Source organism: Diachasma alloeum, unplaced genomic scaffold (genome assembly GCF_001412515.2).
Source record: "Diachasma alloeum isolate Michigan unplaced genomic scaffold, Dall2.0 Dall_scaffold_00528, whole genome shotgun sequence".
Classification (NCBI taxonomy): domain Eukaryota; kingdom Metazoa; phylum Arthropoda; class Insecta; order Hymenoptera; family Braconidae; genus Diachasma; species Diachasma alloeum.
The window spans coordinates 583,163-655,251 of NW_021680660.1; positions in this window are offsets into that span (position 1 = coordinate 583,163).

The window sequence follows — 72,089 nt, forward strand, 5'->3', positions numbered from 1 at the left end:
ATGAAAAACTATAAAACAATCAGACAGGATACAAGTAGTACTGCAGGAGGAATGGGAATGCCTATACATGATCGAGTACCATATAAAAGAATCAAATCAAAAAACAACATCGAATTCGAATACATTGCGATAAAATTGGTTTCCAATGTCCACATAGTAGGGGCCTACTGCAGCCCGAACAAAGAATTAAATATTAACAACATTAACGATATACTAGCTCTAGGTGACAAGGTCATTATCATAGGTGACTTGAATGCCAGACATCAGACGTGGACTCCTTCTCCAAATAATCGTAAAGGAATACAAATATACAACTATTCTGTCAATAAAAACTGTAATGTAATGTTTACCGATGAAAGAACACACTTTCCTGAGAATGGGTCAGCCCCTAGTACAATAGATATTGCATTCAACAAAAATGTTACCAACAGCTCAGATTTAGAAGTCATAAACGACCTCTCATCTGATCACAATCCAATTTCAATTGTTTTGAATTCTCAACATAAAAATGATAATCAGAAACCCGGCTTTGACTACGATAATGCCAACTGGAATAAATCCAAAGACTTGATGAAAATTAAAATTGAAGTAAACTTTGACATAACAACTAGTGAAGAACTAGATCAGGCAGTACAAAAATTCACGAAGACGATACAGAACTGTATTGAAAATGCAATTCCAATTAAAAAACTCCAAGAAATAAAAGAACAGCTACCGACCGACATACTAGACATGATTAAATATAGAAACCAACTGAGATGTAAATGGCAGACAACTAGAGACCTCAAGTACAAAACTGATATGAATCACCAAAATAAAAATATTAACGCAGCAATTCACGAATTTCGAAATAACACATGGACAGATAAATTGGAAAAATTGAAGATCCACGACAACTCGTTATGGAGGATGACGAAGATATTTAAAAGTGAATATAATCCAGTCGATACACTAATCAAGGTTAACCTAGAAGCAATTACAGACTCAGACAAAGCTAAACTAGCAAACCAATTCGAAGCAGTACACAGTATTGACATTACTAACAACACAGACGAACAAAATAAAATCATATCCGAGATGAATTCGTTTCGAGAATTAGCAGAAATAATCAAGTCTCTTCCACCTAAAAAAGCTTCGGGGAAAGACAAGATTCAAAACATAATTTTCAAAACTGCCCCACAATAGCCCTAGAACAATTCACACACATCATAGATGTATCAATAAAACTGTCGCACTTTCCTTCTCATTAGAAAACTGGCAACGTAATACCCATCCTGAAGCCAGGAAAGGATAAAAACCAACCCAGTAGCTACAGACCCATAAGTCTGTTACCTACAATGAGCAAAATTACTGAAAAAATAATCCATAGGATATTCAATAAACATGAAACCAAGAATAGCATAGTGGTGAATGAACAATTTGGTTTCAAAGAAAGACACAATACAGTACAACAGATAGTTCGAATAGTTAATGACATTAGCATGAATTTTAATTATAACAAAGTGACTGTGATGCTACTCTTGGACATCGAGAAAGCATTTGATAGAGTGTGGATAGATGGTCTTATCTATAAAATGATCTGTAACAAATATCCCCCCACTTTGATCAAATACATTAACGCATATTTAAAGAATAGATATTTACAAGTTACAGTCAATAACACTTCCTCTACCAAACGTAAAATCAGAGCAGGAGTACCCCAGGGCTCGATCCTAGGTCCCAAACTCTTCAACATTTACCTTAATGACATCCCACTTTTTGCGAAAACATCAACTGCACTCTTCGCAGACGACACGGCCATCTATGCACACTCTTACACGGAGAGAAAAGTCGGGGAAAAATTCTAGTGCTCGGCACCAGAAACGAGGCGCAAACTGCCGAACTCCCACATTTTAATCGAAATAAGAATAAAAATTCTAGATCAACACGGAAATTTTGCTGTAAGTTGATCAATTTTTGCAACGAAGCACCAGAAAAATTCTAGAGCTGGCACTAGAAAATTTCCCGGTGTGTCAATTTTGTGGGGAATTCCGTAGAAAATTGTGGGAAAAACTTGATTAATTCTTGGTAACATTAGAAATTTTACTGTGCAGTTGGAGAATTTTTCTAGTGCTAGCACTGGAATTTTTGCCATTCTTCCTATCCTCGTACGTGTCCGCGCGACATCTGCAACGTGCAGCTCGCCGAAGTGAGTCGAACAGCTGCACTCGGGAGTCCCGAGTGGAGACTCACAAATGGCGTCTTCAACGTCGGATAACGTTAGTGCGTGTTCTGTAGAATTGTGTGCCAATCAGGGATTATTGGGCTTATTTTTCTCTGAAAGTGTGATTAACCATATCATTTTTGTGGGAAAACAAGTGTGAAGCAACCGGTCGTAGGAATTGTTGAAAATTGACATTATTCAGTGATGACGTTTTAAGATAATGTAATTCCCTGTAATCGTGGAACCAATGCAATAAAAAAAATCTATAAAAATAATTCGTTGGCTTAAGGCTCATTTTTGTTGATACTGTAGTACATTAATTTGAATAACGTTGATGTTATTAATGAATAATTGAGGGAAAAAAAAAATTATGGCCGGGGAAAATTTTTTTGTCTGTCGAGTAATTTTTCGTTTGCCGATAAAGAAGATTTCATGATGAAACGTCAAATTTTCTAGTGCCGAAGGGGAAATTTTCATATGCTGGCACATTGCGCCTCAATTCTAGTGCAGCACTAGAATTTTTCCCGGAATTTCCCCACAAAAATTCTCTGACTTTTCTCTCCGTGTACAATGCTTCTAAGCAGGTCTAAACCCATATGTATATACTAGAAAAGTTCTATAAAAAATGGAAAATATCACTGAATGCTAGTAAGACTGAGGTTATTGTTTTCACTAAATAATGTAATAATAACTCAAAAATATTTGAGCCAATTACAGTATATGACTACAAGACTGTACCAACAACTGTAACTAGATACTAAGGGGTGTACATGGACTGTAGACTAATATTTAGAAGCCACATACAAAAAGTTGTACAAAAAGCTCAAATGGTACTGAAAAAACTCTATCCACTTATGATACGTGACTCTGCGGCCTCAGTACACAACAAATTATTAATTTATAAGATGATGTTAAGACATGTGATCGTGTACGCCACCCCTGTGTGGTGCAGTGCAGCCACAACGGACCTAATGATCCTTCAGCGCTTCCAGAACAAATGTCTTCGACTAATTTTATCCGAACCATACTATACTAAAATCAAAGACATGCACGAGCAGGCGGATCTAGAATACATTAACGAGTATATTAAAAAATTAGCAGAAAATTTCTATCAAAACCATATGGAGTGCAACCCCTTAACGATGGACATCAACAAGACGAGAGTCTACAATTTACCTTTTCCATACAAACATAGACTACCGTACGACACCCTAGACTTTTTCTACAACTAAAAATCAAACCCAATACATAAGCACTATGCGCCTTACCAATAATAAGGCATATAATAATCCCCCATACGTAGGTTTTTATAAATCTTTTCCTACACACATTAATACCTATGAAACAAACTAAAATCCAGTCGCTAGACAACCGATCCAAACTCAATGAAAATTTTGTAAACACTCGAAGTTCGATGTACACTTTAAATATGATTAGTAGGTTAAACTTCAATAAGTAGGTACTACACTCTGTCGATATGCTGTTAAATATTTTATAACATTTAGTTTTACTACATGTTGAAAATGTATATACGTTGAATGAAGTTCTGTTTAAAAAAAAAAAAAAACAGGATTAGTAATCGTGGGGTTCCCGGTTCGATCCCCAGCGTCGATAAAATTAATAACGTTTTTTCAGCGATAATTGCGTTAGGAATTCATTAAGAGGGGCGATTAACAGTGAAAAAAGTAGATTATCTTTTATTTTGAATTCATCATTGTGTAATTATAATTGATACCGGTGGACAGGTCATCCGGTTCGTATGCGTTTGGCTTGACAAAGTTTAGATCAATTCGCCCTGATCAAATCCGGATTGGTCAGAGGCGTTATATGTTTGATCAAATCCTGATCCACCAACTTAACCAAAAGAGGATCGGCGTTCAGTTCTGGCCGGATCCTGACCTGACCTGACTAGATGGGTGCAGTAGGTCCCTCCTACATTCGCATCTGATGGCAGCAGTTCCACACGAGGAGGTAAGGCTAACCAGTCACCTGTCCAAGTGCTAACCAGACTAAACGCTGTTTAGGGGGAAACGGAACCCCTGTGGCTGTATGAACTTTTAGAATTGTGCTTTCTCCTGCAATTATTATTTTCTATTTATGAAAATACTACTGCTTCATTCACTCAACAATGCAATGATGGAGTCCATAAAGTAGTTCCATAGATAAAAATTGATAATTGTAGGAGAAAATACAATTCTAAAAGTTCATATAGACACAGGGGTTCCGTTTCCCCTTCGACGATCGTCGGCGCCGCACGCTACCTGTGTGGCCACTTCTGTCGCTGACTACTTTTAATCAGAGATAGCCAGATCCATAAATTATAATTACTGTTAAGTAGTCAATTAGTTGATATCACTCTTCAATTTTAATTATTGAAGTAATCATCAATTTAAATATTCAAATTTCTAATTATTCATTAATCAGTAATTGAGTTAGGAAGATTGACGATTATTTAGACAATCGGAAATCCCTTATAAGAAATTAAATATTATCTACTTAATAAAAAATTTATAGTTGCCTATTTTTAAATATTTAATTCTTCAGTAATTGGAAATTTAGATAATTAATTATTTTGCTATTTTGAAATTTCGATTAGTATATTTCAACCTTCATCACTATAAGTCCGAAATTCTTTTAATATTGAAGAATCGGAAGATTGATGGCCATTCCTGCTCTTGATGAATAAACCCAATAATAATTAGACCAAGTAATATTTTCGCCCGTAGTACTATTTATCATAATATTATGGAATGTTATAATATTTACCGTAATAGTTTCGCGTAATATTTTTTAGCATAATATTTAGACTGATTACCAATTTAAGAGTTTTGCACTCACTGATTTCGGGATCGCGAATTCCTGCTAATTAGAAGACAAATCCTGAAAATCAGTGATATTCCCGGAAAACCAGTGATTTCAGTGGAAATTAAAACTTTCATTTCTCTATGTTGGGCATGCCTTTTACAAGGAGTTTCTATTAAAATTTACCACTACGTCCTAATAATCATGTAGGGTAATGGCCTTGCGGAATTTTCACCAGAACTCTAGTAGTAATTTCAGGCAGTCATGTAAAAGCTACAACATCTTATAAAATAGTTGCACAAAAAATTGTAATTTTTACAGAAAATCTCTTGACTTGAGAGAAACTTTTTGAGGCAAATCGTTCTCCTTGTAATTTTGTTTCCCCCGAATGACGTACGATACAATTACGTAAGATTCCGCTCCCAGACAATCGGAACAAATACCACTTTACTCTTCTTCAAGTTCGTCCTTCGAATGAGCGTGCTTGTACTCACTACTGAGTCCATTCGATTACACTGACGATATTGATACTGGCTGAAGCTACTGATGTAATCTGAGGGGGAGAGAAAATAATGTCCTGATAGATGCAGATGTTTATAGATTTACTCCATTTAAATGTTACCATGCAGTCTTCTCTTTTACGGCTGGTGATAACCCGGAGGAAATAACCTCACTTCCCCATTGGTCACTCAATAAATTTATGGAAAATGAGTGAAAATAGTGCATTATGTCATTAGGCGATAAAAGTATTATCTGACGAACGTGACTTTATAATTCCAGCCGAAAGCGAGGATTATGATCACATTCGTCAGGTTATACTTTTATCGCCGTGTCACAAATGATGTTTTCAGGTTCAAAATTTATATAAAACTGAGACTGAGACCTTATATTTGCGTTCGTTGGATAGTAGAAAATTATGAAATTGATTTTTTCACACCTTCTGACTAATTTTGTTACATTAAGGTTTTTCATTTGGGAAATACATGATTATTAAACACTCACTTGACTGCAAGTAAAACAACTACCCCGAAATTCGCCCATAATTTGGAAAAAATGGCAGGAGTCGAACGGTACGTGATGGTTTTCGTGGTCACTCTCTCAATGGTACTCCTAACAGCATAAAAAGTGTCACGCGTTTTTCTCATTGGGAAAAGAGAAGAATGACAATTCATTTTCGATCTTTTCGATAAAACAGGACCAGAGCCGGCTTATCAGAACCGTAAGGGGCAGGAGAGAAATTGAGAACAAAATTCATTTTTTTTCCATTGAAAAACAGATAGTCAGGAATTTTTCTCTACTATGCTATTGACGCTAATTAAAGTAGCTGTACCCTTCCGGTAAATTCAAAGATTTTTGAAAACTGCAAAAAAAATTGCAGAAAACTCGACTAGAGTCGGTTTTTCAAAGAAAAAATGTTTAAAAATCAGGATTTAACCCAGTGTCTTATGTGAAAATCAACATTTCCATTGCAATCAAAGATTAAAATCTGATTTTTTATTCATTAGATGTGAAAAATCAAGAATTTTTTTGACACCTCATAAAAAATAATCCTCCGTTTTGCAAACAAGTTTTATTATTCATTTATAAGAGGCAAATGTTTGGAAAAATATCAGTATTTTGCGAAATTTAATTTAGATAATACTGACTGGGTATGAATTTTTTCAAATTTTTTCCATGCAATTTAATTGGAAAATTAAAAAACTGAAAATATCAAAAGTACAGCGTAGCCTGGCCGAAGGGTAGAGCTACACTGAGAGAAAAGCTCGCAATGATAACAACACAGAATTGTGAAATAAGACCTTAACAATGGATTCCAATTACTGTAACATTTCAGAGAATGTAAATCCATTGCGGTGCGAGTTACTACCGGATAAAAGTTGCCACAACAATTTCCTCATATAAAATCGACTACCCTCGTGTAGCACTGAATTTTACCGAATGATTTTTGTTAGTATTATCAAATGCGATTGTTTTCAGATCTTTTCACTCAATAAGACATAACTAAGGTGGATGTCCCATTACCTGATTCAGGCCCTAATTGAGTGAGTTCCGTAATTTTTACTGAACATTTCTCTCCGTGTAATCGTGCAATTACGTGAATTTTTTTCTTGACTAGGGGAATAGGAAATTCCTTTATTATGGAGATGATTTTTTTACTCTTCTTTGGTAAATTTGAAATTCTATCCATTGAAGAATTGCTAAAGGTGCCAGAAACCGGCACAGTGACAGTTACTGGAACGCAAAAACTAATGACTGAATGTCAGTTACTTTTGTAGACGTTTTTCGAACACTTTCGAGAAAATTTTGTAGACGTTTTTTCAGTTTGTAAAAAGTGTCTGAATCCTTCGAAGTATCCTAATTTCAGTTACTTCGAACGTCGAAGTGTTTCAATATCTTAGGTAGGGGGGCGAAGGGATTAGAGCCAAATAATAATATTGATTATTTTTGATATTTTTTTTTTATTTTTTGGAGCAGTGGGGCGGAGGGGGAGGGAGCGAAGGGGTTAGAGCCAAATAAGTGAAGAACAAGTCTCGGTAATAACTTGCATTATTATTTGGCCACCCAACTGCTCCAAAAAAGAAAAAAAAGTTATCAAAAACAATTATAATAACCGACTTTGGCGGTTTTTAGGCTCTCTCCTTTTGTTTACTATTAATTAGCAAATAAATAAGTTTTCAATAAAAAAAACTGTGCGTAGTATTTTGCATGCAGTGGACGGGCCACCAGGAATAATAAATTAAAACCTTTAAGTCGGTAATTACTCGGGGAATGGGAATATTTAGTGAGGAGGAGGTTAGAGTGACCAGGACGGTCGAAAACGGCGGGACACCTGTTCACTTGAGCCAAAATATCGAACAGGTCCCGGAAAGACCTTTAGGCAATCGGGAAGATTCCAAACCGAGCAATCAGGAGGATTGCAAACGCACCACGAGAAGCCAGACGAGAGACACGAAGGCAGTGTTGGCAAGGCCAGCTGACACTCCTTGCAAAAGGGGCAGACCTCCAGGTAAAACCAAAACCACCGGAGATAGAGAGGACAACACGACACTCAGAAGCACTTCACTAGATAGGTACCTCAACTTGGCGAAGAATGTTCCTCCCCAAGGGACCAACCTGCACACGTTCAATAGCGCAGTTGAGAAGGAACCAACGGGGAATGAACAGGCCGAGCTGGAACAAACTGAAACGGGAGAGACCACATTGTTGCAGCTACAGAAGAGTTCTGGTAACTCCAAAGGGGAGAACTGTGGGTACCACACAAACGATCTCACTAGCAAAAAACCTCAGACACGACATCATTACGCAAGAGGTGTCAGGAAAGGGCCGAGCGAAGTTGACAAGGTCGAATTGAAAGCGCTGGAGGCTGTGATTGAAACACTAGTGGAGCGACTGAGGTATAATTTCATGACTCAGCTGGAAGATCTTGAAGTACGAACTGAGGAGGCTAGCATGAGAAATGAGCTGATATCGGAAGTCAAGCAGCAACGTCTGCTAGACGAGATAGCGTCATTGAAACAACGAGTGGAAGGCCTTGCCAGCAGGAGTAACAGTTGCAGGTGCCACTTGGGACGTAGGAACCTCAAACAGGACGATAAAGACACGAAGAGGAGATGCAACAGAGGAAGTGACAGGACTGGAAGACAAAGCCCACAATACCCAGAGGCAAAAAACGCTACCAGACGAAAAAAGAGGCGCGAGCGTACAACTGAGAATTTGAGGAAGGACAAAATGAACTTCCTTCCTGAATGATACGCCAAATCAGGCATAAAAGATTCAAACCACAGGAGCAGGTCTCCAACCGGGCCTACCAAGCGTAACACAGAGCCCCCAAGGGAGGATGGTGGGCCATCGGCAAACACGCGCAACACACTGAACGAGCACAGGAACCCACGAAACTGGCCCGACTCCTAGACGCAATCGCAGCGAGAGCAGAGACACGGGTACACAGGAGGCAGTACCAGAACACAGCCTTTCAGGGAGAGGGGAGACAGCCAAATCGGGATGGGGATGCAGACGCAGTACGAGCAGGGGCATTGGTACACAGGAGGCACTACTGGCTCACTATGCTGGCTGCTATTTCGACTCGGGGGAGTTTTCAGAGCTAAATGCAAATCAGCCGGGACTCCTCAGAGCCTGGGACGCCGAGAGGCTGATCCGACCAAAGTGGAACATTGTTACCCACTTCACGACCACCCACACTCTCGGCCACCAGTTACCGCTTTGGTCAACGCTCGTCACCGTCTCCGGGTACTCGAATGTCGGCACATGGTCGGGTCGACAGGAGGACGATCTCTACTCCAGACCCACGGGCCCATGCGCTCGGCATTTGTTTCGCCGAGCCGGATAACGCCGGAAACAACAAAGTCGTCACTTCGTGTGCCGAAATAACTCCTTTTTACTAGTGGCGGATGCAGGAGCATCCCCCTACGCTCGCCGCCAACGGTTATTCACCGAGGCTACGTGGAGTCCGAAACTCCTTATCCTGGCTTCTTCAGCCATTCTACCATCCAGCACCCCGAGAGATTATTTCAACCTCTCGGTTCAAGCGCTCGCGTGAGACTAACTCGGAATCTTACTAGGGCCTTGCCTCCTAGTCTGGATATCTCGGCGACGATAGGTCATTCCGTTACCCTATCCCTACCAATCAACCCGACGGGATCACGGAGGTACCAGTCCTTTCACCTGACCGTTGGTCCTTAGCCTATTCCGACATAGCCTATAGAATCGCCCAGTTGGATGGCCTGTACGTCGACCCTATTTTCCCTAGCACATGCTGGGCGAATTCTAATGCGGCGATAGTCTAGTAACGCCCTCCAGGGGTCGCGGTTTCACCCATAACCGCTATGCCTTAGGTTTTTCATTGGTTTGTGGTTCACCTCATCTAGTCCCGGCTTTTCTCAGCCGCCTCTAGATATCACTACTTATCTCTCTTCTATAATTTTAAGAGTTCACATATCTGTTTACGGGGATTTCAATCCGTAACGAGAAAATCTCGTTACATGTTACATCATTATATCATGGAAATGGTTGCGGATAGGGAGAGGTTTCAAACAAAATCTATTTGTATGTTTGACTCACGTGAAATTTGACCATCTTTTTGTGATCTTTGTGAAATTTGACTATCCCCTTGTGACCCTCGTGACATTTCACTCCCGTGAAATTTGACTACCCCTTTGTGACCTTCGTGACGTTTGGCTCTCGTGAAATTTGACCATCCTTTTGTGACCCTTGTGACCCTTGTGATGTTTGACTCTTGTGGAGTTTGACCATTCCAACATTCAACTACCGTAAAATTTCATGTTTTTGTAAAAAAACTGCTCCAAGAAAAAGTTTTGTTTGGTTCTTACTGGAAAGTAGAAATTTATGAAAAATACAAAGGAATGAAAAAGAAAGCCAAGTCAGCAATGTCGAATAAACGAAAATAATGCACAATCAGATTTCTATAAGAGAAATTGTTTCAAATCGGATGAAAATATTTAAAAAAATTCTTGATGAAATAAAAAATTAGTAGAAGGAGGACCAACGTCCTTGGCGCGGATCAGAAGATGGAGAATTAGATTGATACTAGACAATGAGTTGAAAAACTCCGCGCCAAGAACGTTGGTCCTCCTTCTACTAATTTTTTATTTCATCAAGAATTTTTTTAAAATCCTCATTCGATTTGAAACTATTTCTCTTATAGAAATCTGATTGTGCATTATTTTCGTTTATTCGACATTGCTGACTTGGCTTTCTTTTTCATTCCTTTGTATTTTTCATAAATTTCTACATTCCAGTAAGAACCAAACAAAACTTTTCCTTGGCGCAGTTTTTTTACAAAAACATGTGTTTTTGTGTTTTTAGGGAGATTTCATTATTTTTTTCAAAATAAACAAGGAATCGTTTTTATATCCTGTAAATTTTTTCATTTTCAATTCAATTCGGCTCATTTATTTTTCACACGATAAATCATCTTTCCAATTAACAATCGAAGTAAAACAAATAGTTCTATTCCACAGTCGTTATTTGCACCGACTTTTAATTATTTATTCAAGATTTTCCGACTGAATTTGCTTCTTCGAGAATTCATTTGTGCACGAAACTCGAATGAAAAATATCTGTGGAATTCATCATTCCTGCACCATATTCAATTTGTAAATTCCCGGGCTTCCCTCCTTGGTGCGTGTGGTTGTATTGCACTGCTACCAACTCCGTAACAAAAAAATGACAGGAGTTGATGTGAAATGCGAGAATGTGCATATGAACCCGTTGCTATGCGCGTATTTTTTTAAATATTGCTTCGAACAAAAAAATAGTTACATCAATGAGAAGCTTGTGGCCAATTTATATAATGTAACTAAGAGTATTTTTCATGTAGCTCGTCACGTTTGTATTTTATTTAATGGATATGAATCGGAGGTAGTGGAGGGGGTAGTTGCTTCGTGTATAGATACACAGCAGCGATCAGCCTGATGTTTTGTACAATCGGAGTCAAAACTTTTCTTGGCCGATACGCTGCCGCGTATCTCGATCATTCTCTTGTAACCCTTGTGACGTTAGACTGTTGCGAAATTTGACCCTTGTGACATTTAACTCTTGCTCTATTGATCACGAGAAATTCGATCATTACATCGTCTAACATTTATTAACTTTATTTGAAACACTTATTCCTTCTCAATGTCCATTGAAGCAAGTGGAATAAAAAGTCATGTCGTTGTCGATCGAATTCAAACTCTTTAAACGGAGCGCCAGGCGTTCGGCGCTCTAAAGGCTGCGCAGTGGTACTCGAGCGAGGAGTGGAGGACCTGTGGGATTCGCGTCTGGCATCACTGCCGGCAAGATCAAGGAGCAGTGGGCAAAATAAGGGTGCGGCAATGTCAGCCGTGCAGGTAAGAAGGGCTTCCGGGACAACACGTCTGTCAGTTGGAACCGGAGTCCTTCGAACACATTTGGCCCTGTGGGCAGGCGCTTCTGCTCATTAATGAGAAATGGACAGAGCCAATCGAGCGGTGGCGGAAAGGCGCTAGAAACGACCCTCTGACAGATAAGCTTTTGGATGCTCTTAAAGGGCCACCACTTTTTGCACTCAGCGATTACGCCTGGCACTTCGAAAAATTGGCTGGGGACATGGAGAGAAGACTGGTGGTAAGCTGTGACAGAGGCAGCCCGTCACAACCAGGAGAAGAGAATTGACTAGAGCAGGCCCTGGTTATTTGACCGGACGAATACTATCAAGATACTCCATAAATTTATTACTGTCATTATGTACCGACGGCAGTGGCTGTGTGGTTGGATGGTGGGATTGGCATGCGGGAGACCTGGGTTCGATTCCCGGCTGGAGCGCCAAAATTTGTGATACTCTAAATCTCACGCTTTCATTGTCGAGCGGGAGTCTCACAGGAGACGACTGTACCTGGGCAGGTTTTTCCCTCAAATGAGGTTTTCCCTTGTCCTTCGGCGAATGCGGTACAGGGGGTTGGGGGGTGGGAAGGGAACAAATCGTAAAGACCCGAAAGGGTATACGAGAAGAAAAAGAAATTACTGTCATTATGTTATATCCGTAAACCAAAGGTAAAAGGCCGAGTAGGTCATACATGGCAATAATAAAAATAAAAGATAAAAAAATAGTATATTGTGCGTCAAGGGCGGAGAGTTATGTTTTCCCGCCCGAGGTGCACATGCTATTTTTCAACACGCCTGCAAAGAACAGTTCGTATTTTGCTCTTTGATGAGCGGGAGCAAAGTACGAACTTGCCGTGCAGGTGTGTGAAAAAAAAAATATTATTATTTGGCTCTAACCTCCTCCACCACCCCCCTCCCTCCGCCACTCTGCTCCAAAAAAGAAAAAAAAATTATCAAAAATAATATTATTATTATTTGGCTCTGACTCGTTCGCCCCCACCCCCTCTGCCGCACAAAAGAAAAGAATTTTATCAAAAAAAATTAATATTATTATTTGGCTCTAACCCCCTTCGCCCCCTCTCCGCCCCCTCAGTTCCAAAAAAGAAAAAAAAATCGATGATTTGATAACTGCATGAAAATGAGTTCGCTTGTAAGAAACATGAAATGTCTCACAACTTTGTGTTTGAATGGACTTTGCCATCTGACTCGGGTGACATAATTGAACAGTCAAATGTCTGAATGAAATGTCTGAAATTTTTCAGACAAAAAAAGTGTCAGATTCGGTTTCAGACATAAATTGTAACTGAAATTTTCAAACATCAGAGAAATTTTCAGACACTTAGTCAAAAATTCAAATACTTCCGATGATTCAATTGTTTTTTTACCAACTGACATCTTAAGTTTAACTGACTGTCAGACATTAGTTTTTGCAGTGTAATTGCATCCGACGCTCTACTTGGCAATAATTTCCTTGAAACAATCTTTTTTTATACTCAAAATGAGTCATAACGCAGATTGATTCCTACTCAAATCGATTAAGACCAATTTTGATCGATGTGAGATATCTACTTGAATCAAGAGATTATTTTTTTGGATGTAATGGTTATGTAATGGTTTGGATGAAATGGTAAATTTATTCGATACCGAAAATTAATTCGAATCCAAAAAATTAGTATGGATTGTTGTTACGGTCAAATTGTGAGTTATGTCACTTCTCAAAGTATACGTTAAATATGTTTTGTAGTGATAACAAGAAATATTCAGTAGATTCCCATTTTGAGAATCTCACTCATTAGATTTGCGGAAGGCGATTGTAAAGGTTACAAGTGGACTTGTGCTCAATACAATCAGACCTTGACACTTTCAAAATAGTTACCAGCACAACAGGAATTTCTCTCAGTGTATACTTTAACTGCTTTAAAACAATAGGGCTGTTTATTTTTTTGTAAATAAACGTGGTTACGTTTAATATTTTCAGTTCTTTCTCCCGCTTATTTTAAAATTTGACGAGAAATTTGCATGAATAAGATGGTGGCTAAATTTCAATTTTGATTCTAAATTATTCGCTTCCAACCGGTACTTTCAATTTTCCACTTATTTTTCATCTTCAGGATGCTCTCAAGGTGTTATTGTCGGTGATTCCGCAAAGTTTGATATAAAATCTCTCTTCGATTTTCTCCCAACACCCCGATGGACTATCCACACTTCTCGTTCAATGAAGAAACTAAACGACCATAACAGACAAGGAGGAATACGTTGAAAGCCGCAATATCCTATACTCCGCCAATCCGCCTGTTCTACGTCCCACGGGTTTCCTTAAATTGGAGAATCTCTGGCAAAGCCACAACTCGGTGCTGGTGACACGTACTGCACTTTCACAGTGTATTTTCTCTTGTGATCAACTATACGTGAATATTTCCATCATTTTCCTTTAGTAAACCCGTGGATTATGATTCTCGGTCTAGCGAAAATATGAAAGTGACGTTAACTTCGGAGAACACGAAGCACTTCGTCCTGGGAAATTATTGAGGATTCTGTGCTTCCACAATATGAGAAGTAGAAGTTCAGAGTTGACACGAAAAGAGGAAATTTATCAAGGAAAAATTTTATGACTTGATGAAACAATGCAATTTTTTAGAAAATCAGGGGTTTCCACACAATCTGCCATTGCACAAAGTTATAACCAATCATAATATTGATCGTTATTGATAAGGTCAATGATAAGAGCTAACGTCACATTTTACAAATATCCGAAACAATTAGGGGACGATGGGGCAAAACGGTCCCCCTTCAATCGTGAATATTTTCCGATTCAATAATCCGATTGGGATGAGTTAGAGCTCGTTTTGAAGAATGAAAAATTATCTTCAAAATAAAATTGAAACTGGGAATTTTCACAATGTCATTCACAAGTTATTGACAATTGAAGGGGGGCCGTTTTGCCCCACCCTCCCCTACAAATAAATAAATGAATAGGTTTATCTGTTCAGAAGATATCGTTGGACAAAATTTTGGTCACATACGTACATACATACACACACACACACGCGCACATAAATTCATTCTTGTGACAAAAATTTTCCATATCAGTGCTTTCTTTGCATTATTGGCACAAAAAATCTTTTTTGATAATAAAAAATATAGTTGTTTGGCACGAGTAAGACTTGTTTGAGGACTCTGTCGTTTTTCTCCCATTGTAAGTAAGCCCAACGATGTCATACGAATCGGCTAAGTTTCATTTCAGCAATAGTCGGCTTAATCTTGTTAACCAACATTGACCCAGAACTGGGGATCAACTCGTGGTATCCAGGCTTGGCACGGTGTGATCAGTCCCATACACTAAGAGAAATATCGCCATAATATCTCAAAACTTATTTCTTGCGTAAAATATCTCATCTTTTAAGGATAAAACGCTTGGTGTAAGAATTCCGCATAATGAGTCAGACTGTGTAAGAATCCTCTGAATTGTTCATGAGTTGAACACGAACACTTGGCCATAAAGTCAGAATTTCTTGCCTCAAGAAATCGTTCATTTCGTGTCAAAGGATGAGAAAAGTACTAAAAATACTAAAAGCTTCGATTCAGTGAATCATGCACGGAGAGAAATATTCAAGAAAAATTACGGAAGATTTCACGTAATCCGCAAGCGAGAATCGTTTTCAGTGAACTTCTATAGGAATATAAGAGATATATCTGAAACGTTCAGTAAATTTTCGGGTCTGTCATCGAAAAAATACGAAAAAGTCACGGAATTTTTCTGGAAGTTGTAAAATCTAACAGAAACTTCAAGACTTATTATGCCTCAGAACATGAAAATTCTTGGATGTTTAAGAATTTTTACGAAAAGTTACGGAAAAATTACGGAACGTGTTGTTAAAATCTCCCCTTCGCGGTGACTCATGGCTAGCCGTGAGGCGCCGGACGGAGGAATAATTTTTACGGAACAGATTGTAGAATTTACGTGACGATTGACACTTTTTATTGAATTTTACTTCGCTCCCAGATTACGTTTCGAAACGTAATTTTTACGTCTTTTTTCTGATAATTTTTATTGAATATTTCTCTCCGTGTGGATCAGAGACTTTTATATTGAATAAATACTGAATTTATACAGGGGAGAATGTTCAAATATTTCTAAAATATAACCGTCACTTGCTCTCAATCGCAATGAGTTCGAAGGAAAGCAATAACATCTTTTTCTTCTCTCAAACTTATCTTTGTTCCGTCTCTCAAACTTATCTAATTTCCAGAAAAGAAGATAATTTATTGATTCAGTATCACCCTCTTTTAGGCCCAATAGCACCGATTTCTTGTCTGAAACCTACCATGAATTGATCGAATATGCATGCAATGTTCTAAACTCAAGAAATTATTTTTGTCAGATTATGTCGATTTTTCTCTCAGTGTATTCCAACCAGTACTGGCCAAGTCTAGTTGCATGTGGTGAGCCGAGCGTTGTAGGTACTGGGCAAACGCTGGGCTAAGGCTAGTCCATTCCTACACTCCTACCAGGGATACTGTGACATGAAAAAATAAAAAAAAGGAAATAGTGAACCCATTCGGTAGCAAATAGCTAATTTATTAACAACAGTTACTATACTCATTTATTTAAAAAATGCCATTGTCCACTTGTTTAGTATTCCTTCTCCGGACGAAGATGGCAGGTGGCGGAGAGTGAACCTAGTACTAGTAGCCGGCTCGACATTGGTCTCCCCTGCACAGGGGTCGTAAGAAGGCCTCGATCACTCCTGGTTAGGTGCGTAGACTCGTTATACCTTCCTCGATATAAAGCACCACTCATGCGCATTGGTATACCCATAGGGTGCGAGCCCGGGTCGAGCAACGAGGCGCCGTCAGAGTGGCGTCGCGATGCGAATCATCGCGTTCGCCAGCAACACAACCAAAAACTCGTGTCTACGGGTTGAATACGATTGCAATACCGGCGGGAAAATTTCGTAAAAACAATACACACGGGCAGCAGCGCAAAAAAAAACATTGAAAAAATCATCTCTGATGACAAATGAATTGAAAAATCATTCCCTATCGAACAATAATACTCGGTGAATCCTCCGGGTCAACGACTGTTTTCGGCAGGCACGTGCTGCTAATTAGTGATAAATCCCAGTTGAAAATTGTTGGATTCGGAGAGTATTGAGAGGAACTGTTTTTTTGTTTGTTTTTCTGTTGACACTCAATTTGAAAAAAAGCAAGTGGTCGGAAAATTTGTGGAATACGTGACAGAGGGGGAGTAACAGGTATGTACATGTTGGTAAATCATGTGTCATCAATTCCGGGGAATAATACATTTTCGTGCAGATGAAATGGGTGCATTAAAGAGTGCTCAGTGAATGTGATAGCTGTTGGTCATTTTGCCGCTCTGGTGATGAAATATTTTATGGGTATTCGGGTATGAGGAAATTTCACGATATCCTCTCAATTTTCATCGAACAAATCAATCAATAAATCCGGAACTTGCAGATAAATTTCGAACATCTGAAAAATTATTCTAAAAATGGATTGAAAACAAAAATCTCTCTAGCATATGCTCTAAATATTTTCCCATAGTGCAATTAATCCTCATTAATTATCTAGTCGGAAAAGTACATTATTCACAATTATGTCATGATGTTACTCGACATCTGGTTTTTCTGAAGGTGCCAAAAATTTTAATGAATCAATTGCATATTCATGAATATAACCACCCGAAATGCAAACGTTTGTGTATGCCGGACATAAACTGATGTTCAATTACCGAAACATAACGCGACTCTCACGAAGCGAAAGCCCAATTCATGACGTCGGTTCGCTATTGATATCAGCGATTGATATTCCACTGTTTCATGCATCGTCGCACTTCTCATATTTATGTTTATTATGGTAACAATATAGGTAGGAGTGGATTATTATCGAGCGTCGGAAAGTGTGAGACACGTGACCTGGAAATGCAAGGGATCGGGGAGTTTAATAGCCTTGCGTTGGTTTTTATCAGGTGTTTTGTTCAATTTCAGGCCAGGGATTGAAGTGGAGCTGCCTTAAAATTAGTGGCAGTTATATTTTTTCGATGAATATATTGTGTATTACCCGAGGGAAAATGCAAATCAGCCTGAAATAAAGGACTGATCGGTAAAAACAGGTTTTGATCATTTTTGGATCCGATTTGTAATGCTTGTTTGGATCCATGCCTGATTCAAATGTCAGGATCCGGTTCATTTATTCAGTACTGGATCTAAACTCCCTGACCAGTGTAAGATCAAATCCGTCTAGTCAGTTCCTGATCCAAGCTCGATCCGAATGTCTGGATCCAATCTGTCTTATCACTACCTGATCCATTTTTCAGAATCGGTCTTCATCATTCTTGAATTAGCTAACATGCAATGAAAACAAGATTTGAAACTGTCTTGAAGTCGAATTTTTATTTAGTTATGTATGTCTCCGATGAAAGAATTAGTTTTTGAATTTTCACTATCAACAAGAAATTGTGACAAATGAAATTTAAGAGCAAATAACAGCAATAACCGATGTTGAACGAATTTCGATAGAGCTTTTGATTGAAATTGGAAAATTTAATTTGAAAAATAGATTTTAGAGAAGTTCCGTGAGCGTTCTAGATTGGAGCTTGGGTTTCTGCATAGTTGGAGTAAAGTTAGAACAAACTAACTAGACCTTTTAAGATTTTGTTAGAAAGGTCTTCTAATCTAGAAAATCTACAAAATCTGGAAAATCTAGAATTCCACCGTTACCCCTCCTGGTAACCTATACTAATTTGGGTCTACTTTGTCGCCCATGATTCATGGACTGTTTACTCACCAAGGATCGAGAACCTCGAAAGGAAGGATTCCGTCACGGACTATTCGAAATTCGGGATATGTGTAGTCGTTTAAGGTACTCTGAGTTCAAACCACAGCAAGATCAGTTCAGAATTTCGAAAAAGACTCAGATCCGATAGGTTGGATCCTCAACTGATCCAGAATTTCCTGCCACACTCTATCAGTGTTGACGTTAGATGTTTCGGATCCGAATTGGACTAGGAATGTTGAGTCTAATTTTACCAGCTTTGACTGATCAGGATAGGATCAGAAGTGACTGAGCCATACCGGTTCCAAATAACCTGTTCAGAAACTCACTAGTTCTTTATCCGTGAGATATGATCAGAAAATCCTGACCAGTATCGGATCTAAAATTGATTTAGACCCTGGCAACCTCCGGAGTAGAAATTTCACTCAGTTAGCTTGAATCTACATTAGTTTTAGGTTCAATACTGGTCAGAATTTATTGATTAGACTTTCGGATCAGGATCTGATGAGATTCTGAATGGAGTATCTGTATTCATTGTGGCGGAGTGAATTGTGATCCTATTCTGATCAGTCAAATCTCGGCTAGATCCGTATCGGATCCAGTACTATTCAGTAAGATCGAATACTAGAATTTTGACCAGGCATGGACCCAAACAAGCGTTACATTTCTCATCCAAAATTGATCAAAATCAGTTTTCACTGGTCAATCTCTTATTCTATCCTAATTTGAATTTCCACTCGGGCTGAGCGAAATCTCCACTCGGGTAGGTGCAGAACAATGGAGTTATTTTAATTTTTTTATTCTTATTATAGATTTTATTGTAGTTGTGGACTTTTTTTGTAGCGACAATTGAAAATGTTTCGGACTTGAAGATCTATCCTGGACCCTCTGATCCTCCTTTCACGGGCAATTGTCCACTTCCTAGCGTCATCTTTTGTTCCGGTTCCTCTCCACGTTCAGCACTAACCTTTTTCCCGGTACTTTGACTCTTTAGCTTTTTTTCCATTGCTCGTCCTTTCGACTTTTTTTCTCATTGAATGTGGACGGAAAAGAACCAGGGGTGGGGAGAGACAGCAGAACGTAAAAATGTGACGTTGGAGATAATCTGACGTTTCAGGGGGCCGAAGATGAACTATTGTTGGGGAGTTTTCTGAAGAAGAGACGGGAAGTAAATAAACTGTAATCGGTGATTGGAAAAATTGATGGTGAGTTGAAGAAGGAGGAAATGTTTGATGAAAAAATTATATGGACTGAAAAAAATGAGTTGTTCAGCTAAACTTTATGATTTTTTTATTCAATCAATTGAATGTTGAGAACTTTTGTTTATACTTTGAGATTCCATTTTTTTTGTATGTAAAATTTTATTTTTCGTATAAAAATTAGGCATGGAAAACAATTTTCAACAAAATTTAATGGAAAATCGAATTTGCAATTGAATTTGGCGTCAAGATTCGATTTTCATTTTCGAATACATTACAAAACACATTAAATTTTCAATCAAAATTGAATTTTTTTTCACCAGAAATTACAAGAAAGAATTGAATTTCAAAATTATAAAAATGAATAGAATTTTTTGTAATTTTTTCTTGTACGACATTTTTTCATTTTTTCTATCTTCGTTGAAAGAACAGTTGTTTTACATACGTCACAACCATGAACATTCATGAATTTGATAGAAAAAAATAAAAACTAATGTTTGAGATATCGATTTATCCCATTAGGATACTGAATCGACTGGATACAGGGAGTACTCGGTGAAAGATTTATTCGGACTGACTGGTACTCGCGGAGAGAGAACCATTACCGATCGTGTAATTTTATTTGAATTACGGTAATGAGAGAATACCCATCTGGGGAAATAACGTAGGAACAGGACAGGTAACTGTGTCAATTTTATTGGCTTAGTTACAGTGCAATTGTACAATTCATTACGCCGAATATTTTATTACCTTTTGGATTGGAAAATTTATATCACTCGGATTGTACTATTTATGACTACTAAAATGGCTGCACCTAGCCGGAGCGGTTGAATAAAAATTTATTTCAGTGTCTAGGCAGATGAAAAATTACTGATAGAACCGTTACGTTGTTCCATTTTTCACTTCAAATCGATTTAGTTTGATGTTGAAAAAATGTTTCATTCAAAGAAAACAATTATAACAAAAAATTGTATGAGAATAGAAAAGAGTTCATGTTAGCAAAAAGTTTTTCACGGAAGAAAATTTATAAATTGTACTGAAATTCAATTCTTTCCTGAAGTCCTTCATTTATACTTTTCCTAAATCTTTTGAACAATTGAAAAATTTGCATTGTTCATTTTTTACTCCTAAGTGTTTTTGTTGGCAATTGGGAAAATTTTTTACTGAAAAAAAAATTTGCAACAACCACCATTAACTGAAAATGGAAAAGAATTCATGCGACAGAATTTTTTTCGCAGGGAAAAAATTGCATTTAAATTTGATTTTCCTCTGAATTCCCTTATTAATCTCTCTACTCATGATTCAGCCATATTATTCTTTAGAACGCATGTAAGTGCCACTCCATCTGATCTTAAAATATTTTGTTTATTTATCCAACCTCTCCATAGCACAGAATTGCATGTGAAAAGTTTTTCAAAGAGACACAGCAACAAAACTGAAGGGATGCGACTGACTGAGTTGAGCGTAGTAATGGCCTTTTGACGTTTTCATACGTTTTATATACTTTGAGGAAGAAAGGAATGGAGGAAGAGTGGAGTGTATTGAGATTCCAAGAGTATCACTCTTCGCAAAGTAATCTTGGAGCAATCGAATAAAAATTCTTGGCAAAAAAAATTGTATACGGGTCACGTAAAGGGGGTTTTTAAGGCAGAATTTTTCTTTCGCTGAACAGTATCAATTGTGCTGGGAAATAAAATCTGGGGCTGATTTCGGTATTCTTTCCCAATGGGAATAGAAATCCCGACGGATTCCTCGAGATTGCCGAGCATCGAATAGAAAAAAATTCTGAATATTGTTTTTTCTTTAATGGAAAAGTTGTTTGCGAAAAACAAAAATGTATCTACAGTTGAAATCCCTGCTGATCGATTTATTTTTATCAACCAATTTCGATCAATGTTCAGGTATAAACAAATATCTATAGACTTGCATGACTTAGTTATAATGTATTCAAGCCTGTGACACCGTGGGATGAGGATTTGAATAAAATATAATACCCCTTGTGTTTACACTATGCATAGTAAGAGGGGAAAATATCAGCTCCACCTGACCTACACTCATCCGTCGAGTGCACTATTTCATATACTGGTACGTACTCCATTCTGTAATCGGTATATTTCCATTAACTGATTACATTAACTGAATTATAATTAGATAGACATAAAAAGATGACACATGAAGTGTGTTAAAGATCAAGAAATTCTCAAGATTATTTTAAAAATGATATGGGTATGTTTATCAACTTTTCCCTGAATGAATGAACAAAGGAAAATAAACGTAAGTTATTTTTCATGTGTCTCAGCCTTTTTGGACACTCGGATTCGATCCTAGAAACAAAACCAATCGGCGTCCAAGGCTTATCTAGGCAGAGCTTATCCTTTATGGAACTACTCACAGCCTAACCGCATTTAACCTTGTACTTCTGGTCCTAGAAACAAAATTGAGTACACAGGAATTAAAAATGAGTCTGTTACATAATATTAGATGGTTTTTTTCGATTCCTGACTTTCAGGACAGTGTGAGCAACAGCTCAAGTCCTGGTGTGCCTAACAGATCTGCGCCTGACGCATTATATTTGCGCTCGACGTATTAACCCAAGGCTCCAGCCTCCAATAACTATTTCAAAAACATCATTCAGAGATGTGGAAGGTATTGGGCACAGACCTCGAAGCCTCCTACTATACAGACCTCTTTTCAAAGTGATCTTGAAGCTCGTTGGTACTTCTGGCTGGCCTCAAATTTGCAGAGGCACAGATTAAACAGATTTATGGCACAAGATCCACCAAATTTTATCGCCACGAAATTTTTTAGTACATCGGATAACCTCATAGGTTCTCTCCTAGTGGCATTGGTGGTGGCTGCTTGCAGACTGCTCTCGGAAGAGAAACTAGATAAACTAGTGCTCTTCCAGGAGTTGTGTGATGCAGAGAAGATGAGAACTCAAATCCATCATGTATCTCATTTAAAGAAATATGAATTTCTCTTAGCCTGAAGCGATAAATATGGAGGGTCATTGAGGCTACAACTCCAGTTCAATTTTCATTTGGCTTCACCTCAAGGAAGGTTGAAGAGATCAAGACATTTTTTATTTTGTCAAGATCTTGCCATTTATCCACCTCTGCAGGAGAATCTCCAATGCAAAGTCAAACTGTCAAGACAATATCTTGTCTCGGCTTCATTGCAAAGCAAAAAGCTCTGTGAATACCCTGTTTTGATCAATGACTCTCAGTTTTGCTTAGAAAAACCTCATGAATAACGGGTTGCAATAAAAAATCTTCATGATCTGCAACCTGGAACCGTTGGTTCCATTCTCCTCAACTTCTATGAATCAAACTTCTGATTATTATTTCAAGTTCTTTTTGTATGCCTTACACTAAAGAACTTGAAATAATTTTTCAAAAGTGAAGATGGTCATCAATTATGATCATCTTGTTTGCTCAATCCCTAGCTCCTGTTCTCTGCGGTCAGACTTGATTTAGTGGAATTCTCATATCATATCCGCTTCTAATCTTATTCGAGCTGAACAGTCTAGAATAAATATTCCTCCAGTTACATCCTTCTCATTTACGAAATCAACCTGTGGGATGACAAATCAGCTGGAGACGTCTGGCCGGCATGAAAAAGTTATAACAGTATGAATTTGTCAAGGTTTTTTGATCATTCACCTAGCTTTTAGGGGTTTCCTCTCATGACCTATAATCTTGTGAGAATTTGCTCTGTGATCTGGTTAAATTTTATGTTCACATTAAATTCGAACATTATTTTTTAAAAATGGATGATCTCTGAACATCTACATATTATTCAAATCTCGAAGACGAGGCTCGAATATAATTGTACGATCAAAGGAACTCACCTGTAAGTGAAGTTCGATCGTGATTATATGAAGAGCCCCGTCGAAAGATTCATTCCCTCCCTACTAGCTTTCCCAAAACCCTATCCAATTTTTTCTACTCTCTTGCTTAACTTTAAACTAATGACAAAATGGCGGGGTCTCACCACCGAGATGCCACAGTCATATTTTTGTCTGGTCTCTGAAGGCGTGTGGCTCCACCGAGCTACAGGCGGGCTATTACAAGTTATTTAAATCTCTCAACGAGGCTCTTCATATAATCGCGATCGAACTTCATTCACCGGTAAGTTCGTTTGATCGTACACTTCTAATCTCACTTCGCTCGGTTAGATCGCGGTTTTCGCGAGCGAAGTGAGGTTAGAATCGCTGTTTTCAGGCCCAATGACATAAAATCGCCGTTGTATGTCACACGGCGATAAAAGTATTATGTGATGATGTAGTATATTATTATCATTCAATACTGTATTCAATATTAAAATTAATTTTTGTAAAAGGAAAATGCTTAAATTGTATTTTATTTGAATCAATATGAGAGATGTTCTGTATAACCTCATGAAGCATATTACGAAGGACTCTCAGCTGCTATGATACTCTCATACAATTATAAGATGCCCTTTCCAATTAGCAATTAACAGGGGAGGCAATCAGGAATTTAGTGATCAGTTGATCTGGCTTACAGTAAATAGACAGTTGGTTTTCAAGAAATGATTCACGTAGCGCTAGAGCGTTAGACAAAAAGAAGGCAAGTACTCTGGTATCATCTTTATCAGGAGAATTTATAAAATCAAGGACGTTAGTCGAGGAGGAGCCACTCAAGCAAAGGCGTAGGTATTTCAAGCGGACGGATTCGTAAAAAGGGCGCATGTGTAAAAAATATTGAATAGATACCCTGGCACCTGAATTACAACACTGGCAATCTTTACACGGAAGCAATTCAGATGAATTTCCAGCTACGTAGAACTTACAATTATACGGATTAGAAAATCTCAGCTGGGCTTTGGCTCTCACCATGTGCATAGGGCACCTGCGTGAGAGATATGACTTATCGAAAATATGGGGGCCTCTAGCTGCCGGAATTTTATGAATAACTCTTGACCAATCAATCAAGTGTTTTTCTACCAAGTCTTTTAAATCTCTCTAGGAGTTCATCTTTGTCCTAGGCCCACCTATCAGTATCTAAATTACCCCAAAAGTTTTTCAGCATGCACGAAAGTCCGAAACTCTTTAATTTTGATAGCCCAATTATATTTTCCAAATTTAACATAGTCTTTATAGGGGTTTGGAGCAAAAGTGTATGCCATGAGCTGTCTAAGACAAATTTTAGGTAAACGATCATCTGATATTCTCATAACTTTAATCAAGTAATTGATCGTGATCCTCATAACTGCCAGCTGAACTTTCACCAAGCCGAGTTCGAGCCTCAGAGCGCAGTTGGGGGTGCATTTGGGCAGATAAAGTAAACGCTTAAAGAATTCTGACCGCACGGCTTCTATTAACTCCAGGTAATCAAGTGACCATACCGGACAGGCATATAAAACAGTTGGTTTACAAATGGACTCGAATAATTTAGTGATACCCTGCCATGAATCACACCTAGAGCTCGCGATAAGTCCTATCACGGCGCTGTTGGCTTGTTTGCCTTTGCGAATAGCTTTTCTAGCAGCGAGAGCACCTAATAAGGAACTGCTGAATAAAACTCCTAAGTACTTATAAGACGAGACGATTTCCAGAACACTATTGTCATAGACGAATTTCAAGTTTGGACTTAAACTTCCTCTCTCTCTAAAGATCATGACCTTGGTTTTATCGGAGTTCACGGTGGAGATGACTAAATCATCTGCATACAATAACAAAAGAACATTATCCTGGCCATTAATGTTCACTCCTCTAAACCCCCGGCTCCTGAAGTATTTTTCCAAATCTGAGATATAGAAAATGAAAAGGAGTGGACTCAGAGATTCACCCTGGAGAACACCCGAAGAAACTGGAATCTCCTTAGATAGCGAACCCCCTGATTGCACTCTAATAGCAGCACAGTCGTACAGCGATTTGGAAATGAAAACCATTTTACAGCTCAGGCAAAGGTTGAGCAGCTTGGACCAGAGATTCTGATGTGGCACCGAGTCGAAGGCTCGGCGAAAATCTACAAAAACACTATAGACTTTCCTAGCACCCAACCTGAGCTGCATTTGTATTGCATTAGTTAACACGAAAATTTGATCAAAGCAGCCCCTACCAGGCCTGAAGTCCGCCTGACTTTCATCTAAAATCCCCTCTCTGTCTGCCCATTTTTGGATTCTGTCCCTGAGAACCTGAGTGAACAATTTCAAGAGGCAATTGCACAGAGCGATACCTCGGTAATTAAGTGGATCTCGTTTCTCCCCTTTTTATACAGCATAGTCATAGCTGCTAAACCCCATGTATCTGGGATCTTATCAATCAACTGTTAGTGATAATTGGCAATTTTATATATAAATTACTATAAGCTGTTGATATTAATTTTGTTACTTTACCTCTTGTGCACAAACTATGCATTGTTATAACTCCTTTTCTTTATTCTCTTATTACTTCTGTTTATCCCTACTAGTGCAACCACCTATGTACGTATTCTAATTTCTCTTATATACTGCCATGTAACTTTTGTACTACGAACCCATCTGTCACAGGAACATTTCCCGAATAAGACTTTCCAAAAATTAATGAAAGCTTCCTAAAAAACAAAAATGGTTATTTTTCTAAACCAAGGAAAATTTTTCTTTGGTTTTTCCTCGCAATGAGGAAGACATTTTTTTTTTAATACAACTTCCATAAACAACTTGAAAAAAATATATAAATCAATGAAAATAAGTCAAGTCAGGGCTCAATAAAAAATCAGTAAAGACAGAACTAACGTCCTTGGCGCGGAGTTTTTGTAATCACTACCTAATATTAATTTAATGTTCTATATTCTGAACTGCATTAAGGGCATTGGTTCTATCTTTACTGATTTTTTTATTGAATCCTGACTTGACTTATTCTCATTGGTATCTGAATTTTTGTTGTAATTTTCTAGAAAATTGGCTTCCTCATTTCCAGGAAAAGCCAAAGAAAAATTTGCCTTAGCCCAGTGTTTTTTTCAAGAATAATTTTTTTAAAAATAATGTGATGAAGGCGGATCACTGTTTCCCCCATTGTTTAGGAGTATAAATCAAAGTTTCACATACGTTTTGTGCATTGAGAAAATTAGCAAATACCGAAATTTTATAAAAATCGTAAGGAAAAAACAAATTTCAGATCAATTCAGAGCGCACCGTATCTGATACTGTAAGTTTGTGGCGCTTCAACTTTTAGACCCATTTTGGGAACCCAAAAGTACCCCAAAAACTTGCCAATGTCCACTCAGTGGGTACTATTGATTTTGCGAAAATACTCGTTTTCAAAAGTGACAGTTTTCATGGGGTTACCCATATTTGGAAGTACCGTCTTCATTCTTATGACGGCGGATCTTCCATTCAAACCTTCTGTAGCCCTCATGAAGATCACAATTAAGTATAAATATTCTGACCACCATACAATCCTCATTTGACATGCTCACCCTCCTCTTTAGGAGGACTCTTTGTATTGACGATTAAATCGTAAATCAACCGTCAGAGAATACAATTTTTTATCTAAATTATTTTTATTTTTATTTTTATTTTTTTTCTATTTTTTTATTTTTAATTTTTTATGTTTGTATTGACGATTAAATCGTCAATACAAAAATTCTGGCCCACATAAACTTACAAACCCTCTTGACCCTCCAGCTATCCTTATTGTGGTCAAGCCAAATCCCCGGGTAGTAATTCAACCGGGGATTCAGCCGCAACTCGGGTGAGCGCGAGCTCAGCCTCGGCTTGCCGCTTGACCAGAGTTCATCAGACGAGTTCACCAGACGGCATAACCCGGCACTTGAGTTTGAGCTGTGGCTCAACGCTTAGAACTCAGCTCCGATTGAGTCGTGTCGTTTCGAGTGGAGGGTGGAATAGAATGATATTTATGCATTTTTAGAATATCGATTTAAAATTTGAATACTTTGGAAAATCCTTGTCTTCTTACTATAAAAAAAATGGAATTCCACTGAACTTTCTATAAAATTTGAAATTTACTGATTTTTCCCTCTGTCATCGAATATAAAACCTGGCACTTTCTCTAAGAATTCCTATTGAATTTCTATTGGAGCTCTATGAGAATTCTATTTAAGTTTTATTGCAATTCTATTGAAAAATTCTATTTTTTTTTGCGTCAATTCCATTGAAAATTATGCAACTTTCCCCTGCATTTTTAATAGATATTTGTTTGTAGAAAAAAATCCATTGATTTTTCTAGATAATTTATTCTGTTAGGATTTCTTCCACAGAAATTACTGGGCATGAATTTTCCAAGTTTTGTTCCTGTATTTGATTAAAAGAAACGAAGAAGAACCGAGCGGAAAAAACTTAGAAATCTTACGTTTAAGAAAATCTATAGGAACATAAAAACCTATTTACTTTCTTGCACCAAATTTTACCTTAACAAAAAGACTTTATGAAGTTGCATAATCTCCTATAGAATTGGCGCAAGAAATGAATAGAATTCTAATAGAACTTCCATAGAATTCTCATAGAATTCCAATAGAAATTTAATAGAAAGCGCTAGGTTTTTCTGTTGAATTTTTTCATGCGTGTTATTTTGACATACCTGTATTCAACATTTCCCTAATAAATCGTAGAATATTCTTAGAACTCGTAGGCCTATCGAAAAATGAAGAATATCCTCTCCTGTAGCGTTGATAATTAATAATAAAGGTTCGTTAACGTTTTTCAAGCGATTATTTTTCTTGATTTTGTTTGTTGTATTCGCGAGAAAAAAGAAAGTTTTGACTACGTTTCAGTGAATTGTTCTACCTTGTATTTTCAGATTAATCCCATTCGATTAGTTAATATTACGTTATTTCTGANCTTTTTCGAGCGATTATTTTTCTTGATTTTGTTTGTTGTATTCGCGAGAAAAAAGAAAGTTTTGACTACGTTTCAGTGAATTGTTCTACCTTGTATTTTCAGATTAATCCCATTCGATTAGTTAATAATACGTTATTTCTGATGAGCTTGTAATTGTTCATCTGAAAAAGCATGCCATCTTCACATTTATTCGATTGTTTTTTCGCTCAAATCACGATGCCATCGGACCTGTCAAATCATTATTGAGGTTAAGTATACTGGGATTGAGAAATTGGAGATGAACCTGAGATTGAGCAGTGACCATTCAACTAAAGCCCGGCGAAGCGTTTCGCGTAATAGTCTAACGCTGGGCTGTGAGCGCGGGACGCGGCTCAACCTCGGGTACATGTGACGCGCGTGGGGTTTATCCCAACCTGGGGCGGAGTGGCGTATTTCTAGCTGGGATACGGGTTCCGAGCCGAGCTCGAGCGGCGTGATTTCTATCTGGGCCATTCTTATGTCACCAGTATTCGTTTTAAAATTCCGGGCCTGGATAAGATGACAAAATGACGAAAATTCCGATTTTACGTTCTTCTAAAAATGTAAATTTTTATGTGACATATCCTCCAGGTTTTCACGTAGATATATTCACCTCCTCACCCCAACAATTCTAAAAAAAATTCCTTGACATCACTATCCGCTGAAATATTCTTGGAAGTGTCAGGAGAGTTTAACGGAAGGATGGGAGAAAAAAGTATGAGAAAGCATCATTTCAACTCCAACGCCATAAACCTGGAATTATTATACATCTGAGTATTAAACCGAGGGAAATAGCCACTTTATTCTAATTATGCCAAGTTCCTCATTGACTCCACACAAATTGTAAAAGCGTGACTCCCATGTAATGAATACGAAATTGCATTACAAAAGCTCGTTGGAGAGTTGCTAAGATATGACGGAGTTATTAAGTACACTTGTGTATGTTCAGGCGTTTTGCAGGGCTCTGAAATCTTTTGTTTAGAGTTTTCACACTTAAAAAATTTCTTCTCATGTCGTTGAGAATATTCGGTGGTGATACTCTGAGACCTTCAATGGGTATTTCCCGATAGTTTCGTTGCATGGCAACGGGAAGGGTAAGCTGGGCAACGAAAATCTCGAGCGAGCTATATCAGAGATTTTCATAGTTATATCCACAGTACGAACTTTATCGGTTGATTATCGATTACTGATCACGTTCAACCAACATGGTCACCAGTTCCACATAGGTTTGGACCTGCAAGGAACTTATGGTACACGTCATGCAGTTACGTCATAGGTTACAAGAGAGTAGTAACTCATCATAACTCACGTGATTATTTATTTACATAATTATTAGCAACAATTTCTCAATAGTGAATAACTTCTTCATTGCCATGGAAGAGCATGCCCAACAATAAGCATCGATTTAAAAAAACATTTTTTCGTGAGAAGGGCCGGTAAACCACGATTCTAACTTCACTTCGCTCAGTTAAGCAATGATGGGTTAGGCTGGTTAGGTTGTTTATGCAATGATAGGTTAGACGGTGTTTGAGGTGAATTTGAGAGTGAATTTCTGTGGTTCCCGGTAGCTTAGTCGGTAAGAGTGCCCGGCGCGTATCTGGGAGACCCGGGTTCGATTCCCGGCTGGGTGAAGCGGAAATTTTGTCTCTCTAAATTCTAATTCTCTTAGAATTTAGATTCTCGCTTCGCTCGGTTAGATCGCGATTTACGGGCCTTCTGACGAAAAATTGCATTTATCACACGGTCCAGACGTATTTTCTGACGAATGTGATTATATATACAAAGCCACATTCGTCAGAAAATACTTTGTGGACCTTGTGATGAAAATAACTATTTCTGTGAGTGGTCACCCATCCAATTCCGAACTCTATTCTCTTGTACTGAAGTCCATATCTGGTATCCTATAATTCTTGGGAATGTATGTATCATTTTGGTGTACTTTAGGAAAATTTATATTTTTAAAGTAGAGAATGACCTGGCTCTATCCTCTTCAATGCATCAAACAGGTACTGCTCTGAATTGTTTATTTAGTCGTAACCCTGATGTAGAAATTTTCAACCATTCAATGGACCCTCTAGTGAATAAGGCATCTGAAACTACAAAAATTTATTATTGAAGTCACATACAACAATTACGACCTCTTTACTTTTTATGTTTACTACCTTGATCTCTTCTCTTTGCCGCTACACATTTATGTTAAGCTTCTTTGTATTATACCTCTTACATTTATTACCTATTCCGAATATGTAAGCCGCAATGCGTTTATTATTCCCATACCATTTATTGTTCTTATAATTGGCTTCGACTGTCTTGACTTGATTAGATAAAAAATAATTAAGATGAAAAATTGTATTCTCTGATTTATAATCTTCATGCCTAAACTTTATTTCTGAACTTCATTTCTGACCTTCATTTCTGACTGTGAATGCTGGCCCCATTTCTGAACCTTATTTCGGGCCCGAATTACTGAACATTATTCCTAACACTTAAGACCCCTACTTTTAACCCTAATTTCTGACTCTTATTTCTGGTTCTAATTTTGGACCTTCACTTCTGACCTTCGTGACCCTTGTGATTGTTTTGCCCTTATTTAGGTTGCTGATGGGTTCTCGATGAGTTATGCGCGACGGGATTTAGACAATCGAATGTGCTTGATGCCTTCTATGGGACAAAAAAGTTACAAACAGATTGATCTACATGAGTTAGTGATCGGTGGAAACTCATCTGTGACCGACAATGGTCGTCCCCTGTAGTATTGTTGCGTTTGGAACCTATAGGTTACACATAGGGGTCCCCGATAAAATATCAACTCGGGTATATTATCCGGAGGATTGCTACAGAGAAATTCTTGAGGCAATTCACCAATTAACAACATTTCGGGAATGTCATTCGCAGGATTATTTCCAGAATTATTATTAATTGGATGATTTTTTTTGAATTTTTCACTCTCAATTTTAGGACTTGGATAAATTTACAAATGTTCAGAATATTAGTCATCGATTAATAATTAATTTCTAAAATTTGTAAATTTTAAACGCTCGGGAATTGGTTATTACGTCACATCGACCGGAGTCAAAGGAGTACGGCAACTCTTTAATCCTCTCATATAAGGCCAATAATGTGATAGTCAGCGTTATATAGGCGGCATCGTGATGTCATGGACGAAAATTTGAATCCGAAAACTGCACAATTCGAATTAATTTCTGTAAAATATCTAGGCAATATTTTTCTGTAACTTATGTCGATGAGATAGCCATATGTAGGTTGTCAAGGGTGTATAAATTGAGGAATTAGGACCACCTGAGCTCCATGAAAGGTCCCTATTATAAGAAAACTTTTGTTATCACCTTAAAATTTGAAAGGACCTTGAATATCGAGTTAATATCCCAAAATAATTCCTTGCGCCAAGACAATAGAATGAATAAGCAATCAATTAATGATTCGTTCAAGATGAATAATAGGTGTTCTTCGGAAGAATGAGATGAAATTCTGGAAAGGATAAAGAAGCTCTAAAATAAGGAGCTGAGATTATTTCTTTTCCTCAAAATCATTCTAATTGAGAGCAAGCGGAGATCTTATCTGAGAAATGTCTGGGGTTTTCCTCTCCATGAATTTTGTATACCTTCGATATGAACCTACCTCATGCTCGGTGGCTTGGCGCAGTGGGTAAGTTCGTTCTCTCACATACAAAAGGTTCCGAGTTAAAAACCCGGCCGGCTAGAATGGTGAGATCTAACTATTTAAAGTCTTAATCATCATCGCAGTATACTCCAACCGGGTGGAAGCGATGTAAAATAACGATAAAAAATGTACCTCATGCTTAATTCCCTGGGTCAACGTTTAGTATTTTTAGTCATTTTCTCATCTCCTGCCACAAAAAAAAACGATTTCTTGAGCCAAGAAATTCTTACTTTATCGTGAACGTTCATGAAGACTTTACGGAATTAGTATATGGCGTGACCCATTCTATGAGATTCTTATCGCAAGCGATTTGTCCTCAAGAGATAATATATTTGGCTCAAGAAATTAGTTCTGTAATATTAACTCGTTTTTTCTGTCACTATACATAGCATGTATTCCAATCCGTAATCGATGCCTTGCCTACCTTTTCCTCCCAACGAAATTATCTGTTTTAATATCACGAGTACTTCGGAATTATCACGTATATTCCCTAATAGCTTCGTTACCTAGGAACGACTGTATGTAGTTTTGTCGGTCATTTCAGTTTCGTTATAGTTCAGCATAATCATTCCTATATGAGGTGGAGTAATGGCAATCGGATTATTCTTTGCACTCGGATTTCGGCTAATCAGGATGAAATGTTCGACACAAGAGATATTTCGCGGAAACATGAACAGGCAATTGAAAAAGGAAGCTATGAAATATCTGGTTTGAAATACAGTCCACGGATTGATTAAAATTACCATGCAAAGAGCAGTCACAAAGGATGGCCTTTGAAAAAGACAATTAGAAAAAGACAAAATTATGTTACATGTGCCGTTTTCATAATCACAGAGGTAGAGCACTACTTCATGACTTATAATTATACCAATGAGAATGTATTGATTGAACAGTATGGGTGATGTCTTAGGTGGAAACTGACCTCACAACTTTCAGTTGACGTGCCTCATGCTTCAATCAATCGAGCTACGACGCATTTTCAGCATTTTTTTTTGTTTTCAGCTCAAGAATCGGAATAGCATCTCGAATAGTAATAATAAGGCGCCTGTCCACTCATATGGAAATACAAATCAAGCTAGAGTAAATTCAGCTATATTCCCATTGAGGCTAATCGTGAATGTCTAATTAGGAAATCTGAACCTGTATTAAATCTATCTAGATGATTTTGTTTAGTTCGTTCCAGCTGAGATCAAATGCAAATTCGATCCGGGTCAAATTTCTTCATTACTTTCGGATCCGGATTTGGTAAGATTCTAACTAGATTTCCTTCTAATTACATTTCTGATCCTCTGCTGATCAACCAAATCCAGACAGAATTCACATTGAATCCGGTACAGAGAAATATGATTGGGTCCTAGCATTTTAATCAGGGATGGATCCAAATAAGCATTACGTTTCTGATCAAAAATTGATCAAAATCCGTTTTTACTGACCATTCTCTGATTCTAGTCTGATTTCAATCTCCACTCCCACAGGGACGGGTCCATAAAAGTTGATATTCATCCACCTGGCATTGAAAATCAAATGCTTCTTGTAGTTAAACTGAGCAGAAAAAGATCAGAATTGATTGAGTCACATTGCATTCAGATACTTCGTTTAAAACCTGACCAGATCCTAATCCAGAACATCTGCTCAAAAAATCCTGACCAGTATCAGATTCGTATCTGATCTGAGATCAGACGATCTGAGACAAATATCCACTCTGGCTCGTGTTTCAAGGATCTGCCTACGAAACTGAAATTCGAATTAGTCAAATAATACAAAAACACCATGAAAATGTGAAATCAAAATCAGTGTTTGTACATGTGTTGTCATTAACATGCGCTAACTAGACGCATGTAGTCACTGCGATTACAGTCATACCATCACAAATATCAGTTATAGAGGAGATGGTCGTGAGCTTCCAACGAAAACAAAGTGTCCCTATCCCTCGTTAATCACCCGTCATCTAAATAACTTAGAATTTCCTCATTAGTATGTCGTAATAAATCACCCGATACTCATAATCGTTGAACTTAATCTAAACCATCCGAAATTAAATTCCAGAGATGATCGCTATCCGCGGAATTCAACTCGAGAATATATTGCACTTTTGACGTAAAGAACGCGACGAATTCTCGTATAACAGTGCTAGCCATGTTGGAGGCATTCTGTTAACCTTCGGCAATCTCTAGTCCTGGCATATCCATCAGTCATACTTTTATGATCGATACTTGCACCCTCCGAAACAAGCTGGTTTTCGTGTTTCTCATTTGTCCCTCCATTTTTCTTCCATTCTCTCTTCCATTTGTGTGGACATGAAGGCATAGCAACTTTACGAATGGATATCGTTAACGTCGGCCTGGATCATTTATAATGCAATTATTAATGGCTGTATTCTCTTTGTTCTGCTTGACATTTTGGTATATGGAGAAATTAAGGTAATGGCGGAACTAACGATAACTCTCTGATGACTATGCTCTAATAGATTGGTTAATTTCGGTGGTTTGAGATGGAAATTTTAATTTAAATGGACAAATAATCACTCATAATTCCCACGTGCCTCAAAAATATTTCATTCTCTGTCTTGATTTTTTTTCTTCATTTATGTTTATTTCAAATTTTCGATAATAACTCTATTTGGCAAGAAGAAATAATCTCAATTTCCAGGAGAAAACAACCAAAACTTTTTCTCAGCACAGCTTTTGTACAAAATCATTTTTATTTTGGGAGATTTCACAAATGTTTGTGAAATAAAGAAATACTTAGTTTCATGTTCTTCGAGTTTTGGTTGTTGGAATCGAATTTGGTCTATTTTTCGTTTGTGTTCTTTTTTCACCAAACAGAAAGTATATTGAGCGCTCTTCCACATTCTTTGATCTCCGGAATTTTAATCGCATTATTTTTAATAATCTATTTATGATATTGATAATCTACTTAGCTATTGATGCATTGCCGTCAATTACAAAATTTCTGTAAAATTTATAATTTATGCACTAAGTTTAATTCTTCAATTGTCGGTGAAAATCGAACTTATTTAGGGTGTCCAGCGGAAAGTTTCTTAGAAATTCCTTGACTTTTCCTGATTCGCCAGACCAAAGTAATTTCATTCCCTGACTACAGAGAACTTTAATGAGGGTCGAACCGAAAGGTGGAGCAAAACGATCATGAGAGTAAAACGGGAAATACTTTTTGTTACAATATGTGATTAACCGAATAACGAAAATTGATGTCATTACCATTACCCAATAACAAGGGAATGAAAAATACATTTTGCTCCATTATTGATTGAAAAGGTAATCAGAGTGTGATGTTCTTCAGTAACCATTGATATGGTGTTGAGAAATAGGTCGTATACCATAGATGAAAGAAGTGATCAATATTTGATTTTTATCATTGACATTAATGTGGTGGACGAATTTTGTTTCTGTCGATCTGTGATGACGCATATAAAAAAATCGAAAAAATATTAAACCAAGTCCATTCTGCCTTGTATTTCAAGATGAAATATCATTTTCCATTTTCACCTAAAAAATGCTTTTTAGACCACATTTTTCATCCGATCCTGCTCCCCCTCTCCTTGTGAATAAAAAATTCCAAATAAGTATATTTCGGTACCAGTGCGTAAGTATTTTTTTACCCGAAGGCGAGTGCTACCCTTCTAATGGTCACAGAACACTTTTCTCACGAGTACCGCGTCCTATTTTTCATCATGATGTGTGGAGATTGTGTTTTGCGCACTCGGAGCATGCGTAAATGCACGCACAGGTGATAATAAAATTCATACAGCGTAAATGACAATTTAACCAGCATTGTTATTCTTTGCTCCAATTTTCCCTTGATTCCTACCACTTACATTAACACCATGGAGCTGAACACTATTGATTAAAATTCATACATGTGGGGAAAGTATATTCTAAGTTTTGAAATTTCAAGAAACTTTCCTAATTTTTCGATTTTTCCCTCATTTTTACAGACCGCTCAAATTCCTGGACAATTCCCGGCGTTCCAGATTTCTCTGACCACTGGATACTGTTCTCTGTTATGAGAATTTTCCACATAAATTAACCTCAAAAATATACTAGATCACATAATACTCATGGATTGAATTAAGGATGTGGAAACCGGGAAATTGCCTTAATTTTTTTCAGAAAATCTCCCGAGTGGAGTTATCTTTTTTTTTTCATCGTTATTTTACATCGCTTCGACCTGGTTAGGGTATGCTGCGATGATGATCAAGACTTTAAACGGTTAAATCTCACCATTCTACCCGGCCGGGTTTTGAATTCGGAACCTTTCGCACGTGAGGCAACGAACTTACCCACTGCGCCAAGTCACTGGGCAGTGTTATCTGGATCTAAATCCGTTTTTTTTTGCAATACCTACCAAAAAAGTCCTTTTTAGGGGCGCTCGAATGGGCGTAAATGTTTGTTTCCCACACGATGTGCCTAAAGTAAATTCTCTTTCGTAAAGTGAAATGCAGTCGAAATTTACTTTACACATAACCAAATGAATATTCGTTAATAGTTAACGAATGGTTCACTTGAATGACGAAAGTCAAGTCAAACAAGGCTCCTCAAATATACATTCATGAACTATTAACGAATGAACATTTGGTGGGACCGACTAGACCCTAACCTCCAACCAAAATCTATTCGTTTACAATAACTAATCCGTTCTATCAGTGTAAAAACCAAGCACATTCACTGCACTTCCGAAAAGTGACCTCGACAGATATTACAAAAAATAGGATGTGTTGTACGCGCGGGCGCCGTGGAATTTTACGCACTAGTAATACAATATACAATAGATCCAATATTGGTCAGAATTTCTTGATTGGATTTTTGTATCAGGATCTCATATGATTCTGAACAGAGGATCTGAATCTAATGTGCCGGAGTTGATTCCGATCTGATTCTGATCAGTTACGTCCCGATTGGAGCGATCGGACCCTAGCATTTTGATTAGGCATGGTTCCAAATAAGCATTACCTTTCTGATCAAAAACTGATCAAAATTCATTTTGATTGATCAGTCCTTTATTTTAGCCTGATTTTATTTTCCGATCGGGTTGAGAATTCTTTCAAATGTTTTGTAAACTTTTTTCAAATTTTTTGAAAACTTTCAGATAAATAAAGAACTTCAAGAAATTGGATGGAATTGTTGTCATCTAATAATACCTGCTGTGGAATAGTTGTCATCTGATAATACCTGCGGTGAAAACATCTCACAATCGCTGAAACTTGAAGTCTTCATGCCGATGTTCTTCGAAGTGTGAAGTACAATATGGAAAGAAAGTTTTCAACAGAAATTCCAATTTCCTTGAATTCTCGAATATTTTCTTACTTAGAAACTCATCTGAAAGTGAAATAGTGTACTTCTCATTTACCGCAGATATATCTTTCGTTGAAGTGCCTTCAGGAGAAATCTCAATAAAGTGATTTTTCCCAAAATGAAGATCCCGATCGGAAACTTTAAGCAGACTGGAATAAGAGGTGATCAACAAAACTTGATATTGATTAGTTTTGAATATGTAACAAAACTATCGTTTGGATCCGAACCTGATCCGAATGTTAGCACGTCAGTAGAACTGCGGGTCAGTAGAAGTGACTCCCATATAACTTAAATAGAACTTATAATAGTAATATTATATCATATCGGTGAATAGCGTAGCCGGTAGCATGATCGAGTTAGTAACCCATGCACAGCACATCGAGGACTGAGTTCGAATCCCAGCCTCGTCAATTCCAATATTTATAAGGATAAAGTCTGAGACTGAGCGTTCACGTCGCTGTTCTTGTAAGTAACTTGTCGTGGTGATAGGCGAAACCAATAAATCCAGCAGTGCAGTATAGATCCCCTACCAACCTAGGTGATGTGTTAGGTGTTGTGTTATGGAAATAAATCCAAGTCTTTATAAAGTTAGATTAGTTTCATGAGTTGTTTCATATAGAAACATTGAAGGTGAAAGGATAGTATACAGCATCCGTCCTTCATAAGGTGTTTACATATGACCGAATATGGCCCAGAACTATAATCGATTAGTGTTCACTAATTCTAATTGAATTGGGGACTGTTATCAAACGCTGTTGTGCGGAAAATGTGATGAAAACGCATCATTCACCCTGATCAGGTTGAATTAGAAAAAAATCCTTACTAATCGTTAAGTAATCTTTACTACAATCGAAGTTGTATCTGTGATCGAACAAGTTTAGTTGAACTTCTACTCAAGCTGGTCTGCTGCTGAATTGTTTATGTATCGAACTTTGGAAACCACTTCTGCTCTCATAAGATGATCAAGTTACGGGATAACTTCAGCAATCGTACCATCATTTGGGTCGCCCAAGACTTCTTTTCCACTGCACATACAACCTTTTTATCTGAACTATGTTGATGCTAAAACTTTGAAATTCAATTAAAAAATCATCTGAATGTCAATTTTTTTTTCCTGCTTTTTACCGATTATCAATCCACAATCTTCTTATTATTTTTCTCCTTTCTCCTCCATTATTTTTTCTCCTCTTTTTACCTTTTCTCTCTACTCTCTCCACCCGCCATTAAACACTAACATCGGATTGAAGCATTTGTTTCGAGTTGAACGGTTCCATTCCCTCCATTGGTTTCGGCGCTCATTGATCTTCTAAAACATCAAGAGTTGCTGCGATATTGCATCAGAAATTTAATAAATGAGAGATATTGATGAGGTTGGTATAGGAATCTTCACTGAATTCCTTCCCAGATTTGCTGGAGATCCACAGAATCGTCGTATCAAAATCCTTCTCGGATGATAGTCATCCCCATTTTGCTTAGTGCGCGCTTAAGTGTAATCTTTTCAGCTCATCAAATATCAACACCAAACGTAAACACTGTAATTACTTCGCCTCTCGTGTACGAAGTTAAACTCAATATTGCAGTTTAATTCTCGATTTGGACCGGATGGTCTACATTTACAAAGATGCATCACGAGTATTTGATTATTGCTGAGAATTTTTCCCATCCACATTTCGGTCAATAGAATCCCACCATTCGACGTCACGTGGTGCAACCTACAGGGTTTTCGACTGATAACACGGTAAATCAAAATTAGGGCCACCCCGGGTCGGAGAATGAAACTTATATCACTGGATATATTTTTTTGCGCTGATTCCAAATCTTTTTGAGAAATCGTCCTAGCCTCCTCCGTTGCTGAGAAAAAAAATGTTAAAGTTGCGAAAATGACGAGATGAAAAACGAATTGAAATTTTGATAGAATGACAGCTGAAAAAAACCCACTATCTCATGAAAATTCCGTTCAACCGATTCAAAAATCCTTTTAAAAATTAAGCCGGGCAACATTAGCCTAAAAAATTAAGTTATTGGCATTTAAAAAAAATTGTAGAAAAATGGAATGCCGCAGAGGGAGGCAGTCGGCAATTGTTTTCACCCGCGCGAATCAACGCCAAATTCAATTCATTCTCTCCACGTGTGATAACCTTGGAATTTTCTGAGGTGTAAAATTATGGACCTTGATTAGACGCGGCAAGAGCTTACTCTGCTGTAACAGGAATATGTCGTTCAGCTTTATAAAGAATGTCATTCGACTAAAATAACTAAAAAAAATGGGGAATGCTCTTTGGTGGAACATTGAATCGCCCAGTTTGGAGTATGTTCTGTTGTTTCGAGAAAGTATTGCTTGCGAGACTAAAACTATGATTTCTCACGATATATTTGCATTAACAAAGTATTCTCGGTCAGTTTTTTATATCCAACTCCTCAGGAGAGGAATCAGTCGCAACGGACTTGAAAGAGAACCTGGAGGCCCATCCCCTTTTCTATCGCATTACCAAAATTGATGAAAAATCAAATTTTCCTTTATTCAACATTTCAATATGTATAACAAATATGTATAACAATATGTATAACAAATTCATGCACGTTTTTCCATCAACATTTAATTTTTTTTATATCATCAAGCACTGGAAAAGAAATCCTGAGTGACTTTCGTTTGTGAGTGGTATTGTCTGCAGTTGTCAGTATCCAACAATAGTCTGCCTGCATATTTATGTCCTTTTTCCCATGGTATCGATTTTCCATGACTGCCATGTCTTGATGGAATCTCTCCCCATGCTCATTACTAACATTGACGAATCTCTCAGGAAAAGAGTCCCAATGAGAGCGAAGGAAATGGACTTTTCGACAAATTACATCCCATTTCTTGGAAATTCTCAAACATCTCAGTAACGATTCGTTCGTAGTCTGTAGAACGGTGACTTCCAAGAAACCCATTGACGATCCTCTTGATTGAATTCCATATTTTCGTTTCGATTTCATTCAAAGTATTCTGAAACGCTTTATCGTGCTTTATTAATTTCCGTATTTGTGGCCCAACAAAAACTCTTTGAATTTTAGCGTCACTGAGTTTTGGAAACAGTTCTTTTCAGTACTTCAGTGCCGGCCCATCCTTCTGAAGAACTTTCACAAAATTCTTCATTACTCCGAGTTTGATATGAAGGAGTGGTAAACAGATTTTATTAGAAGATGCAAGGGGCGTTTGGACCACATTTCGTTTACCAGGAATGAAATCTTCCCGTAGCGGTCAGCTCTTTTATATGTAATGCTGTTTTCGAGCATGACTATCCCACAAACAAAGGAAGCACCCGTACTTGGTAAATCCCAATTGCATTCCCATTACTAGGGTTACCATCTTCAAGTCTGTACAGATGAGCTATTGGTGACATTCGCAGTCGACTTTCTCCAGTACGTCCTTGACAGTTTCATGAGTTTCCTTTAAATTGGTGGAATATGCCATGGGGATTGATGGGAAGGCATTCCCTATGTGGAGGAGAACAGCTTTTAAGCTGTTACAAGAAGAGTCACTTAACAGACACCACTCTTTTGAGTCATACTTGACACCCATTCCCTTCATCAAACCATCAATATTCGTGCAATAGCAAAGCAATGGGTCTTGCTGAAAAAACTCATGGAACTCCTCATCTCGATGGCGGTAATGTGTAATTCCAGGCTGCAAACTATTTCATTCTTCTAGCCTGGAACCGAATGACTCTGCTATCGATTTTGAGACGTCCATTTCTCTAATGAAGTCATCCAGCTGTTCTTGGCTCACAGATTCTGAATGGCTCATTGATGTCGATTCTTCAGAAACGTACTCAGGATGGCTACTTGCTTTTTGACCGTTCTCTTCTTCAGTTGATGGGTGGGACGGGGATGAAGATGAATCATCACTTGGATTTTCAGTGGTTGGGCTTGATTTTGGAGATTGTGATGGTAAATCAACAGAGTCAACAGTTGGATACTTGATCAGGTATTTACTCTTCATGTTGTATACTGATAAATCAGTTAGGCAGAAGTAACAATCTGTCAGGTGATTAGTCTGCTGTCTCCATCTTGTTGGGACTGTAATGGGCATCTTCATTGTCTCTTTTTCAACTGAGAGCTGAAGCTTGCAACGACAACGGTTGCAGAAGTAATGTGGAACCCCAGGTTTATCCAGATTGAGAATTACCTTTCCAAGAACTTTCTCATAAGCTGTCTTCAGAGATGGTAAGATGGCTTCCCTCTGAGACTTTGGCGTGTACATTGCACACGTAGCAGACGCAAACCGGTGAATTTTTGCATTCTCGAGGCATTGTTTTCAATTCCAGGACTTTCAAGCGATACTTTTTATGCTCATGTACTAATAATGTAACTCTAACCGTTTACATTTCTCTGTCTGAAGCTGGTAGTTATTTTACAAAACAGCCCTCTGTCAAAAAAATGACTACTCTGGGCTAAGACTATAACACGATAAATTAGTAGCAAGGGGGTAAAACGATCTAAGTTAATACAAATTAGAAGAACAAAACAATAGAGATTTCGAGGAGTTCGAGAATTGGCAGAGTATCATCTCCAGTGGCAAGGTAGGAAACGGATATGGGTCGACTTGACTCCTCAACAATCCTAATAGATGAACGATGAAACGAGTTACGTGAGCTCCACTCCAGTGCGAATTTTGGATAAATATTTTCGAATCTAAGGGAAATGGGGGAATTTTCGTGAAGTAAAACATAATCAGAAATACAAAAAAAAGTGTCTAAAACTATTTCGCAATCTTCTTTGAATTCTGAATTGTTCAGTAGAAAATGCCCCCCTCCCCCATGGATACTGTTTCATGGATAGCGATGAATTTAGTAGGAAGAGATGGCTATGTTCATAGGGATCTCTACTGAGTGAGAATCGAGAACCCAGCACAGGGAGATTCATGAAACTTTAAGAATTTCTTTGCATTCTCGGTGTACTACATTGTTTTCAACTTTCATTGGTTTACGAGCAGAAATAATAGGGTAAAATAACTTATACATTATACATATTTGTTCTCCATTCAAAATAGTCTCTAGTGAGTTGGCTACTGTTCCATCACCGCGGTACCCCCCTCTCCTCTTGAGAAACCTTGATAGACACACATGTTACTGCGTCCACCTCCATTACGATCCTCATTTATTTATCGCCCATTAAGACATCAAGCAGCCCAGAGAGACAACAGATCAGTTGCGTCTTCGAGTTGAGGAAAATATAAAAATGAATTTTGAAGAGAGTCAAAGATTAATTTTTCTCGAAAGGAAACATCGTGAGTTGTGGACTGATTGCGTCAGGGATTTCTGTGACGTTAATCAATTTGTGTGGGATTGCCTGGGTCAAGAACTATATCGCCAGCTTTCAGGTATTCATTTCATAAAAATCATTGTATTCTGCTCTAGTCTGAATTTGGCTTGAATGAGAATTTAAGGACTTCCTTCTTTTACGATAGGGAATCAAGCATGGGCACGATTCAAAGGCTTAGTGAATCGCTTCCTCCTCGACTTAAGACGAGCCACTCAAGTTCCACCTTGTAGATGGGTATTCAGACCTGACTGGCCTCTCTGTTCAACGATCTATCTTTTATGGAAGCTCGAATCATCCAATATGAAAATAAGAGGAAGCATCAATGTCGATGGGAAAAAATAGATGTCGATAAGAAGCAACTACTGATAGTGGTGACGAAAATCTCCAGCCTGGATGACAATGACCGAAATATTATTCCCCTCCTCCTCACAACTTTTTTGATGAAGGAATAATGCGATACTTGAATTTATAATAAACATATATTCAATTATTAATCGCAATCAATTTAATGTCCTTATTCAATATTGTCTGAAATCTGAAATGAAATAAAATCTGTTCGCTTCATTAAAATCCTTTTGAATTTTCAAGTAGATCAATCAAATTGAATTTGTTCTGGATTGAAATCCAGAGTCCATTCATAACGGAGACTTTCCCTTCACAGGATGAATCAACGAGTTTTGTCTAGGAGAATTTCCCTCATTGCGTATGTGAGTAATGAGGTTATAACACGTGGGTAGACTGAATTGAATTTGGCGTTGGTTCTCGCGGGTGACAATAATTGCCGACTGCCCCTCTCCACGCTATTCCATTTTTCCACAATTTTATTTTTTTAATGCCAATAACTTAATTTTTTAGGCTAATATTGCCCAGCTTAATTTCCAAAAAGAATTTTTGAATCGGTGACACGGAATTTTCATGAGATAATGGCTTTTTTCAGCTGTCATTCGATCAAAATTTCAAGTTTTTTTTTCATCTCCAAGATCCTTCATTTCCGTCACTTTCCCAACTTTAACATTTTTTGCTCAGCAATGGAGAGGACTAGAACGATTTCTCAAAAAGATTTGGAATCAGCGGAGAAAAATATATTCAGTGGTATAAGTTTCATTCACTGGCCCGGGGTGGCCCTAATTTTATTGTACCTTGTAATTTTTTGATAATTTTCTCTGGTAGTGGCTATATAAAAAAACTAAAGATCATTCAATTGAGTGAACCGTTCGCCGAAACTGACAGATTGATTTCGCCTCATGGTGTAATTTTCTTGGTCGAAATTTGGGTGGAAAAATTTCCGAATATCACGCGAGCTTCAAAATTAATCAGGCATTTCCATCAAGGTTCCGTGTACACAAACGGAGTCTTCAAGTTTCTCACGAAAAATCACTCCTGATTTTTTAGCCTGAAAAACTTGACGCCTTCGTTTATTTGCAACGAACCTATCAAGAAATACTCGATAATTTTGAAGCTCTCATGGTATTACATATGAGTATTCGATGAATTTTCCTTCTAATTCGTTAAAAAATGAAACAGTTGACTCTGCCATTCATCAAATACTTGTGATGCCTCTCTATAGTTATATACACCATATTCAACTGTTCTATTTTTTTAAGGATTGAAAGAACAAATATTCAATGAAATAGAATTCTAAACCATGTAGTTGAATCATGGCACAGGTACACATCTGGTAGTGAGAAAGTTTTGTCATGAAATACGTCTAATGGAACCTGATTAAGTTAGGGAAATTAGCTCAATCTCATTAGGATGAGCGACGTCCCTGGTAGAAATTGTAATAACTTGCGGAGGTGGCAGAACACCTGATGCATAATCAGAAAGTCCCGGGTTCAAATCCCAGTCTACAGTATCCATTCTTTCAGTAGATATTTCTTGTAAACTAATATCGAGAATCATCCCGGTTCCCTTTCTATTTAGTCCAAAATCCTATCCAAAAATATCCTGTGACATCACAAGATGTGGAACGTTATATTAACTTCCATCTTGAGTGACCGGACGACGTTCCCGGGTGAGCGTGCCTATAGGCGACAGATTTCGCTCTCCCGGATGGACGTGAAAGCCTGCGCTTGCTCGTGTTGGACTTAGAACGGGGTTCCATCAGTTAGTTAACATAATCATTTTTTTTTCATGATATGAGGTTAATGGAACGGCTAGGAGATTATGAAAGAATGAATCTCAATCATACATTGCGAAAGGATCAGTTCGTTCTACGTTTAGACCGGTCAAACAAGTCTCACTTCATGGTTAATTTATTTCGATAGTGATGTATCAATTCTTATTATTCTTAATTACGATGCTCTCATTATTTATTAGTTTTTGATTCAATATTTAACATATATTCCATGCCTGATCAAAATGCTAGCATCTGATCTTTTTGATCAGTACCTGATTCGATACGGATCCAGTTTTTCTGATCCGATGCGGATTCTTTTAGAATTTGACTGATAGAATCTTACCAAATTCTGATCCGAAAATCTAATCAAGAAGCTCTTACCAGTATTAGATTTAAAACGTAGGCCAACTCAGCGAGAATTGCACTCGAAGATAATTGTCGATACCCAGGTAGAAATCTAGTTCAGTTTTCCTGAGCCTAGATCAAAAACAGATTGGATACTGGTTACAATGTTGGAATTGGACTTTCGGATCAGCATCTGGTAAGATTCTGAACAGAGTATCTGGATTCAATGTGAGGGAATGAATTCCAATTCTATTTTGGTCAGTCAACCCCGACCGGATCCGTATCAGATTGAGTACTGATCAGATATATCAGATCATAGCATTTCGATCAGGCATGAATCCAATTCTACATATACCTGGTCCTGGTGGTTATATTCCTGGTTCAAAACTGATGCAATTTCATTTTCGTCATGAATATGGTCTCCGTAGATTTCTGAGAGATTCTGTGTATCACGATTGATGACTCTCATCTCCGCTGAGAAAAATCCGTGGCTCGTTTAAGGGCGCGGTGCTTAATTCAAAGTATTGCATTCATAAATGCATTCAACGTCGCGCGACTTTGATTTAAAGCAATTTCTAAAAAGAAACAGATACTTGAATCCAAGTGGAAGGCACCTTTGTTCAGAAGGTCTCCGTGTGTGACTCTTGCAAGTTAATGACGTAAGACATTAAATCAACTGCCGAACCCTTTAATTTTAATGGATACAGAAACCGAAGACGTGAGATGCTTTAAACAAAAGGTTCCTTCTTTTGGATCATTTCTGTCAATGTTGAACCAAACTCCGCTGACGTTGAATCAAGGACACACTTTTTTCGACGGTGTAAAATACGACTCCAAAGGCCGAAAACAATGAATTGATGACAACGCCCTTGCTTCAACAGCGCGACGTTGAAATAAAGTCGTCCCTTATGGTTTTTTTTCAAAGTCGTGTGCGTCTTTGATATCGACGATGGATTTTTCTTAGTGTCCCGAAAATCTGAAATACGCGTAGGGGAGATCAAATCCATCATCGGGACATATCATCAATTGTTTTTCCACGGAGGTTAATCTCGGTTGAAACGTTATTCATAAGCGTTTTGAGGGGAGGATCTAATCAAGCTCAAGGACAGCTATCTATATATACACAGAGAAAACTTGTGCTGTAGTCCGCTAATAGCGCAGTCATTCAGCTTAAAACTTTCCGCTCCCCAGCCTTTTAATAATTTACCCTCTTCATACTTTTTTCGCCAGCCATTTACTTCTTTGTTTTTTTCTTAGTCTTTTTTTCTCTCTCGAAATGTACAAAGTGAATCTACACAAGAACTTTAATAGCTTCTCTGTGAAAATATAAATAAAGAGTTGGGAAAAGGAGTTGATATATTTGGGGATTAAGAAGGTAGGATCATAATTGGAAACAGAATTGTTAATTCTTTTGTTAAAAGCAAAGAAAATGAAACATTTAATTGGCAAAACGAAACACTTGGATTTTTTCCAGTGGCTTATTCAATTCATTTAGATGGAACTAGTAATTTCAGAATGAGGAAAAATGGTCTTCGGAAAGCTATTTCACGCAAAACATTTTTTTACTTTAAAAAGGATCAGTCCATCAATGATCTGATGTGAAATGCTGTTGGGGACTTCGGCCTATTTGAAGAAATGTTGGATGGCCTATTTGGGAAATGATGGAGTTTCATTTTCCTACCTGTCACAGGTTTACCACCTGTAAAATTAATACAATCGAAAACTATTGACTTAGCTCATGCTGCTGCTAATTGATCAAATAAAATCTAAACGTTGCACCACTAAATTTAATGGGTTGGATAATTGTTTCGAGAGTACTTGAATGTTGTTGTTCTTGAGTACCTGAAGAGGATTGTCTAGTGCATTCGAAACGTTGTGCTATCTCGCTATCTTTGTGAGATTTTATTTTCCTTTTGGATGGACATTAGTATTTTATGAAGCAAATGACTGAGAATGTAGAGGAAGAAACTACGATCGGAACAATAATTTTGTAAAAAAAGAGTTATTTTGATCAGGAGACTTGAAAAATCCAATTAAATTGAATGAATCAATTTCCGTGAATTTTTAATTGAATAGAAATAAATAATATCTACGAGACTGGTGATGAAACTTTGCCATTGTGATGCAAAAACGCTGAAAAATGGAAAAAATCAATAATCACTTTATTAGTTTCAATGGATTTTTCAAGCGTGATTGAGAGTAACCGCCGAATGACCGCCACTCAATGCATCTTCTTCATCCTCCCCACCCATTTTTGTGCTCTTAACAATCATGAATCTCAGGCGCCCCAACTCGGAAACTCGTTATCCCCAGGTAAACAGCACGTAGTTTAATTATTTGCCCACGTAATCTTCACTACGTTGCTAACTCCCCCGGCACTTCGTTAATCCTTCGACTATAGTTTTATGATTTTTTTTTTCTACATAAGAAAAATTAATCGACAAACTAGTTTAGAGTTCACGTGGAGCATAAATTAAATGAAATGCCGAGAGTTTATAATGTAAGAGATAATAAAAATGTAATGAAAAAAATTGAATCCATAAAATGCGGTTAAAACTTTCACTTCAGAAGGAAACGATAAAAAAAAGACAATAAATCTTCAGAAAATCTATGATTTGATGATGACTTTTCTTTTTGATAATCGACATTTTTGTACTTGAAGCATTTCACTATTATCAATTGCTAGTGAATATATCGAAGGAATTTTACAGGGATTTTGTTTGCTAATACTAATTAACTCATCCATGAAATTCCGCCGGTAATTACCTTTTTCTCAACAATGTTTCTTCAATTAATTGACCTGATTTAATGCTATTCTGCAAAACAGTCGTGGCGTTAAGATTAGGATCAGGAAAACTCACCAGTTTTAACTATCTCTGATGTAAATTCACCAGTTTACTCATGTCAAAATTAATAGTTTCATCAAAACATTCGCAATGAATCGATTTTCTCCCGTTCAATTATTGAAATTTGCAATTTTTCAGGTTTTTTGCTTCCCAATGGAGCTACTGTGCCGATTTCAATTTTTTTTCTTTCAAAATATTCGTCTCGACGGCTCTCATCTGGATCAATCAAGATATTTATATCCATTCATTCCATTGTTTCCAGATATTTCCGTTTTTTCAATTGTTCATTCTTGTACGAGCGATAAATTGAGGAAAAATGAAGATAGCAAGTTGAAATTTGGATTGATGATAGCTGTTACAAGACTGAAAGTATTAGTATCTTAGCTAGGCGTAACCGGCCAAGCATTTTCGGAAATATTTAACCTTCTGTATACATCTATTTGATTAAAAGGTTGAATATTTTTCTGTAGACGCCCTCTAGCATGTGATTACGGCTATATACCCGTCACAACGATAGAGAATAGCGAGCTTGCATAAAGTTCAATTCTTTCTAATTCCCCTATTCACACATTTCTGGTAACATGGATAGCTAAACGGTAAAAATTATGGAGAAATATTGCCTAGATATCTTATGATAATTAATTGAAAATTAATTGTTTTCGAGGCCAATTTTTCGATTATGACGTCACGAAGACGGTTAGGTAATGCTTCATTGGTCGGAAAAGAAGAGAGTGGGGAGTGGTCATCCTCCATTTGTCGAGGTGCACCTCAAGATTGGATTCGGTCGGCTCGAACCATTCTGTGATTGGTCCAACGCTCGACCGTTTGTGTGACGTCATTAGCGATTTCAAAGCATTTGAAATCTTCAATTGTTAATAATTAATTACTAATTAATGAGCAATACTTCAAACGTGTGTGAATAAAAAATGAATTATTCAGGTCCCGAACTTGCAATTAAGAAATTGCAAAAAAATTCATGCAAATTCCCTATTCCTATGGATCCATTCGGAACCGTACTACCAATGAAATTGGTAGAAATAACAAAAGAAAGACAGTACTAACGCAAAATGCAACAGTCACATGCCTTCTATCGGACAGACTCGAACCGCTGCTTGGTTTTTCAAGTAAATATGTTTCGATTTTCCTCTATAGACGAACTCGACATACAATCTCAATGCGTAGAGGCTACACGTGGCAGAAGTGACAATTTGTAATTTCCTCCTAATGGAATATGGGTGCAAGAGGATAAATAAATGTGGCAAAGCAGTGAGTTACTTTATAAAAAATTCTGCATTTGCACGAGGAAGGGACGTCTATACTACAGGACCATTGTCCTGAGACTGAAGGCGATAACCAAGTGAAAACTCTCACTGGCAAAACAAAATAATAAAGTTTTACGACTTAATAGGGCACACTTTTTCTTCAAATGTCAGCATATATTTATGATTAAACCACTCTCCAGTATCGAGCACAATGGATCGTAAATTAGTCCCTTTCTAGAACGGTTTTCCCAGTATGTCATAAATCCTTGTCGAGTAGTTTCTGTACAATAATAAAAGAACTGTGCTCGAATATTCCACCATCTCCTGAAAAAATATTTTTAAAAAATCCTACTTCCGGATTGTTAAATAACAGAACAAAGTCGATGAAAAGCGAAATCTTATTGAATTTCATTTCATCCAATATTTTTTTTAACTTTTTATCGTTATTTTACATCGCTTCGATCCGGCCAGGGTATACTGCGATGTTGATCAAGACTTTAAAAGGTTAGATCGCACCATTCTACCCGGTCGGGATTTGAACTCGGAAACTTTCGCATGTGAGGCAACGAATTTACCCACTGCGCCAAGCCACCGGAGTCTCATCCAATATATTTTAATATTTTCAAAATTATTCAACAGCATTTTCATCCTGTTTCCCTTTGCTAATTTCATATGGAACACTTATATTAAATTTCACGCCTAGACACTGCTCCATAACAGTTGTAGGCATCGAATCGCTTTGTCGGCTTCATTATTACAACTTCGTCACCGTTCACGTTATTTCCTCACATTGATGGGAAAAATGGAAGGATTCAGTTGCTGCTCACGAGGCTTCTCAACTGTTAATGCCATTCGTTAACCGTTAATGAATAGGGTTAATAGTTAAAAAGCCTTCTGAGCAGCAAAAAATTTGTAGAAAAACCTAGCGAATTGTAACTAGACAATTCTTTCGGATTTCTATTAAACTTCTTGATAGTTTTTGGCCGATTCTATTGAAATATTCCACAGAAATTTTCTATAGAATTTCCTCGGTTCATGTTTTCCATGTTTGTTGTTCATTTTCTTGATGAAAAGAAAAGAAAAATAGAATGAAAAAAACATCGAGTTTTTTATCTATTTCATAGATTGAAACACTGGAATCTAGTGGAACCTCGTGAAAATTCATCTTTTGATACAATCTTTTCTGTTGAAACATTTTATATCGATTATTTTTCTTTAAACGTTTTTATAAAAAAGCAATGCGCAAATAAGCTGTGAAATTCATCAATAGAATCTCCCAGAAATGAATAGAAAGTTCAATCCAAATCAGATACACTTTTCTAGCGAATTCGGAAGGTCTTTTGATGGAATTTTTCCATATGTGCGTCCATGGCACATATCCCGTAAAATACTCAGATCATTAATCATTGAAAGCAGAGGTCCCCAATGCGTAATGACTATTGATGACTGATACAATTATGAAGTTTTTCAGCCAATGCACGAACTAATGGCGCCACGTGGCTAAGCAATTTATCAATGGATCAGGCAAGAAAAGCATGCATATAACCGAAAAGGGACTTTTCCAAGCATGTGTTTCAAATTTTTTTTTCAATTACGTTCCTCCGTCCCTTGTAGTTTGATCTGCTACCCTTATCCCATATGCATGCGACTCAGAAAGCTTAGATGAACAGTATTTGCGTCTCAAGAAGGGGCAAGCATGCTAAACCACAGAGAAACTCGTGCCGGTTCGGTCGGCTCGGAGAATTGCAAGAAGAACACTAAACTTCCGTTTAGCCCGTACGGGTACCGACGTCGGCCAACGTGAAGTTAGTTAGTATCGAAACCTAAGTAATTTAATTTGGATTCTGCGTTCCGTCTGGGAATCATAGAATGTCGTAGAAAAATGTACTAGAATCGCATAAATTGATACAATTCCATCTGAAAAATTCAGAAATCATTTGGAAAGGTTCAGAAACCCTGAAGTGGAGGTTCAGGGTTCCTCATCTTAGATCAGTTATAGATCCGATATTGGTTAGGAGGTGCTGATTAGGCTTCTGGATCAGGATCCGGTGAAAATCTTGGGAAAGTGTCTGGATGTAATGCGGCTCACGCAATGCTGATCCGACCTAGATTGATTGGATACGATCAGACCATTACTGGATCTGGATCGAATCCAGTAGTAAAAAAACATATCGCAGCCTAAGATTCAAATCAGGCTTGGATCAATATCAGGTTTTAGTGATCAGTCTGTTACTCCATCCTAATTTGATTTCCACCTAGGAAACTTACAAAATTTACAAATCCGATACTGCGTAGACTTTCGCATCAGAATCTGGTCAAGATCTTGAGAGAGTGTCGGAATCCAATGCGGCTCAGGCAATGTTGATCTCATTTTGATCAATCAACTCACATCTGGATCCATATCAGATAAGTTACTGATGTGAGAAGACACATCGGATCCAAAGATTCGGATCAGTCTTGGATCTGATCAAATGAGCCGTTACTGACGGAGAACTGATCAATATCAGATTTTATTGATCAGTCTCTTACTCCAGTCTGGTTTCCCCTTCGAGTTGATCCGATCATTTCCTGAAGCCTTTCAAGATTCCAGAGTAGACAGTCAGATCAATCTTGAATCAGAGACTGATCAATAAGGCCGGTGATTGACCATTCTTTGATTAGGAATAAAATGCTCCTTTGGATTGCAATCGGATTCAAATATCGGAATCCATATGTATGTGATCAGGATTCACTGAACGACATTCTTGATCAGATAATCCTAATGCGAAATGGTTGATCATGGAATTCCAATGAGTCATCAGAGGACATATTGTTCGTATCTGAGCAGTTGTCATACCCAATCCTGTGTTGGAAAATTTTCATTTTTTCAAAAAGATTTTCCAAGGATCTGATGTTTTGTTTCACAATTTTTGTTATACTGTTTCATGTCCGTGCCGTTCGCAAAAGATTTCATCGAATTTGCTCGACAAAAAATCGGAATTGGAGTTGAAATCGATACAACTGAGTTTCAATACCATCACAACAAATAATTCACAATTTACTCCACAACCAACAATTCCACTTGATAATTGAGTTATCCAGACCTTCACGTATACAGTACATGACCTCTATACCGTGGGATTAACCAACTAAGAAGTGAAAGGGCGAGGGATGAAATTGAGTGGAGGTGTGTACCAAACCATTTTCCATTCCTCCCATACATGCTAAACCTCACTTTCATAGGATGAACTATGCTGAACTCCATAGAGGTGTACATGAAAGTTATAAACGGGAATTTTGAAAGAGACTATTGGGAATTGTGAATAATGCTGGATGGAGAACAAGGCTTGAGCGAAAATTAGTCTTCCCTCCGGCGTCTACTGCTCCTGCGTTAGTGGAGATGTTTTCTTTGGGGAAAACCATCTTACTAAGGCTGAAAGTTGTTCGCCTCTCTTTCCTTGTGTAGCTTTTGACTTTGCCTATGTTCCTCGTTGGTTTGTGTATCTTGTGTATATACAATGAGCCTGAGGATTCGTATAATTATTCCAGTCGTTGGAGTTTACACGTTCACGTATTTATTTTGTGACTTTTTAAGAGGATTCAATTTACAAATTTAGCACTTTTGCCATATTCTAGCCTGATTTGAGGTTCCACTCGGGATATGTTTCTTCAGGGTAGGTAGGATGGGGATAGCTGCGTAGGGAATGCTCCAATGCGGTAGGCGCATTAACTACAGGCACGAAAATATCTAGTAGATTTCGTCATCAAGCCGAAAATAACTTTTCTGGCAAATAGCAATTTGCAATCATCTGAACAATTATATGAGCTAGAAAAGTTTATTTCAGACGCGTGACGAATAATATTTTTTGTTATAACGCCCGTACGCAAGAATTCACGCACATGTAGGGGCCGTGAAGCGCTGCCTTACGGCCGTAATTTAATAGAAAACATGATCGGATCCAGGAAAAAATGAGAGAAACAGGTGCAAATCAAGGTTTACAGTTCCATTTCTGGATTTTCACAATGAAATTGAGATCAGGCATAAAAATCAATAGAATTCGGAAAAAATTTGAAAATTTCCGATCAATTTTGTTGGCTGAAGGAAATACATTTGCATGAAAATACATTTTTTCCAAATAATGTTCTTCATAAAATAACCTGTTATTTCATAAAGTACTTTTACAAGCACATATCTGTCCAAAGAGTCCAATGTAAAGATCTTAATAGTCAAATGTGAAAATCTGAAAAGTCAAGCAGTGGACTTAGAAAGGTTGATCAAATAAAATGTAGAAACGACGCATAAGAACTATTTACAATCCAATTCGTACAGAATTAAATAACGAATGATTTCATCATAATTGTTATCTCTAAAATTATGAAAACGATAATACTTTATTATTGTGAAAAACAATCCTCTTCTTGACGTATTCCATTTTTCCAAACAATGATCCAATTTTTCTCCCATCGCCGATAATAAAATTTGTCCAATTCCCATGAATGCTTTTAAAGTGGATATCCGTGCTGTGAAAATCGATCTCTCGAAAAATTCCACTTGAAAATGGAGTGTCAGGGAACAACACAATGGTTTAAGACGAAAATGAGACCTGTAGATGAGACATTTTCCAGCAAAATACGTAAGTCGTGGCGTAGAGAAAGAATTACGGTTGACGGTGCGATGATAAATGGAAATTTTATGCAGAATACTTGGAGTTCACCGAGATGTTGAATTTTTATTACCAACACTTATATTACGTCTTGAGTGAAAGTGTCCCCTTGGATGAACTGATTTCATTCATCCTATTTTCACTCACGCTGTGACAATTTTGAATTAGAATTATTTTCCCAGATATTTTTATTCCAACATATTTCTTCTTGATCCAAAAATTTATCAGAGAATGGAATGGTAAAATGCAAAGTGCTTCACCAACATTTTGAATGAAATCGTTCTCAATATTTGCCGAGGAACTCTCTGGAAATAGACGGTGGCACTCGGTCGACAAATAATATTCCAGAAAATCCAGCCCCGAGTCATGAACCCAGTCCTGATGGAATCCCTGGAGAACCGCTGAGTGTACACACTGGTAACCGACCGCATCCCGTGCGCATTTTAACGATGAGAAGAGTCATCTCTAACTCGAATTTACCCTTCACGACGATATTGCACTGTGATTCTCCCCTCGTGCCGGCTGAAGCCCAATACCAGCGGACAAAGTTTTCAGGAGAGAACTCGTACAATCTGGCTGCTGGATACTGCACTATACCCGATTCCCTGAACAACATTCACTTTTATCGTCTGCGGTACTCCCCCCAATATTACAATGATTTCTAGTATGAAAAGTAATCAACTTCACTGCAGTCGAGCTTAACAATTTTTCTCACAAGTTTTTCGTTCAATGGCATTCAATCTTTGAAGTGGAAATGGTCGCGTATTAGTTAGAAGTTTTTCTATTTCAAAACTGATTCGTTAATCGATTCGAATTGGGGTCCATCTTTGATTCCTTTTGAGGACTTTTTTTTAGAGGAACATATTCCTGCTGTACATATTCCTTAAGATTTTTGCTTTCTTTCATCCCTTATTGTAGGATTTCCTGCTAATTCTTAGCAAGGCCATTTCGCCCTGATTCTCTAGCCCCTGTTTAAGAGGATTTGAAATAGTTTTTCTAGCACATTAAAAAAATAAAAATAAAAAAGAGAAATTTATCACGTTTCATTTCGTTGACGTCCTAGCATATTTTGAGATAAAATGTTTGGAATAGGATGAAGCGGATATAGGATAAGTATCAATATTATTTTACAAGAAACGCCACTAAAAGATGGGTAGGGGAGTATACGCCTCTACCTCTCGGCGGACAATATCGCCTGGTTTTCTACACCACTATGAACTTTGAATTTCTTTTCTTTTTCTTAAGATGTTTGACTTGATGAAACGATGTAATTGTCTTGAAAATTTCATTGCATGTACCATTTCAGATATAAAAGAATACACAACGAAGTTTGGAAGCCCTTGCAATGTACAATTAGTCCACCAGTAAATAGGATTTTTTATAGTTTTCACTCAACTCCACAGAGTGAACTATAAAATTATTGATCGACCTGTATCTTTTGCCTATATCTGGGATTCAACCTTACCATTCGGCTATAAACCAAACCTTATTCATTTTAGTTGTACAGCTAAACCCTTCATCCGATACATTTCGAAGTTTCTCTCATCCATAGCACAAGAATTCCTGTTGTACTAAAACCCCCCTTCATGCCGCATCAATAAATTTTCCTATCAATTTAACTCGACCTAACAAGTAATATCGTGCCATACCTCGTAAAACCGCTATCACAGCCTGCTCCCGAAATCAAACCGTTTGCCGATACGGTTATTCAAAACAGCGCTCAACAATTTATTGCACATAGATAATACGTAAACATGATATAACTACATAATACGAACATTATCCAACAATTACCATCGTAGCTGTTGTTACCGCCGTGGCCGAAGGAGGTGAGACTCTAATCATCAGGAGGATTATAAACTTAGGCTAATCGCTGCAGGCAGTGGCTTAACATATGGATTGCTTCAAGTCGGAAAGCTCTCTACACATCCTCGAGTTCAATAGGTACACGCCGAAATCGATAACAATGTGTATACGACCATCCTTTTCACAGAGTGCTATAATTCGCAGTACTATTTGAGTCAATTCTGAAATTTCCAGTGGCAGTGGGTAGACTAGAAGTTACTGGGCCGTAGTATTGGATGTCCCCTGATACTACGCCCGTATACACCAAGAATCTTTGTCCCTCAAAATCGATATCCAAATGTAGAATATATACGTTCGAGCAACACTTGCCTTCACACACAAGAAGTGAAGGATCACCCTAGTAAAAACTCAAATCAGGCTGGAGGGAGAGACTGATCAATAAGACTTGATACTGACTAGATTCATATCAGCAATGAAACGCTTGTTTGAATCCAAACTTGATGCAAATATTGATATCCGCTCTGCCTTCTGAGTAACGGACTGATTGGACGGTATTGGATCCAGATACTCCCTTGAGATCCTGATCGGATTCAGATCCAACAATCTAAGCAGGCATCCTGATTATATCTGATTTAGATATCGGATCAGTACCTGATTGAAAATAGAGAAACCTAAGCTAAATTTCCACTCGGGCGACTACCAGTGGAAATTTAGTTCTGTTAGCCTGAGCCGAGATCCGACACAGATCCGATACTGGTCAGGATTTCTTGAAAAAATTTTCAGATCAAGATTTGGCAGGATTCTCAACAGAGTATCAGGACCTAATGCGGCGGAGGGAATTCTGCTTTTATTTTAATCAGTCAAATTCCGACTGAATCCGTATAGAATCGTACACTGATCGGGAAGATCGGATTCTAGCATTTTGATCACATTTAAATCCAAACAAGCGTGACATTTGTGATCGAGACCTTATCAAAATTAGTTTTAACTGATCAGTCTTTTTTTAGCCCGATCTGAGTTATCACTCGTGTACATATCAAATGATGGAAAACTTGGAATGTACACCCTTTACATGAATCTGTGCAGCATATGATCATTATCCCGAATGGAATTTCAAATCAGGCTAAAAGAAAAGACTGATCAGTAAAACGTGATTTCGATGAGCTCCGGCTGAAAACATAACGTTTGTTTGAATCCATGTCTGACAAAAAGGTTAGACTCCGATCTTCTTGAACAGTATCAGATCCAATATGGATCCAATTGGGAGCTCAATGAGCTGAATAGGACCGGAATTCACTCAATCAGCCAGACATTCTGTTCAAAATCTCATCAGTTTCTGATCCGAAAGCCTAATAAAAACATCCTAAGCAGTATAGGATTTGTATGTGATCTAAGCTCGGACAAACTTAGATTACCACTCAAAATATTCATTCGAATATTCAAATTTTTATGGAAGACGAAATTTTATGGTTTTCCAGAAATTAAGATATCTCTTTCGATGTAGCCGGTACACATTTTGTCCCATTTACTGAACATTAGCATTCCTCAGACCACAACCTATATACAGAGAGCGTCCAGATCATGCTGGGGAGACTATGTTTGCATAACCGGCATGCTTCGGTGTGCCGGAGAACCTCCTCACTAATATCTGAGCGGGGCTCCAAAATTCCAGGAGTCTAGTGTGCAAGTTCAGTATGGTATTCGTCAATACCATGGGCCTCTGTCCAACGTACCCGAAATAATTCGAAAGGTCTCAGATCCGTTCACGCCATTCGAATTGGGAAACAACGGGAATGTCTTTGGAGTACATTCCAACACAGCAATCAATAACACTTTCAACTTTTTGGGATAAATACATGCCATGTAATTGTCCAAATGATGATGGTCCGAGACAATCTGGTACTATAGAAATTTAATTCAGAAAATAAATATCAAAATTGGCTACCATATCGGACTAAATGATGAATATTTTTGAATTATTTGCCATCAGGGTCGTATATCCGGGAGGACGTTCAAATCTGACTAGAGTCAGGGACACATTCATTCCTAATCTAATGTTGATCAGTTTAGGGTCAGAAATAAAATGCTTTTTTGGGTGCAAACATTATAACAATACTGAGTAAAAAATCTGGGTATCTGAAACTATGGTACTGTTTTCTCAGTACTAGGTCCAATGGTGCTATGACTGATCAGGATAGGATCAGAATTGATTCAGACGCATTAATAGATTATAATCCTGATACACACATTGGAAGTACACTTCTGTCAGTTTGATCAGGATCCTGATCCGAAAGGTCTAATCAAGAAATCCTGACCGATATCGAATGTCTACCTGATTGAAGATCGGGCATCGCTTGTTCGGATCTACCCGAGTGAAAACTCAAATCCGGCTAGAATAAGAGATTGATCTGTCTAAACTGATTTTTATCGGGTTTGGATCGGAACTATCACACTTGTTTGGATCCATGCCTAATCTGAATGCTAGGATCCGATCTTTTCGATCATTACTGGATCTAATACGAATCTGATCAGGATTTGTCTGAAAAGAATAGGATCCGAATTCACTCCGGCAGATTGGATGCGGATACTCTATCAGCGTACTACCAGATCCTAATTCCAAAGTCCAATTAAGGAATCTGCAGCAGTATCGGAAATGTATCTGGTTCAGGCTCGGGCAATCTGAACTTTTCCACTCGATTGGGCCTCATAGTAATGCTAAAACTCGATTTGTCGACTGAATACTGGATCCTACAGCGAAACAGTAGGGTTTCATTGATCAGAATGAGATAAGTGTTGATCCAGAAACTCTCTTTAAACCCTAACCCAATCGTGGACACTGTCCAAACTGTACCTGATCTAAAATCACGCTATATGAACTAAATTGGTACTCGGATGATTCTGTCACGGCCAAGAGGTTCAAATTTTCAATCCTGCTCGTGCAACGCAGTGATTTTGAACTATTTAAAATGTTGATAGGATTCGCAACTGTCATCCCATGAGATAGTATCAGCAGTGTAAAATAACAATGCAAAAAAAGATTTGGCCCGGATCAAAAACATTTGATGAGCCAAGTAGGCGGGGGTTGTTTAAATCGTAGAATATTTTCGCAATTTGAATTGAATTGTCGAAACTACTTCAACTGGTATGCATTGGGTCGAGAGAATTACTTCCATTCAAGACTTTCATTCCCTCACCAAATGACTATTGTTCGGATTTCCTCTAGAAATCGGGAAAATTTTCGATAATGCTGTCGTCCATAATCACAACGATTTATGTGTATAAATCTCTATACATCCACTCGCATATGAGATGAGAAAATCCTCCAAAATTTCATGAGGGGGAATACCATACTATAGTGTTTGAGTGTGTGAGTAATGCTAGAAATTTCCGTATTGTTTATATCAGCTCAACTCTGGTATTTCAGCCGTTTCCAAGGAAAGATGGGGCGTCATTTGGTCATTGTGGGATTCTCTCGAACAACTCCTATTTTTTGTCATTACGTAAAGGGACATTCATTAGTACTCTAGTTTATGGTTCGTCCCCACCTATCCAGCACGCCTCTTTTACGTTCCGGTCATTATTTCTCCACTGCGCCACCATAGAATTCTTCCCCCAAATGCACCATTATGTGATGTTGAATCCTTGCAAAAGGACTCAGTGGGAAACTTTGGAAAATTTCAGTTGATATATTTAGCTGATACCGCAATATTCTAAAGTTATACGTGAGGTATTTTCACTTATGCCACATTTCAGAAACGCCCATATACAGAGAACAGGGCTAACTCAAGGAAGAAAGTCAATCATTCAAATTTCAAGCCAAACTTTACAGTGAAAGAAATGTCTTTTGAGCAAACATCCCAAGTGGAAATTGCGCTCCGGTGGAATCCTGATTCAGATCTGAGATTGATTAGAAAGATCGATTAGGATTTTGATTGGGCATGGATTCAAACAAGCATTATCCTTCTGAACCAAAACTGATTAAAATTGGTTTTACTGGTCAATCTCTTAGTCCGGTCTGATTCGTGTTTCTACTCGGGATTCTCTCCACTTTCAGAATGGAAATTCAAATCAAGCTGGAGTAAGAGACTGATTTATAAAATTTGGTACTAATCAGTTTTGACTCAGGAATAAAACACTTCTTCAAATCTAGGCCTAATACGAATGTTACAATTCACTATACTATTCAGAGTCCGCCATTATTTGACTGATTAGGATCAGGTCAGCAATTACTGAGCCGGATTAGAATCAAACACTCAAGATGCTGGTTGAACCGTGAGCCAAAAGTTGTGGCGGTTTGGTGCGGGTATCAAGAATAATAACTCGGTGTTGACAAGAACTGTATATTTAAAGGCAAGTATTTACATGTGTATTCAAAAGTAGACTGACCTCTACTGACTTCGTACGCCGGGGAGCGTACGAGTTTATATACCTTTTATTATGGAAGTTTCGAGAATTGTCCAGAAATTTCGTGAGGAACAAGGATAGAATGATGTTTGTCTCGAATTCCGACGTTTGGAATATTCGAGACGCTACGAAATAAATTCAAGAAATTAATCTATTGTGGCTCGCACCACAAGTACTCTGCGGAAAAAGAAAAGACAATAAATAAAGCAAAACGAAACGAAAATAAAATAATAATATCCATTGTCGAGTACGGCTAAAATTGTTTGGCGATAACACAAAGAAGATAAAACGATGCCGTAGAAATGATGATCAACTGGACGTCATGTCGGAAACGTAGGCGTCCCGGAAGCGTTGAAGCAAATGCCTATGCTGGCCATCGAAGATGAAGCTGTCGGAGTCTGGTCGGAGTCGTGTCGATGTCGAAGACGATGATGGCCGTTGCCGGGTGCCGCTATCAATGCGTGTCAAGACGAAGGCGAGAACGAGCGATGATGCGAACCTTGTAGTCTGTGACGGAGCTAGTGCTGTACGAGCCTGACGTTGGTCATGGCGAATCAGAAACGCGTGCCGTTCGTGCCTGAACCTGATCGTGGCGAAGTGATACAGCTAGAGCTCTTCATTGATGTGTGGCGATGGCGAAGCCGTCAAATCCGGAGCCAGGTATATCGGGGCGAAATACGTTGACTCATGGGCGAGAGACGGACGAAACCAGATTTCCACATGGGTAGCGGTCGGTGAACAGCATTTGATAGCGATGAGCATGATGGAGACGATGCAGATATATGCAGGACATGTTGAACGATCGGTCGTTAGCTTTTGCTGATCGTAGGCGATGCAGTGTCGGCGTGTCGTGACAGATGGATGTGAATGTGAACCTTTAGAAATCAGCGAAGCAGGTAGATCGTGGAATGAGCGAAACGAATTCAATCTCGTAATAATCCATTGTCAAGTATCCTGAAACCATCGGAACAATCGAAGATCCTGAAGGTCGGCGTCGTTGCCTGCATGACGATGTCTCCATGCGCGATGTTGTCGATACATGGACGGCGCAGATTTGATGGACCCAGCACTTTATATATCAGTTCGTTAATCCAGTTGTTGAGTCGATAAATACTCGATGTTAGATATAGGCGACATTCTCTAAGCCTTTGGACGAGAGCACAAAACGTCTTGTTGCTCTAGAATAGAAGCCTACTCGCTAGTCGAGACCGCGAGGCATCGATGTCATGTTCTGTCGAATGAAATTGTTGCCTCATGTCGTTATCAGTCGAAGTGGTATGAGATTTCCGGTAAAATCGGTCGGAAAAGTTCACAAATTATTTTCGATGCAGCACAACGTCCTTGGGTGCTCAGCAATGCACCGAAATTCACGAAAACTCGAATGGAGCGCGTGGACGATACAACACACGAGCGTACGCGGCACACAAACCACTCACAAAGTGCACGATCGAAATGCACTCGAATTTTGCGGAACAGCCGCGGCGTTAACGTGATATAATTAATAATCAGAGAAAACGCGAGAAAACTATTCACTTCAGTCACGTCGGGGTCACCAGTCGTGGCGGTTTGGTCCGGGTATCAAAAATAATAACTCGGTGTTAACAAGAACTGTATATTTAAAGGCAAGTGTTTACATGCGTATTCAAAAGTAGACTGACTTCTACTGACTTCGTACGCCGGGGAGCGTACGAGTTGATATACCTTTTATTATGGAAGGTTCGAGAATTGTCCAGAAATTTCGTGAGGGACAAGGACAGAGTGACGTTTGTCTCGAATTCCGACGTTTGGAATATTCGAGACGCTACGAAATAAATCCAAGAAAATAATCTATTGTGGCTCGCGCCCCATTTTTTCAGGACATTCTGAACAGTCATCTGTAGCTAATCTAAGATATTAAAACCTGGAATGGATTTCCATTTCCCCTGGATCAGTTCATACATTTACCAATTATCATTCGATTTCTATCAGTTCCGTGGTGACTAACTCATCAAATAATGAAGCTCCCATCTAACCACTGGAGCTCATGAAATAGTGATAATTAATTCTCATAGCCGCAGGGGCTTACTCAAATCGTCCCTTCTCTCTCATCCAATCATTCTTTCTATTAATGTAATTTGCGGTTTCATATTAAAAGAAAAATCTCTTGAGAACGAGCATAATCCTCCAATAAATTAGGACCTTCTGTATTAATAGCGGAGTGATATGAGCTACGTGCAGGAAATTACTTTTTCTTTGAATCGTGTATATAGGGTGAAATGACGTGCATCGAGGGAGCGAAGGGAGAGAGTAGGATGCGGCTACGTGATTATAGTTTCACTGTAATTGAATATTGTCATAGAGAAATTATATTGGGAGCAAATAATCCCATTTTGCGATAACTCTCTTATGACTATCCTAAAAAAAGGAATTCAAACTGCACGATCGGATGCCTGATCTTTTTCCGGGACTTCTTCCCGCATACCCTTATAGTTAATAGATATGTCAGTTTCGGACCAGGAATGTGATGCCTGTTTCGATCGGTAATATATCGAAACCCTGGTATCCGTTCAGGAGCATTCAGAGCTGCGCTGATCGGGTCTGGATGATTATTTATTGATCCGGGCTAAAGTGGAGTCATCTTCCAGGAATCTGATCAGGCTCAATCACAAACATTTCATCAGAGAATTTTGACTACCATCGGATTTTCTGGATTGAAATTGATCCTAAGATGCCTAATCTCAGATCGGGTATAGATCCATTACTGGTCAGGATGTTTCGATTAGAATTTGGGATCAGGATTCGATCCGGATCATAAAAGAGGGCCTGGATATAATGCGGTTCGGGCAAACATAATCGTAATTTGATCAATCAAACTACGACCGGTTCCAAAATTGAGATGACAGATCGAATTCTAATTTGAATCAGGCTAGAGACTAGCGTTTCATTGTTGATCCAAAACTTGTTAATTCTAATACCAATCTCACGGCTCCCGTCCAAAATCCGCTGGGAAAAAAATACTAGGAAAAAATATTTCGGAAAAAAAATTTCGGGACGAATGACCGAAGAAATAATGAGAATAATTGCTCATGAAAACAAGGATAAAGCTAAAAGAATTGACACTAGAAATACTGCGAATAAATTCACAATTATATATATTCACAAAACAAAAACACAATGCCGGAAAAATACAAAATCCCTGAATCAAAAAGAACAGGTCAATCAATAATTCAATGCCAATAAAACAACAACATCAGTCAACTGTTTTCCAATCAAAATAAATACTAACAAATAAAATTCACAAATTTTGTGGTCATAATATGCAAACACTCAACCGTGAAAATCTCTCAATCTCCATCAATAGACCTTCAACGTTTCGATCAAAAATTAACATTCTGAGCAATACCTCGGCAATACTCGAGCCAATCATGATTATCATAATCGGTAACAACATTCTTAATACGCTGATCATAATCACGATATTTCTTCTTCTTGGGTGTATAATAATTTTTCATGAGTCATTTATTCAAAAGTAAATATTTCACAGGACTTTCATTGCTAAAACATATTTTTTCCAAGAATTTTTTTCCCAAGGAATTTTGAGCGGACACCCAATCTCACTTGAGTTCCCACTCAGGTCAAGCGAAAATTCAACCTACTTGGCCTGATCTTCGATCGGGAACCGATTCAATACTAGCCAGGATTGCCTATTTCGAGGTTTCCAAATATTTGGTTCAGATTCTGAAATGAATACCTGACTGAAATACAGCTTCAGTAAACAAGTGTGTCATTCCCTTTTCCAGACTGATCAATATCAGGGTTTATGGATTAGTCTCTGACTCTACCCTGATTTGAATTTGCTTTCACGACTTCATCCCGAATGATTCAGTGATTACGTACGATTGTTACCATGAACTCGAATCCATGACGTCTACCATATTTTTAATTGGACATCTTCTAATGGGCAGTATCATAATGGGAAGTATATTATTATCCAGAAAAATGAGATAAGGAACATTCCATTGTTCACCCTACAATACTAAATGTAAAGTTCAATCAAGACTCTTAAATATCTATCCTAATTTTCTTTTCAATCTTGATTTTAAATTTGAAAGTCAAATGTTCTAGGTCAATCGGCTTCACCCTCCGTTACACAAAGGTACAATCATATTCTTTGTTCTACTCCTCTCTGTCAACCCAAAGCCTCGTTGGGTATTTTATCTCAGCATGAAATTTTTTAAAAATTATTATGAAGTTCTTGAAAAACTAGGTAGCGCCCGCGTTCATGCCTCAGGCGACTGGTATATCCCAGCTTTAGCGCACTATCTCTTCTCGTGACTCTACGATTAACAAAAAATGATTCGATCATTCTCATAATTTCTTATCACTTAAGAATGTCCTACTTTGATTAATAACACACCGCAACGAGTCAAACTTTCCTTACAAAGTATCGAATTTTTAGATATCTCATTTGTAAAGCAGTAAAAGCTGACACACTGGAAGAATCATTTGTTGGAGACGAACTACATATTTATGATAGAAGATATGCAAGAGATTGTAGAGATGGGAGATTTCGTCCCAAGTTTGACTCTCGTAAATCTTGTGAACTTCATGACCATTTTTCACCCCGAGTATTATCAATATTGATTCCTCCTTGTGACCCTCACTGTAACATCCAGTAATCAAACATATGTCGCGTCAAAAATCATAATCGAGGATATAGAACTAACTCTTGTAATTCTTGTGACCGTCGTGGTCTTTGTGAGCCTTCGTCATCCCAGACGTTACGAACGTTTTTTTTCAATACAACGATTTCTTTGCCATTCTCTTTTCTTTAATTTTCAACTTTTGGATCTACAAAAAAGGTATTGCCCTGACCAAGTCAAAATTTAGCTTTTGTTTTCCTATCTTGGATTAGGTAGAAATGCGCTTTTCATCAAAATGTCTTCATTATGGCGCTTTTGTTGCATCAAAATCTATCGTGTACAACGGCGAAAATTAACAAGCACATTAGATTTTGGTAACTACGACGATAGTGTGTTTGTTTACACATATATATGATACGAACTATTACGGTGACGATGTTCTGTTTGTGAATTTTCAGATATTCGTGTTCGATAACAATGTTGTATTTATGACGACGAGGTTGTTTTTCTTGGTTGGGTTTTCCGTCAGTAAAATCCGCTGGATAAAGCCCATTCGGTGTCTCCTGCGGACTTGTGTTTGTGATATTACGATGGCATAACCTCACCATCCGATGTTTTTCTAAACAAAAATCATCCCTTGCGAATAATTCTGCGGTTGATTACATATCTGATAATAAAGACATCGAACGACGAGATAACGATTGAAAAATCACAAATACGAGTCCACAAGTGCCACCGAATGTGTTTTATTCAAACACAAGACTTGGTTTGCTGGAAAATCGAATCAAGTGACACAACCCTACCGTCGTAGACGAAAACCTGACGTTTCACAAGCACAACCTCGTTCTTACATATGAAAATCTGAAAGTTCACAAACGCAACCTAGTCACCGTAAACGAACCATATATCTGTGTTTGGGAACAGAGTCGCCATGTTTCCGGACGATGCGGTGAAACAAACACACTTGCTATTATCAGAACCGAATGTGTTTGTAACTTTTCGTCGTCGTACATACACGGAGAAAAAAGATACGAATAAAATCTGGTGCGCCACCTCTATTTTGCCGAGAGAGTTCATAAGATAAGTGAACTCCGCAATTTTCCCTGGGCCGCGCAAGAAATAGTACATTACATGCCCGAGCCTTGGAAAACAGATCACCGCCCTCACGTGTAAGATTGCCTTCCGAGCCGAAGGCGAGGATGGCAAGCACGTGGGGAAGGGTGATATGTTTTCCATGGCGAGGTATGTATATTAATTTTCGTGTCAAGGGACCTGAAAATTGGGTTTTTCAGGTCCCGTGACACGAAAATATTTTTTTTTCACCGTCAATTTTACCACATTTCAACAGAATCGAATCTACGGTAAGACTCTCAAGAAAACCAGTAAAATGACTGCGGAACGCAAGAAATTATTCTATCCGCCGAAATCAAATGCTGATTTGCATCAATGCTGATTTTATCCCGCTCTGTTGAAGCATGATTGGATCCGGGTCGGATCCATTACTAAAAAGACGAATCGGATCCAAGCAGTCTGATTAGGTTTAGATCGAACATAGTGTTCCATTGCTGCTCGAAAACTGATCATGATCAGATTTTATTGATCGGTCTCACTAGCGTAATTAGGCTCTCAACTCAGGTGACCACGAAAATCAGAAGTGGGATTCTCATAATTTCGATTCACACTTGACAGAGATCAAAATGGAAATGCATTACGAAATTGATAGACTGATTGAATATTTATCAACTCCCTCTTAATGGTCCAGCCATGTGGATGACACTCCCGGAGTTTTCCATTTCCCTCCATTAAACAAGAAAAAGATTTGATCGGGAAATTATTGGTTCAAACCGTCATGGATCACACCCTCTTCAAGCCGCCCCCCAAAATCTCAACCTAATCGGGAGAAAAAGTCCTGTTTATTACTCCCAGATAAGATGACTGAATGATACATTAATCCTAGTCAGGCACCAAATATTAAAGAATATTCGGAATGTTTTTATGAATGTCTTCTCCATCCATTTCACCTTTACTCCTCAAAGTACCATCTCTTGTTTGCTACATTTTTTTATGACGTTGCTCACCTCCACATACAGCAAAATATTCCCGGAGAAAACATGAAAAATACCTTCTCAGAAAGATACTAGAACTTCAGACCATGAAATTGATCCTAGATAGAAGTAGGTCAGTGGTCGAGGATCAAGAGTCGAGAAAAAAATGACAGCGAAGAAGAGAGAGGAGAGTAGCTTATTGGGGTAGACGGAGTGTGTTGGGGAAGCGGGCAGCCATAATACCCGAGCGTTGAAAATCCTAGGGTACATTTGATTTATATCACCTTACATTTGCCCAGGACTTGTAGCAAAATCGTGTTAATCTTGTAATGAAAATCTTCCATTAATAGTCACGATAGTCACGATGACTTGAATTTCTGAGGAGAGAAAATTGGGTTCGATCGATAAGGGCGAGTTTCAATGGAGCGGAAATTAGGAGAATTTTATGATCAGGAAAATAGCTCGAACCGATAAAGTATATTGTTATCTTGAGAGATATTTTGTGTTTCTCAGAAGTACGTACTATGAAGGAAATGTTGATAAAAGCCGAAATGAACTGAAGAAAAAAAAAAATGTCTTGAGTGGTTCTTAACTGGATTTTAGACGATTTTGCTTCAAGTCATTCAGCACTTGATTCGAGCGAAACCAACGGATTCAATTGAAGACAAATAATCTACCCATTTGAGAGAGTAGATATGACTTTATCTAAATTGAATTTATAGTTGATGCAATTCGAATTGATACACGAATCTAGTCAAATAGATACAATTTAAATTAAGTGGAATTAAATCTGAATCAATTCGCAGAATCTACATAAATTAAGTCGGGCTTGAACTGAATCAAGTCATTCTGCTACTTTAGATACTCAAGTGATAAAGACTTGATCGAAATCGAATTGCTACTTGACTCAAGTCAAGTTCAATTGAATCCAGTCACGGAATTTAGTTGAATCAAATAGAACCCGACCTGACTCAAGTCGTAGAATCTACTTAAACCAAGATGGACCTCACCTGAATCAGGTGGCTTTGCCGATACGTACATTTTTTAGTGATCCTTGATTCAAGGTGTTGCTCGATGCATGGTATAAGTCGACTCTCAAGATGAGTCAGACCGACTGATTACGAATTGGATACCTGCAGTTCATGTAGAAAGTTGTTTTTTGGGTTTAGAAAAATTGCTGTCAAGACAAAATATCAATAATAATATGAAAATATATGAGCAACGGAATAGAATGAATAATGAGAACATCGAAATAATATAAAACGAAATTTCAATCACTATCAATTTTCTCGTCTTCTCTTTAATAAAAAAAAATATTTCCCAGCAATCAATACAGCTACAAAAAGTAATTGAAAAATTAAAAAAATGGCATTCTTCCTTTTTGCGAGTATTTTTTATGAATTATCAAAACTCGCGTTCGTAACTGAAAGGATTTTCATCATATTTGCACAGTTTGAGTGAAAAGTTTCCTTATTTACGTAACGGTAACTTGCGTTCTTGTGTACATAGGAATTACGAGTAAACGCGAAAATACATTTACAATGCATTGAGTTTGCGTAGCGCTCTCTTCTACCCTTTCTGATGCGTTATTTGCGAGGCGGAAAATGGGGGTTGGAGTACCAGAGGTTGTGCGATATCTTGCACAAATGTATACAGACTATAGATATACATAAAATGGCTGGAAAATCTCGAGAACGAGTTATAGCATTGGCAGACCGCCAAGGGCGGATGACCAGCAAATTGCCTAGAGGAAACACTCAACGTTTTTCTCGATAATATCTTCCGGTTCGCAATACTCCTCCCATTAATCCGTCAACAATCAAAAAATCAGAAAAATTATTATAAAGAATAACATCAATTATATGGGGAGCACGTTTCGCAGTGCAAATTAGATGTTCGGTGAGTAAGAACATGACCAATTGCTAGATCAGGAGATGTCATTCGCATTTTTAATGAAGAAGGATGCTCCGTTCACTTGCCCTCGATAAAAAAAAAATTGCTGAATCAAGCCGTAAGCGTAGATTCCATATGAGTCGAATTGATTCGCACAGAAAATTGACTCATTCCATGCCATCATGCACGGGATAAATGAAGTCTCACTTCAGCGGATGCAAAGCGCCACAATGACTTTATTCAGGTCAAGACCGACTTGACTCAAGTAAATTCGGCAACTTGATTGAGGCCGAAGTCAACTTGATTTATGTTGACTCGAGAAACTTGATTCAAGATGGGTCTGACTTCATTCAAGTAGATTTAGTTCAGGTCGTGGTTGATTCAAGTATAGATTCAACGACTCGGTTTATAGCAAGTTTGGTTCGATTCAATTAGATTCGACGATTTGATTCAGAACCAGGCCGACTTGGATGGATTAGATTCAGCAATTTCATTGAAGTAGATTCGGCGACTTGACTCAGGCCGGTTCCAATTTGATTCAAATAGATAGAACGACTTGATTTAAGTCGAGGGTGGCTCGATTGAAGTAGATTCGACTTGATTCCGGTCGAGGCCGACTTGGTTGTATTAGATCCTGCAACTTTATTCAACTGGATTCGGCAACTTGATTCAGGCCGGTTCACATTTGATTCAAATAGATTGAAGGACTTGATTCAGATTGCGACCAACTTAATACAAATAGTTTTGGGGACTTCATTTAGGTCGAGGTCGACTTGGGTGAAGCAAACTCGGCAAATTGATTCACAAAATAAAACTCCGGGACATGAATGGAACTGTGGGATATTTGTTCGATCATAGGATTATATTTTGTTAAGGACTGTATTAAGTTTCAGGACTATGCTGTTAGAAATCACTTAAAATTTGATTAATAACTGAATTGACATTGTTAATGTCATGAATTTGAATTCAATTTAAGATTTAAATAGTCAGGGAAATCGTTCTTATTGTAGAAATTGCATGTCACATGCAAATGAATCTCCAATTGACTGGAAATTCAAACAAAAATGTTGCATGAATTTTTACAATTTTTTCATTACATTCATTATCACATGGACCCAAAAATGGTAATTTCATTGAATATTGCAGGAATTGGCTGATTCTTCAGTAACAAAATACACTGAACAGTTGCTTAGTAATTTATAGGCACGTGACATTGACTTTGCTTGGGAGAAAAAATCATAAATATTGAAATTCCAAATTTCCATGAAAATTCAACGAAATTACGAATTTGTGAGCAGCAGGAAGATGGGAAGTCCCCTTCTTCCTTGAATTTTCAATGAAACCATGAAGATTTCAATATCAAATTATGCTAAATTTTGAACTATTTGAAAACTTGAGAATTGATTTGTCTAAATTTTTCTGAGTTTAATTAATTTTCATGAAAAAATTGAACTGAAATTAACAGCGTCCAATGACTGAAGCTTCCAGTGAAATTGGAGAAGTAATTTTCTCAAATGATTTCAATTCAGTCGTGCGACTGATTGTTATCCGCAGGAGTAAATTTTCGCTATTTCTTTCCAGATTTTTTCAGGATGAGACTTAATATTTTTGTCCGGAATAAGAAATCATCTTTCTCGGTTTCCCAATAAACCCCATGGAAATCCTCCAAATATCATAGCTCGAGAAGTATCGACGAAAATTACCACCCCTCCACGCTTACTTTACTTAATCAATTCCTAGATGAAATACATTTCATCTAAAGCCAAATACAAGTGGGAAAGTACTTTTGTCCCAACATAGTCAAGATATTTTTGCTAATAAATTAGCAATTTGCTTCTGAATGGAATTTCGATAACGATGCATTTTACCTTGAATTCAACAGTTTAATGAATTCAATTTATTGACATTGCCTCAAAAACATTAATTTCAAAATGATTTCTTTTAACAACACATGATGCAATCAATCTCATACTGAAACTCGGTCAAGATGGCATTGGAAAGAATATCTTAAATCATAATTAGATTCATTTAAATAAATACTCGTTCAGTTATCGTAAAAAATATCAGCAAAAGTAGTTATCCTGACACAAAAAATTGGAAATTTCGGCTTTGACAAATACAATGCTTGCATTCGTAAACAAAAGGGTTAAGTAAAATGTAAAAGATGATGTTTTTTCCGTAAATGTTTTTTCTGTATTAACATCACCATTAACGATTTCTTGAGCGCAAAATACGCTTAGCGGATCGTAAAAGCCGATTTGTTTAGGCGTAAATTACAATTTCATCTTCACTGTGAAACATGCGATGTGAAAACCTAAATTCCAATTTTCATGACGGAAAAAACCACCAGTTATAAAATTATCATTAGCCGTAAATTACGTTTATTAAAACGTAATTTAAGCTTAGTAAATCGTAATTTGCGTTTAGTTTTATCTATGTGAAGTCGAAGACTAATTGAATTATTCCTTTTTCCCATTCAATACTGTTAAGATCGCTCCGACCTCAGGATACCACACCTATCTGACCCTCACATGACCTCTTCCCTTCCATATCCCAGGTAAGAATTACATAGGCTGACGATGAGAACAAGCCTGTATGAGCCCAGGGTTGGCGAGGCTCAGTTATTCAGGCCTGGGATAGGCTTGGTTTCATCGTTCACTTGAGCTTCAAATGAGGATGATTAAAGGGGCCATTGGCGAGGCTCAATTCAGGCCTCGTCCAGGCTTTCAGTATTCAGGCTCAGTACGTCAAGGCTTATTCAAGGCTCAGCAAGGCCTCGAAAATTAAAGTTACTTTCGATAAATTTCTTCAATTTTTATATCACTACTCATTAGCTAATGGTGGTGAAAACATTATCATCATCTACAAACATAGCTATAATTTTCCGCCAAGTTATGTAAGCTACCCCCAGACCAGGCCTAGAGCAGCCCTTTGTGCACGAGGCTACATAATTCGTATTATTCTTATCTATAATTAACTAATCAATCGATTCTGAACTCATAAATCCATCGGACCTATCATTTATTCAAGTTCAGGAAGTTTAATTGGGATATCAACAAAATAACACTAACACAAGTTGAATTTTTATACCCGAAAAAAATGTATC